This window comes from Nicotiana tabacum, chromosome 22 (genome assembly GCF_000715075.1).
Source record: "Nicotiana tabacum cultivar K326 chromosome 22, ASM71507v2, whole genome shotgun sequence".
Taxonomy (NCBI): domain Eukaryota; kingdom Viridiplantae; phylum Streptophyta; class Magnoliopsida; order Solanales; family Solanaceae; genus Nicotiana; species Nicotiana tabacum.
In genome coordinates this window covers 75,235,450-75,307,538 of record NC_134101.1, presented here as the reverse complement: position 1 = coordinate 75,307,538, position 72,089 = coordinate 75,235,450, and the positions used below count along the sequence as shown (strand labels likewise).

At 38.5% G+C, this 72,089-nt stretch overlaps 1 protein-coding gene and 1 long non-coding RNA gene across 5 annotated transcripts; both read left to right on the top strand.

Annotated features, from left to right (window-relative positions):
- The first annotated feature begins 36,793 nt into the window (after window positions 1-36,793).
- Window positions 36,794-53,875, top strand: LOC107791410 (uncharacterized). Of its 4 annotated transcripts, none has more exons than XR_012705265.1 (4): window positions 36,794-37,219; window positions 37,389-37,511; window positions 51,473-52,383; window positions 52,546-53,875. XR_012705265.1 is itself a non-coding variant. In XM_075244581.1 (3 exons), exons 1-3 carry the CDS (start codon window positions 37,205-37,207, stop codon window positions 51,710-51,712), a joined length of 378 nt encoding a protein of 125 aa, XP_075100682.1. In that variant the 5' UTR covers window positions 36,795-37,204; the 3' UTR covers window positions 51,713-53,875. The 4 variants fall into 4 exon arrangements, 1 of the variants encoding a protein (XP_075100682.1); XR_012705266.1 differs by having other exon boundaries at window positions 52,540-53,875; XR_012705264.1 differs by having other exon boundaries at window positions 36,795-37,219; window positions 53,531-53,875.
- A 14,743-nt stretch (window positions 53,876-68,618) lies between these two features.
- LOC107779628 (uncharacterized) lies at window positions 68,619-71,268 on the top strand. Its single transcript, XR_001646654.2, has 2 exons — window positions 68,619-68,822; window positions 70,922-71,268. It is a non-coding gene; the product is annotated as an uncharacterized LOC107779628 (long non-coding RNA).
- Window positions 71,269-72,089: the final 821 nt, after the last annotated feature.

Below are 72,089 nucleotides of genomic sequence, written 5' to 3'. Positions count from 1 at the left end.
CTGAAAAGAGGTAGCCTAGGCAAAAGTTAGGACATCAAAAAAAGAACTCACCCATTTTGAGCTACGGTATGACTTGATCCTCTTCACCGATGCACGTAGGCAGTTTAGAGTTTTATTCTAAGTTCATTCATATGAGTTCAAAAATACATACTACCCAAGGTTATATTCAAATGAAGTTTGACGGAATATACTTCCTTTGATCGACACTTGAAAATTAGGTGTACATGTATTCTTTCGTTGAACTCTCTGTCTTAACAGATATTGATTGCTCGATGGGGGCAAGCCCTCCATGTCAAATAGAGGTCTCTGAGGGAATAATTGTAGTCTTTTAGTAAGAGGCTAAATCTTCAAGTTGAAGTCTCCAATTCTAAGTCAAGTTGATTCTGTCAAGTCGGTTACATCATCAATTTGAATTATTCAAGCCCGATAGGTCTTTAAGTTGCAGTCTTCAAGTACGCCAAGACTTCAAATCCATAAAGTATTAAAAAAAGCTCACTTGTTATGAATTGCGTAATGACATGATCCTCTTCACCGAGGTACGTAAGGAAGCTTAGAGTTTTTATTCTAAGTTCAATCACTTTAATAAAGAGAAAAGTGAGGTTTTTCTTTAGAACACGTAGATAAACTATCAAGTCTTGATCGTTGAAGCACATAAATTAAAAAGAAAGCAAGAACAATAGGTAACATTAATGAGAATGCGTAATATTAAATGAAATGAAATAAGTTTTATTGTTGATGAGAACATATACTAAACAATCAAATGCAAGAAGAAATGGAAAAAAATAAAACAATGTTCATAGCCTAACCTAAACACAACTTGTAGTTGGCCAAATCCTTGAGCATAGCTTCCAAGTATTTCTTCTTCTACTACTTCTCCAAATCGGCCAAGTCATCAGTAGCCAACAAGGCAACATTGCAGCATGCGTCATACTCCTTTCTAGCAGTTGAGGCTCCTAATTTGGCTTCTTTAACTTCTTTCTCAGCAACTTCTAGAAGGCCTTTTAGGTTTTTCTCTTTTTTCACGGAGCTTCTTTATCTTCTTTTTCATTGTAACTAGGGACTGACGGATAGATGACACTTCTCTAACCTTCTCTTTTTCTTCAATCATGGTATTTGTAAGGTGTACCTCAACTTCTGATATTGTAGTCTCCTCAACCTTCTCAGATAAAGTAGATCGTGTCTTGTCATATGAATCAACAAGCTCAACAAGGGACTCCAGTAATTTTCTCAAAGAAAAAATATCCACATCATCCCCATCCATCGCCTCAAAGATCACTTTAGTATTCTCTTCAAGCTCAGAGACCTTGTCTGCACCACTACCTTTCAGCTTATGTTGAATCGAAGTCCAAAGCTTCAAGATAAACTCTTTTCGATTATCCAAGACAACCTTCTTTCCATCAAAAACGGACGTTGCAACTATAGGTTGTTCGCACAAATCAGAGCCCAACTTTGCCCTAATTCCATTACGAGAAATAGAAGTTTCCTCTTGATCTGCCTTAGGTGTGGAAGATGATTTCTGCGGGTCCGGTACTTCTATAGACTCACTACTATCTTGTGGCCTTCCTTATTACAATGCTCCAATTTTATTTGGATGCAAAAAAGTGTAAGAACACTTTAGCAAATTCATTTGGTCGTGGTTCAAAAATGAAAAGTTTAAGTTTTTTTTTACCTTTTCGTTACAAGCTGTTAGTGTTCTTGAAGGACTATCAACGCTTTGGACCTCTACAACTCTTTCTGGGTTAGGCTTTTTCTTTTTCAACATTGATCTCCTTTACTGCTATTGCTCTCCTCTTGGGATAGTCATTTCTTAGAGGCATCAACAACTACATCCAACAGAATAAGACTTTTGTCAACTGGAGCATGGATCTCTTCTCTTTGAACTTCTTTGTGTAGCTGAGGTCCATTGCCTGCACGTGTCTCAGCTACCTTAGACTTTAAAGAAGGAAGTTTATCAATCACTAGGACATCTTATTACAGTCTTGAAGAGTATTTGTGATTGGCTCAACAGTATTCATAAAGAATGGTCTTCAAGAAAGCTTACATGCGCCCTTGCCCACCAAGATCTATAGTTAGACGATGTAAACTTCCTCATGTTGGACCCAAAAGGAGTAAATGATTCCCTTGACTTAGTCTAGTCAGCACACAAATTCGTGCAAGTCTTAACCTTTCTTCTAATGAGACCTCACAAAAATCTCGCTCCAAGCGACCAAGGGTATCTTGATAAAAATCAAATTGGCGGCTAAATCGATGGGTCTATAAGGTTTAATAATAAAGTTGACTCTGTCCTTCAAAGGAAGATAATTCGAGTGAATATTCATAAAAAAATCTAACTCGAACTCGTCTGCCTTACCGTCGTCATAGTAATGGTACGAATTAGATCCAAGGGGCATTGTCAATGTCCAAATGATATTATCTTCATTATGGATACGCTTCCTTGCTTCCTCTTTCCCAAAATATCTATCAGCACCTTCACCATAACATGTGGCCATAAGAGGAACAACTGGCCCCTTTGCATACGGGAAATGAGTCTTAAAGTAATGGGCTATACAACCATACACATAATAGGATGCAAAGTAAGCTTGGGCATGATCAAGCAACAAGCACTTTGAAATCGCATTTAAACCCTTATATATGCTATCTAAGACCGGGATTGCAAGGCTGACTCTTCATTTACAAGTAAGATGATATGCGTCTTAAAGGTCCCAGGACGAATGAAGTCGCTTTCTTTTGAAAGGAGCAAAAAAATACATAACCAACAAGATAGAAAAGCAACCAACTATGTCTCATCTTTCTTGTCACCCATGACCCCTAGCTTATGGAATATGGCTTCTTCAACAGTCAACCAATTAGTTTCTTCCTCTATGACCCCGGTAGGATTGTGCTTTGATTTCAAATGAGCAAACTTCTTTTCTTTCCTTAATGGATGTTGAGTGTACTTCATTATCTTTCTGTATTAGAACTCTACCCATTTTTTCATATAAACCTTTTGGTCGGTCCTACTTCCCTCTCGGAGCCGATGGAAGGCATCAAACAAATGCTCACAAGTCCATGAAAGAAACCTTCTCCCCTTGTCATATGTGCCTATAAGTTCTTCAATATTTGGCATAACTTCCTCATAAGGAGATCCTGTTATAGGCAGACTGTCGATCTTGCATAAATCCCAAAGCGATATAGATAGTTCTCCGGTAGAGGTAAGCAATGTATTTGTAATAGGGAACCATGCCTCACAGAAAACTTGCATGATATTTGTATTACGGTCATATGTGAAGAGTGAAGCATATACAACATCATAAATTCTTGCACCCTCCAGGGTTAAACAACACCTACTTAAGACATCTTCTTCCCATTCTTAGTAGCCACGAACTTAATGAAATTCTCTGCCAAAAGGTAAATCATCACCCCAATAAGTTTTCTTGTTGATGATTCACCGCCCAAGGCATGGTAAAGTACTCGCAACATTCCAAGCATGATGATTAGGGGTGCAAAGTATCCATGTCTTGGGAGGACGATTGTTATATTCAAATGTCCAGTCTTCCAAATAATGTGGATCCCTCAAAGGAATCCACGAAGCTTCAGCGTATTGGCCTACTAATGGCCTATCAACTAATAACCTCGTCTCCACCTTGCTCCCTTTATGGGCTAAAATAATAAGGTATTGTGAATCGGAGGAAGGAAGCCTAGAGTCTTTGAAGTAAAACATATTTAGAAAAAGAGAGAAAAGTGTTCATTAGTACTTAGCTTAGAAAGGTAATATTCATGGTCTTAAATCCATAATATATTATGTCCACTCAAGACTAATCCTACTAAGCATGAAAAAGTAAAATCTTTGACGTAGACGGTGTAATTGTCTATGCATCAGATAAAGTGAAGACAAATCTTCACAAACAAAATAAAGTGTTCGGCTTAGACGGTTTAATGATCTCCGCTTTAGAAAAAATGAAGTCTTTAGCTTAGACGGTGTAATAGTCTTTACTTCAAACAAAATAAAGTATTTAGCATAGACGGTGTAAAGGTCTTTGCTTCATATAAATAAAATATTTGGCTCAGACGGTCTAATGGCCTTCGCCTTAGATAAAGTATAGTCAAATCTTCAAATAAAATGAAGTCTTTAGCTCAGGCGGTGTAAGGGCCTTCGCTTTACACATAAAAATCTTCGGCTCATACGGAGTAATGGTCTTCGCCCCAGATGTATGTCTCAAAATTTGCCCTAGAATATTTAAGATGAGATAACACTAAAGGAAGAGTCTTAGAGTCATCATCGGTCGAGGTCAACTAGGAAGCAGCGAGATTCATGGTTGAGATACCAGCAATGGTCGAGGTCGAGCACCGTTAACGAAGCTGTAACGACAAGTTTTCGAAATAGGATATTAAAGAGAATATTCTAGTGGATATTCTCTACACTTGTACTATTAGGGTTTATTAGAAAAATATCTCATATAAATAGAAAAGAGACAATGATGTGGGGCATGTGACATTCATTCGATAAGATCAGATTTTTGACAAAAGATTCTCTCTCTCGCACTAAGATACAAACACTACCTTTTCATCAAGATTCTTGTTCATATTATTCCTTGCTTTTCCATCATATCCAAGAATCATTTGAACATTCTAGAATTTGTCTGTCACTCATCATTGTCAGGAGGGAAACTCGTCTACTTCATCCTTTATTGGGTGAATCACTTCTCATATTTACTTAAATGATATTTACTGTTATTTATTGCAATATTATTGCTCATACTTTTTGAGATAGTTAATGCACAGTTTTATCCATTTACCACCAGATCTGTTTAACATTATTCACTCTTTCGGAACCCACATCTAGAAATATTATTATTAACTAGGTTTAACCCATTACCATGCAAATTAAATTATTTTAACCAAAAGTTGTATTTTTTGGTCAAATAATCTGGCGCCGTCTATGGGGATTTCTTAGTTAAGCTTTTAGTTTCTTCTAGATCTACAGCCAACACGGGTCAGTAACGTAAAAAAAAAGAAGCAAAAACGAGATCTCCTTTCTTTGTACGTACAAAATCCCAACATAGAAGGTAACCGAGAAGAAAAGACGAGAATAATAAGTGACCTCCCAACTAACCTCATGAACGTCATCAACGGAAGTTGTGAAATGGCAGACGAACACGCAACGCCCAATGCCTCCCCTAGACGAAATGGGTCACCGCCTCCTCACTGCAGCATCACAAAATCTCTTGGTATAGGAGCCTCCATATCTGTGGGGGAGGATATGCCCCCAGCTGTAAAAAAATCTCCTCGAATCATGGCTAACTGACACGCTAACTAACATCCTCAACAAGCCCGCCCGGGACACGGCTACAGAAAACGCAAGGACTTGAACTATGCAACCAGCAGGCGAACAGTACAACGATGGTATTATTCACAATGCCGTTAATAGTGCAGGTGACAACGCCCTCGCAGCCATTTTGAAAAGGATGGAGGAAATGGATAATGAGAACAAGGTACTCCGAGATCAAGTGAAACAACACCAAGAAAGGGTCGATAAAATACCGAGCGCCCCTAAACTATTGCCAAAGAGAGACGTTAGCCGGTTCGTCGAACAGTCGTACAGTGATGATGCAGCCCCACATGCTATACCAAAAACTTTTAAAATGTCACCCTACCTCAAGATATATGATGGCACAATCGACCCCGAAGATCATGTGACTCATTACGTCACCGCCGTAAAAGGCAACAACCTCGCCAAGGAACATGTGTCTTCCATTTTGCTGAAAATGTTTGGAGAAACCCTCACTAGATGAGCATTAACATGGTATTCGCAGCGACCAGCACAATCCATCAAAACTTTTGACGAAATGGCCGACAAGTTTGTAATGGCCCACGCTGGAGCAAAAAAGGTCGATGCTAGAGTGAACGACATATTTGCCATCAAGCAATCTCTAGGAGAGGAATTAAGGGACTTCCTCGCCCGGTTCAACAGAGTAAGGATGACTTTGCCAAACGTGTTTGAAGGGATAGCAGTTGCAGCCTTTCAGAATGGGTTGAGCAGGAATGGCTCAAGAGCAACGAGGAAACTATTAAGCCGGTTAATGAAGTATCCTCCAACCACTTGGGATGAGATCCACAATGCTTATTGCGCTGAGGTCCGTGCATATGAGTATGACCTCAATGGGCTGACCCACCGGTTAACCTCAGTACAAGCGGATTCACGAAAAGATCACAGAGACAACTCCAGAAGAGATCACCCGATCCCAGAGCCTAACAGGGAACAACACCAACCATACATCAAGATGGCGACTGCCTCCTCTCTTCGCTACGAAGAAGGTCCATCCAGACCCAGGATGGTAACTCATCGAAACGAACGAGGTATGTACCCTTACTTTCTACTCACAATTTTTATGTGTTGCCCACAGAGATAGTCTACGCCTTGGAGAAGCTCGGACCAAAAGTGAAGTGGACGCCGAAGATGAGATCAGACCCTAATACCAGAAAGTCAAATGCCCTCTGTGAGTTCCACCAAGAGCGAGGGAACAAAATGGAAGACTGCATCGCCCTGAGGTAGTCATGAATATGCTACGCCAAGGACATCTTTAAGAGCTGCTAAGCGACAAGGGAAGAACCAACTTCACCAGAGAGCGCGAACATCAAGGGCCACCTAAACCACGATCACTAGCCCGTACCATCAACATGATCATCGGAGACGACGTCTCTATCAACAGCGTGAAGTTCACCACTACACACAAACTTAAGCGATCCATCACCCGCGAACGGTACGACGAGCTCGAAAAATGTATCATCTTCGACAAGTCAAATGCCGACGGTTTAGTCTTCCCTCATCATGACGCTCTCGTCATTACTCTGCGAATTTTGGATACTGATGTTAAACATATTATGTTGATGACGGAAGTGGCGCGAACATCATCCATCCCCGAGTACGTACCCAAATGAAGCTCGAGGATAGGATAGTGTCGCGCTTTATCACACTAACTAGTTTTAACAATGCAGTGGAACAGACATCCGGAGAAATTACTCTCCCTATTTTAGCCGTCGGCGTAACTCTAGAAACAACATTCCACATCATGAACCAAGACACTGCATACAACGCCATAGTAGGTCAACCGTGGATACACCCCACGAAGTTCGTCCCCTCCAGCTTATACCAAGTCATCAAATTTCTAACTCTATAGGGGATATTCAGCATACGAGGAGACCAACATACATCCCGGAAATGCTACCGCATTGCTTTAGACAGCACAACCTCCCACCAAAGGAAGGACAAAGAAAAAGAAGCATTGCAATAAACAGGGTCGAGGTCGGGACATGAAAAGGTCATAGAAGGTATCCGAGATCCCGACATAGTCAAAGCCGCAGGGTCGACCATAGAAGACCTCAACCCCATTCAATTAGACTCCAACGGCCACAACAAAAAGGCATATATCGCTTGCAAGCTACATGACCCAAGTAAATTCAGTCAATTCTTAAAAACTAATGCAGATTTGCTTGCTTTTAGCCATGCAGATATGCTAGGTATCCCAAAGGAAATCGCCACGCACAAACCGAACGTCGACCCATTTCACCCCCAGTAAGACAGGTCAGGCATAAGTATAATTTTGCAATTAATGACGCGTTACATGAAGCGGTGGAAAAACTGTTGGAAAATGGCTCCATCAGGGAGTCAAACTACCCCCAGTGGGTCACCAATGTAGTCACGGTGAAAAATGGCTCCATCAGGTAGCTGTGAGCGCAATCCTCATTCGAGAAAATAAAGGTACGCAATCCCCCATCTATTATATTAGCAAAACATTAGTCGACGCCGAGACGAGGTACCTTCACCGCGAAAAACTGGCTCTGGCCTTAGTCGTAGCTTCACAAAAGCTTAGATTGTATTTCCAATGCCACCCCATCTCGGTCTTCACAAATTTTCCCCTAAGAAGCATTTTGCATAAACTCGATCTATCGGTAAGGCTGGCCAAATGGGCCATCGAACTAAGCGAGCACGATATCACGTACCAGCCGCAAACATCTATAAAGTCATAAGTGCTTGCTGACTTCGTTGCCGACTTTAGCGCAAAAGTAATGCTCGAAGTTGAAAGAGAAGCCACCCACACTTCCCCCAAAACACAAGACCTCTGGGTCCTGTACACCGATGGCGCGTCCAATGCGTCAGGGTCCGAATTGGGACTCGTACTCGAAGTCCCGACCGGCAAAGTAATTCACCAGTCCATAAGGTGCCCGGATATGACTAACAATGAGGCCGAGTATGAGGCCGCAATTGCAGGTTTGAGGCTAGCACTCAAGTATGGAGCGAAACGGATAAAACTATGATGTGATTCCCAACTCGTAGTCAACCAAGTCCCAGGGACTTTCCAAATCAAGGAACAACGATTGCAAAAGTATCAAATCAAAATTTGCAAGCTACTGCCCGAGTTTGATGAATGTCAACTCGACCAAATTCCATGAGCACAGAACACTGAGGGAGACGGCCTCTCTAAGCTAGCCGCATCCACCAAAAACATTACAACCGGAGACAAAAGTGTGGTCCACCTCCTTAACTCGTCGCTAGACCAAGTCGAGGTAAGAACCATAAACTTAACTTAGGACTGGCACGATCATATTATTACATACTTGCAGGACGTCATACTCCCATATAATAATAAAGATGCCAAAAAATTGAGAATGCAAGCGGCAATATACAGTATCATCCACAACGACCTGTATAAGAGAACTTATGGCGGCCCTCTGGCAAAATGCTTGGGCCCAAACCAAACTCGACGTGTCCTTGAAGTGGTCCACGAGGGCCATTGTGGAGCTCATTCCGGTGAGCTCTGGTCAGATGCTTCATACGGTAGGATACTACTGGCCCACCATTAAAAAGGAGGTCGTGGACTTCATAAATAATTGCGAGAAATGCCAAAAGTATGCCCCAATGATTCACCAAGCGGGCAATCACCTCTACTCGGTCACCTTACCTTGGCCATTCCTTTTGGTTTTAACTGACTACTTCTCTAAATGGGTGGAAGCAGGAGCATTCACCCAAATACGGGAACATGAAGTAATCACCTTTATATAGAGGAAAATCATATGCCGGTTCGGCCTCCCCAATGAGATCAGATGCGACAACGGACCCAATTCACGGGAAAGAAAACCGCCGAGTTCTTTGAGAAATGGAAAATCAAAAGGATATTCTCGATGCCATACCACCCCGCAGGCAACGGGCAAGCGGAGTCCTCCAACAAGTCGATACTGTACATCATGGACAAAAAGCTTGAAGACGCTAAGGGACTGTGGCCGGAAATATTACCAGAAGTATTGTGGACTTATCGAACAACTTCGAAAACGAGCACAGGAGAGACACCTTACTCTCTGGTCTATAGGACCGAGGCAGTAATACCAGTCGAGGTTGGTGAGCCTAGTCTAAGGTATTCCCATGAGAGCGACACAAGTAACGTTGATGGCCGAAAATAGGAACTCGATGAAGCTAACAGACAAAGAGATATGGCTTATATAATAATGATCGCCCAAAAACAGCAAGCAGAGCATTATTATAACAAGAAAGCAAAGGTTAGGCCGCTCAAAAGCGGAGACTACGTACTGAAAGCTAAAACCCAAGCAAGCAAAGATCCTAAGGAAAGTAAGCTGGGAACAAATTGGGACGGTCCGTACAAAATCACAGCAAAAGCAAATAAAGGATCATTTCAGCTAGAAACAATGGAAGGAAAGCTACTACCAAACAACTAGAATATCATCCACCTCAAGTACTTCAACTTCTAAAGGAAAGAGTTCCCCCCCAAGTTGTACTCTTTTTTCCCTCACTTGAGTTTTGTCCCAATTAGGATTTCTCAAGGAAGTTTTTAACAAGGCGATGAAGGGAACACCCCAAGTCAAAGTACGCAAAGGCAAGGCCCCGATTTCTATTTTATTGCCCGACCTCTCACTACTCTCCAGATCGACCAATGAAGGGACTAGGTAAACCAGGACTAGGACTGGAATGCCAGCCAACACCCAAAGTCTATAAATTTCTCCAAGTATGTAACAAGTGCAACAATGTCAAGGCAATAAACTTTACACTTACCAGCTATTTCTATCAATGTTAGGTTATGTTCGACCTCGCTCGAGCTAACACATACCGGCCCTCGGCCATATTTAAGTTACGTTATGTTCGACCTCGCTCGAGCTAACACCTACCGGTCCTAGTCCATAATTAAGTTAGGTTATGTTCGACCTCGCTCGAGCTAACACCTACCGGCCTCGGCCATAATTAAGTTAGGTTATATTCGACCTCGCTCGAGCTAACACCTACCGGCCCTCGTCTATAATTAAGTTAGGTTATGTTCGACCTCGCTCGAACCAACACCTACCGGCCCTCAGCCATAATTAAAGTCAGGTTATGTTCGACCTCGCTCGAACTAACACCTATCGGCCCTCAGCCATAACTAAACTCAGGATGTATTCGACCTCGCTCGAACTAACATTTACCGGCCCTCGGCACAACTAATTTCAAATATGTCCGACCTTCCTTTAATAATAAACACAAGCAAAAAACACACATGTATAGAAAGACTAACCACAAAAAGGGAAATAGATGCAAGAAAACAATATGAGCATTCCATATTCATACTTAAACATTTTTTACAAAGGCTCGTGAAGCCGCCAACAAAAATACACAAGCTTACAACAAAATAAATAAATAAGGAGAAAAACTACTGGTCGCCGTCATCGGGGCTTCAGCACCATCGCCCTGACCACCCGGGCCGTCTCGATCTCCCCTTTCATCATCACCATCGCCCGCGGGGTATGCAACATCATACCAGACATTCTCTTCAAGATGGTCCATGCCCCTGTCCCCCTCATCGTCACCAATCTCAGGCGTGGTAGGATCATATCCACAGGTGACCCGAGCCTCGCGGGCTTTAACACGAACATCATCAATGGTTGTCGTCGAAACAGACCTCACCGAACATTTGGGAAATTTGAAATGCGAGAAGCTGATGGCTGCGCGAGCAATTGAGCCTTTTCATCCTCTAAGGCGGCCACCTGGTCATGGAGGAGGGAGTTGTCTTTTTCCAGCTCTCTGATCCTCTCCTCCAATCTATCTTCTTTGGCCTTCGCCGTAGATTGGTCAATCTCCCGCTCTTCCTGGAGAGTCCTATTTGCCAACTCTAACATCACCAACTTTCTCCGAGACTCCAAACGGAAAGACTCCGCCTTCTCAAGCTCGTCCTGTTTCTAGCCGACATGGCCATGAAGGACCTCCATCTCTATGCGACACTTTTCCAATTGCCTGCGCAACTCGATCACTTGCGTCTGAAGGTCGCCACATTGGGCCTCTACGCTTATGTTGACCTCGAGCTCTTCCTCCTTACTTCTCAACGTCCTCTCAGGGACACTGCACTTCTCGATGACTCTCACCAGCTCGTCATCCTTCTCCTTCATTTCATCGCGAAGGGTCTGCAAATTGCCGCCCTCACCAAACCGCCTACGGAACTCCTGGTACTTGCCATGGTACTTGAAATATTTATGTTGCAACCTCGCAAATATTGCCTTATGCCTTTCCTCCCTTCAGGCACTTTCAATCTCCAAGATCATGGTCTACAGTCATAAGAAGGAAGAGAAAGAAGGAAAGAAAAAATAAGAACACCCTCGCTAACAAAAGCAAAGCACTAAACAAATTTTTTTAAACATAACAGACAAAAATATGAAGCCTTGAAATACTTACTCTGAAAGCAAGACCGGCTATGCTCCTCGATAAGGTAACATCGTCCAGTGCTTTGATGGATTCTCCCTCCATGTCGGAGCAAGGGGGGGCGAGGGCAGGGACTACGTTCTATGTATTCTTCAATAAATCACGATCCATGGGAATCGCAATGGTCCGTGTAGATCCCTCCAGCCTCACCTCGAGCTGGGTAAACCCTTCCTCCATCATCCTCAGCTCTACAACGTCAATGTATGAACCCATCTCATAGCCATATTCGGCAACACCTTTGCCTATCTCCTCAACCGGCTGCGAGGTCGACGGTCCCTCTTTCCGCGAAGTATCAGGAGTCCTAGCGGCTGGCCCTTCAGTTTCCGTTATTGCAGAAGGGAGAGATACACCCTCATCCATCTCCACCGACTTGGCAACTCAAACGCCAACCTGACATCGTCTTATATTATGATAGTCGTCGTCTCGTGACGCGTGAAGTCATCTATCACCGAGTCAACGGCCCGGCAACCCCATCGCCCACGTTCACCGATCTCTTCTTACGGGACATCAGGTCCCCATCACCTGGCAATGACTCCTCCTCGTCTATGAGACAATACAAGGGAGAAGCCAAAGCTTTTGCTGCCAAAGTCTCCACGGATAAAGAAGGAGTTGAAGCGGAAGCATCAACATGAGGGATCGAGGAATGACCAGAATCAGCCGCAGTCGTAGAAGGGACATGAGCCGGAGATGTTGCAGCTTTCCTCTTACAAAACACAGGCGCGGGAGCTCTCGACCTCTTCGAGGACCCCCTAACTGAAATTAAGGGAAGTACAAGCGGATAAGAAAGTTAACCAAAACAACCACATAAGATAAATATCCAACAAAACAAAGACAAGAGCAACTTACCAGTCGAAGAGGGAGCCGGCCCAAACCTCTTGAAAAAGCCCGGCCACTCGCGAATTCCCGCGATGTGAGGGAGAAAATGGCCGACCCAACCAGAAATATCCTCGACCAAAGGGGGAGGCGAGGTCTTGGCTGCATTAGAAAAGGACGAGGTGTCAGAATCCACAACTAAGCAAAGTAAACCAAATATGTACGTGTAAGGGAGCAAGACGCTTACGAGTGCAATTCCAAGCTTCAGGGAAGCCGTCGACGTTGGCCACCATGCCTTCAATTCTAAAGAAGAGGAAGTTGAGCCAGATCTGGCGGTTAGCCTTATCGTCCATCTTCACCACCAGGTATTTTCCTCCTCAATGGCAGAGATTCAGCATCGTCTCCCTATAAAAGCTGGGGGCGAATAGGTGCATCAGATGTCAAAGTGTGATCTTGACCCCGACAACTCAGCGAACTTGGTGAGCATCTTTATGAGCTTGTAAACATATGGCGTGAGTTGAGCCGGGCAAACACTGTAGAAGAGACAGAATTCCTCCGCTAGTTGGAGGAGAGGAAAAGTGTAGCCGACATGAAAGGGGTAGGCGTAAAATGCACAATACCAAGGACGGCGGTGCTGCACCGCATCCCACCCGACGGGGATCAATTTGACGTGGTCAGGAAGGTCGTACTTTGCTTTAAGCTCTGATAAATCGGCCTCCTTCATCGTTGATTTAAATGTTTCGGGTTCGTCTTCAGGCAATTTTGAGAAATCAGACCTGACATCGGGGTTGTGAGGAACTATCTTTTCCACAGCCGGGAAGCCTCCGTCCTTTGTGGCAGTGGGAACGTTCTCCGCAGGAGGAGGAAACAGAATCGCCAGAGGGACCGAATCACTTCCCTCATGGGCCCCAAAAGGTACGTTAGACATATTTTCAACAAAAGAAAGGAAGGTATCAAACAACGGAGAATCGAAAACAATAGAGATTGTTGAAACAGGAAGAAATTAAAAACAATGCACAACAATGGAGGAGGAAGAAGAAGGTACAGAGTTTTGGTGCAAGGATTTCGCGAAGGTTGAAATTATACCCACACACTCCTATTTATAGAAATTCAAGCGTCAAAACTAAGAAATTGATTCATCATTACCGGCACCATAAGAGAGGCAGATTCAATCAAAAGACGTACGCAAAATGAAGCAACGCATCGAAAAACGTGTCATAATGACGCACGACATCATGAGGTCACCCTGATTCATGGACCGCACAAATATTGCGGTTCACAAAGGGCCACGCTACCAAGTCGCCCCAATCATCATGACCCGGTTAGCTCGTCCATTCGTTTCGATCATTGTAAACAGAATCCGCTCATCAAGCCCGCATGAGGCCGGCCTCAATAAGCGGAGGGACTAACAGTATGGGTCAAGATCTGCCATAGAATATTTAAGATGAGATAACACTAAAGGAAGAGTCCTCGAGTTGTCATCAGTCGAGGTTGACTAGGAAGCAGCGAGATTCGTGGTCGAGATGTCAGCAATGGTCGAGGTCGAGCACCGTTGACGAATCTGTAATGACTAGTTTTCAAAATAGAATATTAAAGAGAATGTTCTAGTGGATATTCTCTACACTTGTAGTATTAGGGTTTATTAGGAAAATATCTCATATAAATAGAAAAAAAATAATGATATGGGGCATGTGATATTCATTCGATAAGAACAGATTTTTGACAAAAGATTCTCTCTCTCACTAAGATACAAACACTACCTTTTCATCAAAATTCTCGTTCATATTATTCCTTACTTTTCCATCAGATCCGAGAATAATTCGAACATTCTAGGATTTGTCTGTCACTCATCATTATCAGGAGGGACAATCGTCTAGTCCATCCTTTATTGGGTGAATCACTTCTCTTATTTACTTAAATGTCATTTACTGTTATTTATTGCTATTTATTGCTACATTATTGCTCATACTTTTCGAGATAGTTAATGCACACTGTTATCCATCCACTACCAGATCTGTTTAATATTATTCACTCTTTCGGAACCCATACCTAGAAGTATTATTATTAACTAGGTTTAACCCATTACAATACAAATTAAATTATTTTAACCAAAAGTTGCATTTTTTGGTCTTCGCTTTAGACATAAAAATATTCGGCTCATACGGAATGGTCTTTGCCCCAAATAAAATAAAAGTGTGGCTTAGACGGTGTAATTGTCTTTGCCTAAAAAAAAAGTCTTATATTTGAGATGGTGTAATGTCTCCACGTCGTGTAAAATGCTGCCTTTACCTCGTATGAAGTAATGTCTTTACCAAAATGAGCGAAATTTAAGGAGAAGTAGATTTTAAGAACCTCATATTGCTGGTTTATCAAACTCTTGCCAAAAAAGAGAGGAAAAATAAAAAGAATGACCATAAAATAACAGGCAAGTTGAAAAGAAATATTACCTGTGAAAAAAATGCCTAGACTATTCACGACCTTTTTTTAAAATAAGTTTTGGTCACTGTCCAAACAAAAAGGATACATTGTTAGCTTTCAAGATGTACCAAAGAAAAGGGAGTAACTTCTAAAAACATATGAAGTTTCGAGTCAGTAGAATCTGTTGTTCACGTAAAGTTACTGGACTCTAGCTATATAAGTGCAAAATATATTTCAAAAAGAAAGGGAAGCACTTGAGTGAAATATGGGTACAACTTGCAAGAATCGGTATGAGAATACATCTTAAACATGAAAGAGATCACTATGTTTACTCGAAATATCGGATAACGCTATATTTAGATATGATTCTAAGGGTATGCGAATCCCTTTGATACAAAAATGACAATACATGTATTTTTGCTATAAAATGGGAATGATGGACGGGAAGACTGAAATGAGTTAGAAAAACAAGCACAATGAAATATTAATGTCTCTTGGAGAACTTGCCTCTATTGCAGTCTATCCCCCTTTTTATAATAGAGGATCACTGCTTTATCTATAACAACATAATAAAATAATACATATAGTGGAGGACCCATAATGGTTTGTCTCTTCCTTGATTCTCGCCAAGATTCTCTCCCTCGGTGCGGTTGTAACGACTCTTGTCTGCGAGCTTGGCACTGGCTCGAGCTCGGTGTTAGGTCGAACCCCCAGTCTTGGTTCGAGCTCGGTTCTGCCTTGGGGCATCGATATTAATATCGAGTTTTGCCTTGGGGCTCGAGCTCGGTGTTAGGTCGAACCCCCACGGGCTCGATAATGATATCGAGTTTTGCCGTTTATAGCGCGAAGCTCGACGTCCCTATTTCGGAATTCATCCGAGCTTGTCATATGGATACCCTTTGATTGAAACGTCATTGTCTCGATCGGTCATTATGGCTGAGAATCGATTTTGACCGTACACAAATAGTCCCCTCGTTTCTTGGAAAGAATGTGGCAAGGAACGATATGATTTTCCTACGGCTCGATCAAATTTATGCTGACGTTTCTATCGAACCTGATCTTGACGTATGTGATAGCTGTCCCATTGACTCGGTTTTACCGAAGCATTAAATGTGTGTCAGATGGTGGTCGGCCACCGCTGATACCGAACTGTCATGCCTTAGTCTATAAATAGTCTTTCCATACACCCTTTACCACTTTTGCGCCTTCTCTTCTTCCAAACTTTCTTATCTATCCTCTCTATTTCGCTGCTACGGGGCCGCCCATACCAGAATTTTGGTGCTGTCTATTTCTTCACCATCCTTTGCACTCTTTCCTTTCATATCAATGGCGAAAAAACTTCCAAAACCGTACCTCAGAAGGAGAAAGCTTATTCCTCACGGCCGTCTGATGAAAAGGCGCCGGTAGAGCCGTCAGTTCATGACTATGTTCCTGGCCCGTGCACTTTGAAGACCGATTTTAAGGTGGAGAATCCTTCCTCCGTTCTGGGTCGATGTGAACATGTATCGATGTATACGTGTTCTATAACGGAGGATCACCTCGAGGCCGTCCGAAAAGACTGCAACTGGGGTTCCGAGGTTGTGTTGAAAATTCCATCTTCTGATGAGAGTGTTACCACTTACGTGGAGGGAATTTTAAGTGTTTATACTTATCCCTTCACACTGGGACCCGTCGACCCGGTGATTATTGATTTCTGCAAAAGGTATCAAATCACCCTTGGCCAAATTCATCCCTCTCTATGGAGTATAGTGATCTTGTTGCGTTTCTTCTCTATCAAAGCCGGGGGTTGGATTTTTCTCTGAACCACCTCATACGACTGTATCGGCCTTAGATCTTTCGAGGACTAATCAGACTCCATCGTCGGGCATCGAAGGCTTTGATGTCGAGCATCGATGAAGACAAGGATCGGGGTTGGATGGGTCGTTATATTCGAGTGAGGACCCGTGATCTCATTCCGGAGGAGAAGATGTCGTTCCCTGAAGAATGGAATTTTGACCGTAAGTGATTTTTGTTCACCTTTCATACCCTTTTCCGATTTTTTCTGATGTCCTTCCCTGATGTTCAGCTGCCCCATGGATGCCACAAGTGGTGCCTGACCTCGAGGACTGGGTTCAGAAGTTTGCCTCAACTTCCTCTTACGCCGAGCGCACCTGGCGCGATTTGGCAAAAGGCAGATGGGAGGCCAAGAACCATGGTAAGGTTTTCTTTTTGTTTCCTTCGAAGTATTCTTTGCGTTATATTCGTCACCGATTTCCTTTTGTGCAGGCGTAACCAGGGATGCCGCTTTGAGGCCTTCGAGTGGTGAAGAAGGAAACAAGTCCTAAGTCTCTAAACAGGGAAAAGATAAGAAGCGAAGAGCTTCCTCTCAGTCAGAGGACCCCAAGCCCAAAACTCGAAGGGTGAGGAGAAAAGTAATTTCCCTTTCGATTGACTCAGTCCATCGACTGAGAGAAAAAGAAAAAGAAGAAGAAAATAGCTCCTCGGCTTTGGTAGTCCGATCTACGGAGGCCATCGAGGTTGCCAGAGCTCTCGAGCCGATGGCGGCTGTGACTGCCGGGGTTGTTTCCGAAGACCTGAGTCTCGACCGGAGTACTCCGAGTGATTTGCTCGGGACTATGACGATGGGTCATTCACCTTCTCTTCCATCTTTTTCTGAGGAGGCGTTGAAGGAAGCTCGAGAGTTGAAAGCTCCCGATATCGGCGAAGGCTCTGGTGCAGGGGATCCTTTTAGGGATTGTTTTACTGGAGTCGATGATGGTTCCGATATTGGTGACGCTTCTCTTTTATTAGAGGAGGCTCAGCATTTCATTACTCGGGTAATGATTCTTCCATACTTGGTTTCTTTGTTCTTTTCCATACTTGACTCGTGTTTCTTACTGTGCAGGCCATTAGTAGGTTTTGAGTTGATCTTAGCCAGTGTGAGACCGAGCTCCGGAAAGTCTCAGGTGAGAGAGATGCCATGCGGCTTCTTTGCAGCCAAAAGGACGAGGCTATAAAGGACCTCCAAGCGGATTTGGCTAGGTCCGTGAAGAAGGGGTCGAGCTCGATAAGCAGGTGAGCCTAGTTCTGTTAAAGTATGGGTCTGACTCAACCGTGGAAGTTAACCCTTAGTTGTCTCAGTTGTAGCAAAATATCGAAAAGATCAGGTTACTTCGAGAAGAAGTCGATCAAATCCGAGCTGAATGCAATCGGTGGAAGGAGACCCTCGATCGCCTGGCAGCGGAAAAAGAAACCATCTTAACAAAATTATTATCGGTCGACGTTCAACTTCGAAGTGCCAAGAAAAAGGGGTCGGTTCAAGCTAAGAATATCGAAGAGCTTGAAACACGACTTGCTAAGGCTAAGGCAGAGGTTTAGTCGTCGAAAGTCTTGGCGAATAAGTCCATTGCTACATATCGGGCTGATGCTGAGGCTGCTCAGATGGAGGCCCGGGAAGCAACGAAGACCGCCGATACTCGAGCTCATTGGGTTGCCGAACTTGCCAAGTGTAGGTCTCGGAGGGAGACTGTCATGCTCCGAACCTATGAGCAAGACCAGCACCCGGTGCCTCACCTAACCTGGCGTACCAAATTGCGACTAAGGGACTCTGAACATATAATGTCATACTTTGGTCATGGGGCCCCCTTGCAAGATAATTTGCTAAGCAAAATATAAAACTGAATGGAAACTAGCGCTAACTAAACATCAATATAAAGCTAGGCCGACAAGGCCGTCATAGCTACTACAGCTGACAAACCACCAAATTATACATACCAAGCCTACAAACCCAACATACGGCACTAACCAACAGGATATGTCTACAAGCCTCTATTGATAGATGTACTGTGATCGGAACAGGGCCCCGACCTACCCATAACATATATACAGATATACATAAAATGTACACAAAACTCTAGACCTGGCAACTCCGAAAGACGTGGAGCTTACCAATCAGGCTGAACTCGGGAAACACCTACTGAGGAGGTCTACCCGTCTGTCTGTCTGAACCTGCACGCATGAAATGCAGCGCCCCCAGAAAAGGGACGTCAGTACGAAATAATGTACCGAGTATGTAAGGCAATAAAATAACTGAAAGCTGAAACTGAACTGATAATATGATAACTGAAATTAACTGGGAGTCAAAGATGATCTGGAGATATACTTACCTGCTGATACTGACTCAACTCTCTCAATATAGTAAGTAAAATAAATGTCCAGCCCTATAGGGCTCAGAACGTGTAACTACTCCGCCGTAGTATGCTCGCTCATAGGCGCTCGGCCATACTAGGCTCTGTATCTTGGCCATTCTGGGCTCGCTCATAGGCGCTCGGCCACAGTAGGCTTGGTATATAACTTACCATCTGATCTGAGGTTGCCCAATAGGGGCCTGCCCACCGATTATAGCTCGATGGTGGTGAAAATAGTGTAATACTGTATATATATATATATATATATATATATATATATATATATATATATATATACCCTCTGCTCTCTTGACTGAATAAAGACAAAACTAAACTGAATATGAAGTCCCGATAAGGAATAATATTGTAACTTATGAGACTAGAATAATGTGAATAAATTCATGAATACGAACTTCTCTTTATGTCTCATTATTAACACATGTAGCTACGAGATCATTCCAAAATGAAGGAAGGTCTTAGCCTTAACATACCTTATCACAATCTTTCCAATCACCAAGTTGAACTCACCTCTTCGCACCTTAATCTACAAGAATGATAATAATACTATCGTTAAGTTACGAAAGGTACAACTATCGCACAACGAACGACAAACTTATTTTGTATTAAAACGGGCAGCATCTCCCCTATAATCCTTACTTCCTCCAAATTCAAGATAACACCAACAATACAAGAACAGAACAATAACAACATATATACATCATTTTCCAGCCCTATATACACCATCAAATACTAAAAAATAGCCCAACACACCCCAATCTCTTCATACACAAAACGACCACCGTAGTAGTGTCAAACGACCCGGAAATGTTATGACGAACGACCAGCCAACCACCCTACATTTATATGGTGTTTCTACACACCCTTCCTCCTCCAAAACTCCACAAAACAGTAGTAAAACACGCAGCCCAACAGCAACACAAAACAGTCCACAAAACAGTCCGCTACAAGTGAATAACTCGAACTCACGGCTTTCGATCACCATCCCGCGAGTTCTTACAAGTATAGAACGACTTACCATGAATTTTCAGAAGAAAAACTGGATGAAAGAGAGCAGTAAACGCACCTTATTTGTTGGATAACTCAGCTCCTATCTTGGTTCTTCAAACTCTAGGTTTTACCTCCAATTAGAACTTGAAAGGGAGAGAAAATCAATTAGGGTTTGTGGAAAATTTTTGGAAGGATTTTTTTTTGCAGAGCTTATGTCTGGTTATTATGATCTATTTTAAGTCTAATATATGAATAAAATAGGCCTTTAAAATGCCTCTTTGGACGACCCGAAATGGCCCATTTTTGGGCTTTCATTTAAGCAAGTAGGTGACACGCCTACTTGTCACCTAGCAGCTTGCGCAGTATCGCAAAAATGCCCATATCTCTCTACTCCGATGTCGTATTGACAAATGGTTTAATGAATTGGAAAATAGACTCATAGATCTTTAATTTGATTGGTAGAACACCCCATAACTCTAAGTATATTGGGAGAAAATCGCAGTTACATTTGACTCAAAGTTTCAGTAAAACTTATGAATGTAACTTGTGATGATTTTCATCGACTTTTGTTCCACAACTCGCTTGACTTCAAAACATAACACACAGATGTCATACGACTAATATAAATCATAACATAATCTCCTTATCATGTTAATCACCCTAGTCTCACCCCAAAGGTACATGTTATAACATTCCCAACTTGTTTGCAATTTAATCACGTAGGCAATTTTTGCATATATATGTATAACGAGGTCAACTTGTTTTTGTTTTGTGAAGACTTTTGATCGAATGTTGATCTTGTAATCTCTCTGATCGATCAGATTTGTAGCCCCTGGGTTTGCTTGTTGAGTCGATGATTCAAACTTTGAAGGAACATAATGCGTAGGTGTAATGTACTGGTTAAGTTAATGTAAACTCGGAGTAAGAGTAGCTTATTAGCCGTTGAGTGAATATTTTGAACTTGAAATATTGTAGCCCGTAGGCGTAATGGTCGGGTGGGTGCTTGTTCGAACTCGGAATAACAGTAGCCCGTAGGCTTAATAGTCGAGTGAATATTTCGAACTCGAGATAATGTGGCCCGTAGGCACAATGGTCGAGTAATGTGGCCCGTAGGCGCAATGGTCGAGTGAGTGTTTGCTCGAACTCGAAATAAAGATAGCCCATAGGCTTAGTCGAGTGAATGATTTGAACTCGAAGTAATGTGGCCCGTAGGCTTAATGGTCGAATGAGTGCTTTCTCGAACTCGGAATAACAGTAGCCCATAGGCTTAATAGTCGAGTGAATGATTCGAACTCGAAGTAATGTAAGTAGCCCGTAGGCGTAATGGTCGAGTGAGTGTTTGCTCGAACTCGAAATAACAGTAGCCCGTAGGCTTAATAGTCGAGTGAATGATTCGAACTCGAAGTAATGTAAGTAGCCCGTAGGCATAATGGTCGAGTGAATATTTCGAACTCGAGATAATGTGGCCCGTAGGCACAATGGTCGAGTGAGTGTTTGCTCGAACTCGAAATAAAGATAGCCCGTAGGCTTAGTCGAGTGAATGATTTGAACTCGAAGTAATGTAAGTAGCCCGTAGGCTTAATATTCGAGTGATTATTTCAAACTCGGAATGAAAGTAGCCCGTAGGCTTAATTCTGGTTGCACAATAAATCTCAAGTCATTGCACATGTATTTATGTTTGGGCCAATCTATATGAGCATGGTTCATTTTGACCATTTGGCTCTTACAATTTTTCCTGTTGGAACCTTTTTGTTGTGAGATGATTTTCTTGCATCTGAACTCGATGTATTTGAGGGCCCTGATGCCCCCCCTCCCGGTATTCGAGGTCGGTTGGAAAGAGACCTCGAATATTGTCAAAAGTGCAGCACGATCGATGGTTGCCTTATTAAAAACCTTGCCGAAAAACCCATTTGAGAGAAAATCGGTCTAAGGGAAAAAGAGTGCAACGCGTGCTATTAAGCGAAAGATCTTCTTCAGCTCTTGTTCTAACTTCTGCATGGGTCAGTTATATGAATATGGAAAGGTCGTAGCTTAGCAGTAGTACCGTTTTAGATGTGATACATTCCAACTGCTTGAGAGCTGTTTGCCGTTTATGATGCCGAGCCTGTACGATCCTTTTCCGACGTTCTCGAGCACCTGGTATGGTCCTTCCCAATATGGTCCTAATTTTCCTTCGTTTGGATTCCGAGTATTGATGGTGAATTTTCTTAATACTAAGTCCCCGGGCTTGAAATGGCGAAGTTTAGTTCTTCGATTATAATACCTTTCGATTCGTTACTTTTGGGCGGCCAATCGGATGAGGGCAGCTTCTCGTCCTTCGTCCGATAATTCAAGGCTGGTGTTCATAGCCTCGTCATTTGATTCTTCCGTCATGAATCGAAATCTGGGATTAGGTTCACCGACTTCGACTAGTATTAATGCTTCAGAACCATATATTAAGGAGAATGGGGTCGCCCCCGTATTGGATTTTGACGTTGTTCGGTATGCCCAAAGGACTTCGGGTAGGATTTCTTTCCATTTTCCTTTTGCGTCGTTCAATCTCTTCTTCAGGTTTTGAAGAATAGTCTTGTTCGTTGATTCGGCCTGACCGTTCCCAATGGGGTGGTATGGTGTTGATAATATTCTCCTTATTTTGTGATCTTCGAAGAATTTTGTGATTTTGTTGACAACGAATTGCTTCCTATTGTCGCACACTATTTCGGCGGGTATCCCGAATCGGCATATGATATGATCCCAAATAAAGTCTATAACTTCTTTCTCTCTTATTTTCTCTAATGCCTGTGCTTCAACCCATTCCCCATTTCATGAATGGCCATGGGGATAGGACCGAGTGAAGTTGCTCTCTGGGTCGATGGATCATTGACGCAAACCTTTGACATTTGTCACATTTACGAACAAATTCTTTCGCATCCTTGCCCATATCAATCCAATAATACCCCGCTCTGATCACTTTTCAAACTAATGTGTCGGTACCGGAGTGATTGCCATAAGTGCCCTCGTGTACTTCCCGGAGGATGTAATTGGTATCTCCCGGACCCACGCATACCGCCATCGGTCCATCGAATGTTCTTCGATATAGTGTTCCGTCCGCAGCCAACGTGAATCGAGCAGCTTTAGTTCGTAAGGCCCTGGAATCTTTAGGGTCTGAAGGGAGCTTTCTGTTTCTTAAGTATTCAATATACTTGTTTCTCCAATCCCGGGTTAAGCTAGTAGAATTTATTTTGGCGTGCCCATCTTCGATTACCGATCTTGAAAGTTGAACGACAGTCCCCGAGCTCAAATCATCTACCTCGACCGACGATCCCAAATTTGCAAGAGCATCAGCCTCATTATTCCGTTCTCGTGGAATATGTCGTAGGGTCCATTGTTTGAAATTGTGTAAAGTGATAAGCAGTTTGTCCAAATACCTTTGCATCCTACCTTCTCGGACTTCGAAGGTTTTGTTTACTTGACTTACCACCAGCAAAGAGTCACAATGAGCCTCAATGATTTCTGCCCCCAGGCTTCTAGCTAGTTTGAGACCTGCAATCATGGCTTCATACTCGGCCTTGTTGTTAGTTAATCTGATAGTTTTAATAGCTTGCCTAATAATGTTACCCGTGGGGGGTTTCAAAACTATGCCTAATCCGGACCCTTTATATTCGAAGCACCGTCCGTAAGAAGGATCCATACCCCGGACGATATACCCGATCTCAAAAGGAGTTCCTTTTCGACTTTGGGTATGAGGGTTGGCGTGAAGTCGGCCACAAAGCCTGCCAAAATTTGAGACTTGATGGTCGTACGGGGTTGATATTCGATATCGTACCCACTGAGTTTGATGGCCCATTTGGCCAATCGGCCTGATAGTTCGGGCCTATGTGAAATATTATGGAGTGGGTAGGTGGTTAATACGCTTATGGGGTGACATTGAAAGTACGACCTTAACTTTCTAGATGCGCTTACCAGTGCAAGTGCCAATTTTTCTAAGTGCGGATACCTAGTTTCCGCTTCTCCTAAGGTCCGACTTACGTAATAAACGGGAAATTGCGTACCTTGATCTTCTCGAACTAGGACACTGCTTACGGCGACTTCTGATACCGCCAAGTACAAGTATAGTTTTTCGTCGGTTTTTGGAGTGTGAAGTAGTGGTGGGCTCGATAGATATCGTTTCAAATCCTGTAACGCTTGTTGGCATTCCGGTGTCCAGGCGAAGTCGTTCTTCTTTTTGAGTAGGGAGAAAAATTTGTGACTTCGATCTGATGATCTTGAAATGAACCGGCCTAAGGCTGCAATTCTTCCCGTTAACCTTTATACAACTTTCACGCTGTCCACGATGGTGATGTCTTCGATGGCCTTGATTTTGTCGGGGTTGATCTCAATTCCCCAATTTGACACCATGAAGCCGGGGAACTTGTCCGAACCGATCCCGAAAGCACATTTTTCGGGGTTGAGCTTCATGTTATATTTACGCAGAATCTCGAACGTTTCCTGCAAAAGGGCCAAATGGTCCTCTGCGCGCAGGGACGTAACTAGCATGTCATCAATATAGACTTCCATTGTTTTACCTATTTGTTCTTCGAACATTCTGTTTACTATGCGTTGATAAGTAGCTCTTGCATTTTTTAGCCCGAAGGGCATTACGTTATAACAATACGTTCCATGTCGGGTCACAAATGAAGTCTTTTCCCGGTCGTCCGGGATCATCTAAATTTGATTATACCCGGAATAGGTGTCGAGAAAGGTGAGGATCTCATGGTCGGCCATGGCATCGATCATGCGATCGATGTTGGGCAGTGGAAAGGAATCTTTGGGGCATGCTTTGTTCAAATCCTTATAGTCCACACACATTCTAAGTTTGTTTCCTTTTTTAGGTACTACAACTACATTGGCTAACCATTCGGGGTATTTTACCTCCCGAATGGACCCTATCTTGAGAAGTTTGGTTACCTCGTCCTTTATGAATGTGTGCTTTTCCTCGGACTGGGACTTTATTTTTTGCTTCATCGGTCTGAACCTAGGGTTCAAGCTTAGCTGGTGCGCTGTTATGTCCGGCGGGATCCCTGTTATATCTAAATGGGACCAGGCAAAACAATCGATGTTATTGATAAGAAATTGAATGAGTTTCTTCCTGAGTTCGGGGCTCAAACCCGTTCCCAGGTATACCTTTCATTCGGGCCAGTGTTCGATCAGTATAATTTGCTCCATTTCCTCAATTATTGATTTGGTGGCATCGAAATCATCGGGGGTTACGAAGGATCGAGGGATCCATCGGTCGTCATCATCTTCTTCAATGTTCTGCTTACCTGGCTGGGTCAAAGCCGATGTCTGTGATTGCTATTTGGCGCTCTGCTCTCCGATTGTGTCTCCTTCTGAACCTGATCCTTTTATCGGCGAAGATGAGGATATTGATTTTGCTTCTTCGACGGAGAAAATTTCCTTTGCGGCCGGTTGTTCTCCGTACACTATTTTGGCACCTCCCGATGTTGGGAATTTAAGGACCTGGTGTAGGGTCGACGGTACGGCTCTCATGTTGTGGATCCACGGCCTTTCGAAAAGGGCATTATATCTCATATCACCTTCGATCACGTGAAACTTTGTTTCCTGGATGGTTCCGGCCACGTTTATTGGTAGGATAATCTCGCCTTTGGTGGTTTCACATGCCATATTGAATCCGTTTAGAACAAGAGTTGCGGGTACGACCTGATCTTGCAGGCCGAGCTGTTCTACGACCCTCAATCTGATGATGTTGGCCGAGCTACCTGGATCAATTAACACACGCTTAATATTAGTTTTATTTATGAGTACGGATATTACCAGTGCATCATTATGGGGTTGGATGATTCCCTCTGTATCTTCATCACTGAAGGACAAAGTCCCTATGGGTGTATAATCTTGAGTTCGAGATCGTTTTTCCCTCACAATCGATGTTTTAGTGCGTTTGAGCATCGGTCCCTGAGGGGCATCGACGCCGCCGATGATCATGTGAATGATGTGTTGCGGTTCTTCTGGCACGTTTTGCTTGCCGAATTCCTTGTTCCTAAAATGGTTCTTCGCCCTATCACTCAGAAATTTCCGAAGGTGTCCTTTGTTAAATAAGCGGGCCACTACCTCTCTTAGTTTCCTGCAATCTTCCGTTCTGTGGCCATGGGTGCCATGATATTCGCACATTTGATTAGGATTCCTTTGGGTAGGATCAGTCTGCATGGGTCGAGGCCATCTGGTGTCTTTGATGCGTCCGATGGCCGATATGATGGCGGATGTACCAATGTTGAAGTTATACTCCGATAATCGAGGGACTTCTATAGGATCGGCATATTTGTCAAAGCCGCTCTTGCTCATAAGTCCCCGAGAATTTTGTCCCCGATCAGTCCTTCGGTTGTTCCGAACCGCATCACGTGCTGAACCGTTGTTCACCCGATCTGTGCCGTACGATTGGTATCGGTCTCTGTTTGACCTTTGTTCTCTATTGATTTCCTTCTGATTCTTAGTGGTTGTGTGGTTCTGACGTACGGGCCCATACGGAGCTCCCAATTGATCATCTTTAACCCTGATTTTTGATTGGTACCGGTTGTGTACATCTGCCTAAGTTATTGCTGGGTACTCGATCAAATTTTGTTTCAGCCGACGTGATGCCGTCGAACTTAGCTCGTTCAGTCCTTGGGTGAAAGATTGTATGGCCCAATCGTCTGCGACCGGTGGCAAGTCCATACGTTCCATTTGAAATCGGGATACGAATTCCCTCATCAGTTCGTTACCCCTTTGTTTTACTTTGAAGAGATCTGATTTCCTTGTTGCAACCTTTATGGCACCAGCATGTGCTTTTACGAACGAATCTGCTAACATGGCAAAAGAATCGATGAAATTTGATAGTAAGTTGTGATACCAGATCATTGCTCCCTTTGCGAGGGTCTCTCCAAACTTTTTCAACAACACGGATTCAATCTCATCATCCTCCAAATCGTTGCCTTTGATGGCACATGTGTAGGAGGTGACGTGTTCGTTAGGATCGGTCGTACCGTTATATTTGGGAATTTCGGGCATACGGAATTTTTTGGGGATTGGTTTTGGGGCCGCGATCGAGGGAAAAGGCTTTTGTATGAATTTTTTCGAATCGAGCCCATTTATCATTGGCGGAGCCCCCGGGATTTGATCGACCCTAGTGTTGTACGTTTCCACTTTTTTGTCGTTGGCTTCGACTCGTTTTGTGAGTTCCTCGAGCAATTTAGCAATTTCAGGAGCGGTCCCCGATTCCTGCTCGTTTGATTTCACTACGGCGGGCTCTGTTCTGGGGGTGACTTCTCGAAGAAGTGGATTGGAGTTCGGCCCGCTTTGCATATGAGTTCGGCTCTGCAACTGAGCTATCGCTGTTGTTGGGCTTGTAACATTTTGAAAATCATACGCAAGCTGACCCCGATTTCCCTCGTGCTGCAGGTGTCTCGGGCTATGGGTCGAGCACCGCCCTGAACGCTTCTTTCTAGTTCAGAACGCTGATTCGCTTCTAGAGCTATTTGTGAATTGATATCCAATGGTACTTCGGCTCGAATTTCGGGTTCTTCGATTCGAGCCTCGTTGCCGTCGTCAGGTAGCCTTCCGGCTCCGGGCGTCAAGTTGTTGGTTTTATCTTGAAGGCCGGTTTCGAGGTCGATATATAGAGCCATTTTGAAGTTGTAAGCTGGAGTGTACTGTAGATTTATATCGAACAATCACTGTTACCCTTAGCCCCACGGTGGGCGCCAAACTGTTTACTCAAAAAATCAGATAACGTTAAATTTAGATATGGTTCTAAGGGTATGCGAATCTCTTTGATACAAAAATGACAATACATGTATTTTTGCTATAAAATGGGAATGCTGGACGGGAAGACTGAAATGAGTTAGAAAAACAAGCACAATAAAATATTAATGTCTCTTGGAGAACTTGCCTCTATTGCAGTCTATCCCCCTTTTTATAGTAGAGGATCACTGCTTTATCTATAACAATATAATAAAATAATACATTTAGTGGAGGACCCGTGATGGTTTGTCTCTTCCTTGATTCTCGCCAAGATTCTCTCCCTCGATGCGGTTGTAACGGCTCTTGTCTGCGAGCTTGGCACTGGCTCGAGCTCGGTGTTAGGTCGAACCCCCAGTCTTGGTTCGAGCTCGGTTCTGCCTTGGGGCATCGATATTGATATCGAGTTTTGCCTTGGAGCTCGAGCTCGGTGTTAGGTCGAACCCCCACGGGTTCGATAATGATATCGAGTTTTGCCGTTTATAGCGCGAAGCTCGACGTCCCTACTTCGGAATTCGTCCGAGCTTGTCATGTGGATACCATTCGATTGAAACGTCATTGTCTCGACCGATCATTATGGCTAAGAATCGGTTTTGATCGTATACACAGTATTCCATTTAATTCAAGTTTCGAGTTAACTAAGAATGATGAAAGATAGCGGAATCAAATTGTACATGCTCTTTTGGAAAATCATCGGACGAGTTCTTTGTTTTTCTAAGAAAACTAAAGATTTGAGTTTTCAATACTCAAAAGTTTCTACATGACTCGATATACACGTGTAATGCACGTGCCGAGAGACCAGTACATGAAAATGACTTACATAAGCTAAGCCTATTGGAAGTTTAAGAGCGCAACTGGTTAAGTTCGTGTAAAAAGCCAACTTACGCGGATCAAAGATGGAATCATAGCAAAAGTATTTTATCTAAAGACAATCAAGTCAATTCCATTAAAGACTCCAGGAAAAACATATAAAGTCAAGTGATTTACTAGTGTTATAATATTGATGGTAGTTGCAAAGATGTTGTTCCACTTTGGATTGCTGCGAGTAACGCACGGATGAAAAGAAGAGCGCACTGAATTAAAGAAAAGTTTAAGAGAATTTTATATACAACTTTTGAAACCATAGTTCATTAATTATTGACAATAAAAAAAATTTCCTCCAGAAAAATGTGCATGTACCAGGAAAAAGACTACTGATCTGACAGTGACTAATCAACCTGGCAAGTGCCTCAAGTTTTTAAAACAGAAACAACAGGATATATCCACTAACCTCCCAAAGGCCATCAAAAGTTGTGGATACTCAAAAGCGAGCATCTGTTCGTTTGTAACTTGTACACAAAAAATGCAGGGATGAATTCACGAAGGATCTGATAGGTTATATGTATCCTGTTATGTTTTGATAATCTAACAAACTAAATGATAAGAATCAGATAAGGAAACTGTTACACATTCTCAAGTACTTAAAGAACAACAAGTCTCAAGTCGGGGATGTGGTTCAACTCTTCAGTATCAAAGGAATAACAGAGGGAACAGATGACCACCAGTTCCCTTGGTGATAGTACAAGTCAACTCCTCACAACTGTAAAGTTGTTGCATGCATACGCAACAGTACAAAAATAGTGTAACAGTCAACTTTATCGGGAATGCCCTTTACCTAACTTGCTTGCATCATCCAAGTGATGTCACAAATGAATTATTAGCATCAAGCAAAGGCAAAACAAAACTTTTGCATATTCAGAATCGATCAAGCATTCTCTCAAGTCTGTATCAATCTGGCATCACGAACAAAGAACAACATAACGAATGATCAGTTTCCTGTATTGAGTCATTACATGTCCTTAGTTGTGTTGTACCTTTGTTAAAGCACTTTACTTGTAATTCCTACTTAGCTTAGTTAGAAGCATTGTGTAGGAAATATTTGTAAAATCATAATCCTTGTGTTTGTGTCTTGGCTAGAGTTAGTCAAGTTGTAAGTTTTTGTAATATAGTTATTACAAAGTGGCTTGTAATAGAGCTGTTACAAGTTAGTGAGGGATTAAGAGGTTAATTCATAGGTTACAATATGTTGTAATCTAAAGTTTGCTCAGTAGTAAAGTTGAAATCCTACAAGGGTAGGTCGTGATTTTTAATCCCGTGAGCTGTGAGTTTTTCACGTAAAATTCTATTATATCATTTACTTATTATTGTATGCGTGCGTTCTGTGAAAACTTATAAAGAACCTGATTGGACCTTACTTTATATCATGATCCAAGTAAGTAATCAATGCATATATTAAAGTATATTTTTTTGCAGTAAATAAAGCCATCATGCAATGGTACAAAAGCAAAAGAAAGTGATGTCGTACTTCTCCATATTTGAAAAAGAAAAGAAACTGAAAATAAAGTTTGGGATAAAAGAACAAAGTCCAAGAATACCTTCACATGTGAATTTTTCTTTCAAAAAGGAAGTACTAAAAAAGTGATATGGACAAATTAAAGAAGTACTTGCTCTTCTCGAAAATAATACAGCACTTTTATTCATGATGAAATGTATGACAACTATTCAAGTTGCTTCTTAAATGTGAAAATAACAAATGAGAGTATCACCTTCTGAAAAACAACAGAAGATTCCTTGGTATTCCCAAGTTTGCTAAAAGAGAGAAAAGTTATATCGTGAATTTTGGAGGTAGTTTGAGATGGAAATTGTTTTGATAGGCCTAAATAATATAATCCTATTCATATCCAACCTCTAATGATGAATATTGTCCCGATAAGTCTAGAGGTTATTCTAATCCATTCAATCTTTAAGTCCACACTCTGGAAAGGACTTGGACGCCAAATCGAGCTATTCCCGGGCAACGATGTGGCGAGAAGTTTAGTTAGCTATGGCCTATGGGTATAGTTCTTCAAGGAAACACTTGAATGTTGCAATTAACTCATCTGGCGTAAAATGGAAGGAAAAAAAAACTTCTCAAAGATGAAATATTAAAGTATAAAAGATAGCATCATTATTCCATGAGCAAGTAAAATAGCTATGGACGATAATCCTTTTAAATTACATACGCTTGCTTCGGAATGTTTACCTGGGCCAAATACATTAACCACCAATTTCTTAGGCAAAGTATGATCGCCTCGATTGACTTGCACATACAAAATTTTACTAGTACTTCAAGCCTAATCGCGAAAAATTGCACAAGTTCATACCACGATAAGACTTAAAATTGGGGCATTTGTAAACATATGAATTTTATGGAATTAAAAATTCATATAAAATTTGAATAAATTCCTAAATTCAATAAATGTTAAGCTCAAATTAAAATTATTTAAGTCCAATGCGGATTTAAATTAAAGTCCAATTTTATTCACTCTAGCCCATTCAATCGGGCTATAAATAGATGAGCCCATTTTACTAGTCCAAGGTCCAAATAGTTAGTAGCCCATCCTAAAGTACAGGCTCATGTCACGTGTCAAGTGACGTGGCAATCCAAGTTAAAAGAACAAGTCAATAAAATTGTCACGACCCAAAATTCATCTAGCCGTGATGACACCTAACCCAACCCGCTAGGTAAGCCAGTTAACAACAAACCAGTTCAAATGATATTTATTAAGAGAAGAAATGATAATACAACTGAACTGTTATACAAGAATTCCCAAGAACTGGTAGTACAAATCATGAGTTTCTAAGATTTAGAGTTTACAAAGCTAATATGAATTAAATACATCATCTGTCCGAATGTACATAAACAGATTTTCATAAGTCTAGGGCAACCATGAACAAGAGGCAGTTGTAATTGGAACGCAAGTACGTCTTCAATGCTAGCTTCCGTCATACACAACAACATCATTATCCAAAATCTGCACGCAAGGTGCAGAAGTGTAGTATGAGTACAACCGACCACATGTACTCAATAAGTAACAAACCTAACCTTAGGTTGAAAGTAGTGACGAGATGGGACAAAGGTCAGAGTCCAACTCCAATAACCAGCAACAGTTCATAACAATATAATAAAGATGGTACAAGAAATAACCCAATAAATAAATGCTCAGTTCGTATACAATTCCGGAAAATAAATATTTTCTTTTCAAGTATAACAGTAAAACTCAAATCTTTTGCCGAAATCACCGAAAATATGAGTAAGTTTGAAATTTGTGATTTTTCTCAAAAAAAACTTTAACAACAGATAAGAAATTTCATTATCAGATGGCATGAGGAAAAATACTTCTTTATGCCTATATATCAAGTATGCATGTCTAATGCAATGCAACACAATGATGAACTCATGTACTCACACTCTCAGAGTACCCAATCTCACTGTCTCGCATTTCCACTCATCACGCTTAATAATCTGCACGCTCGGTCACTCGGCACTGTACATGGAAGATTCAACCCAAATATAAATGACAACTCGCGCACAGTCACTCAGTATTGTATAGGAAAATCCATCCCAAATATATATATATATATATATATATATATATATATATATATATATATATATATATATATATATATATGATAACTGACATACAGTCACTCAGTACTATATATGGCCAATCCAGCCCAGGGAAGATCCATCCCTACATATAAATAATTAGGCAAGATCCATGACCAGGGAAGATTCATCCCTTAATATAAATAATTAGGCAAGATCCATGCCCAGGAAAGATCCATCCATCAATATAATATCAAATGCGCTCATTGTGGGTGTGCAGACTCCGAAGGGGCTTCTTTAGCCCAAGCGCTATAATAAGCCAAATCCAATCATAAATCAATAAAACATGTTGCGGCATGCAGCCCGATCCCCATACGGAATTGGCCGAGTCTCAATTTCTATGGTACACACCCACACGCCCGTCACCTAGCATGTGCGTCACCTTCAAACAAATCACATAACACGTATAATCAGGGTTCATACCCTAAGCTCCAAGTTTAGAAGTGTTACTTACCTTGAACAAGCCAAATCCAATACCGAGCAAGCCAGGCGATGCTCCAAAAATGCCATCCCGCGTACGCCGACCTTTAAACGGCTCTAAACTAGCCAAAAGCAACTCAAATACATCAATTAATGCCTAAAGAAATAATTCCAAATGATAAAGGTCGAATCCTTAATCAAAAGCCCAAAATCGGCCAAAAGGTCAAACCTTGGCCCGCGCCTCGGAACTCAATGAAACTTATAAAATCCGACAACTCATTCAATTACAAGTCCAACCTTACTAGTTTCACTCAAATCCGACTCTGAATCGATGTTCAAAACTCAAAAACTCACTCTATGAAACTTTAGGCTAAAACTCCCAAATTTCTCTTTAAAATTCATAATCCAATTGCCAAAAACGAAGATAGAATCACGAAATATAATAAAAAAATGAATGGAGAACACTTACCCCAATCCATATGGCAAAAATGCACTGCCCAGAATTACCCTCCGCGATCGTGGATCAACCTTCGCTAACGCAAAGAACAACCACCACTGCCTCCCAACAATTACCCTACGCGATCGCGTAACTATCCATGCGAACGCAATAACCACATGCATCTGAACTATGCGATCGCAACACAATCAGTGCTAACGCGAAGGAGAAGCCAGCCTCTGCCCAGCTCAGCCCAAATCACTACGCGAACGCATGCACACTTGTGCGAACGCGATGCTCGCTCTGCAGCAACCTACGCGAACGCGTCTGAGGACTCGTGAACGGGTATGAGGACTCGCGAATGCGATGAACAACTTCTCCCCAACCATCAAAAAACTCTACGTGATCGCGATTAACCCTAAGCGATCATGATTAACCCTACGCGATCGCGAACAAGGAAACCAGAAGCTCAGCAGAACCAACAATGCCAAAATGAAGGAAAATGATCCGAATTCGATCCAAAACACTCCCGAGTCCCTCGGGACCACGTCCGAACATCCCAACAAGTCCCATATCATAACACGGACATACTCGAGGCCTCAAATCACGCATAACAATATCGAAATGACGAATCGCACCTCGAATCAAACTTAATAAACTTTGAACTTTTAAATTTCAAAACTTACGACGAACAAGCCTAAACACCTCAGATTGATCTCAAATTTGGCACACAAGTCATAAATGACATAACAGACATACTATAACTTTAGGAATCAAAACCTGGCCCCGATATCAATAAAGTCAAACCTCGTCAAACCTATGAACATTTCCAAACCTTCAAATTTCTAACTTTCGTCAATTAGTATCGAAACCTTCTAGAATTGTCCAAATGCAAATCCGGACATACACCCGGGGTCCAAAATTACCATCCGAACCTAACAGAATCATCAAAATTCCAATCTGAGATCGAATACTAAAAAATCAAACTTAGTCAACTCTTCAAACTTAAAGCTTCAACAATGAATTCATTATTCCAAACAAGTTCCGAAATACATGAAACCAACGCCGATAATTCACACAAGTCATAATACTTCATACGGGGCTACCCGTGCCCCCAAACTACGGAGCGAAGTGCAATTGCTAAAAATGAGTGGTCGGGTTATTACAAAAATCATGCCATGTGTCAAGTGATGTGGCAATCCAAGCCTAATAAATGAGCTAATGAAATCATGCCATGTGTCAAGAAAGGGTGGCATACCACATCAAATCAACAACCAATAGAGTTGTGCCAAGTGTCTAGATGGTATTGGTCAGTTCAAACGGACCAATCAAATCCCAGAGCCACACTACTCCCTACAACTATAAATAGAGGTCTTCATAAAGTTAAAAGACACCGGAATTGAGAACAAAAGGCAAGCATAGAGCTCGTGGATCAAAGCCTACAGATTTCTCTACAAGCTACAAGTTCAATCACTCAAGCTACAAGCTCAATTTCAAGATCAAGAACGAAGGCAAATCAAATACCAAGGCGTTCAAGATCAAATTACTTGTTCGTGATCAAATCCAAATTCAAGTTCAAGAAGGAGATTCAAGACCAAGCTTTACAAGCCCTTGAATCAAAATCAAAATCAAGCTCGTTAAGATAGTTTATATTCTTTAAGAATCAGAGGAATACCATAGAGATAATTGTAACACTCATCATTTATTGAAATTAAATATTACATTTGTTACGCAATTTTCTAGTCTTGATTATTTATTTTTTTCTCGACGCAAAAATTTGTAGTTACATAGGCTATGTAGATGATTTAGTCATCAATTCATCATAGGGAATGATCAGGATGTCATTGTTACCTTGAAAGAAAACATTTCCATTAGCATTTTGAGATTAAGAATAGACAAGTTATGCTACTTCCTATGTACTGTGGTAGTTCAATTCAGATTAAGCAATTCCCATCTCTCAACGATAGTAAGCACTTATATAATTCTTGAAGCAGCAGGAGGATGAGAAAATGCAGATTCATTGATACCCTAGGATCAAAATGTTAAATTTTTACCATGACAACTTTGAAGATATAGAAGTTTAGTTGACAAGTTAAACTATTTTACTGTAACTCGAGCTAATATTGCTTATTCTAGTAGGTATTGTTGGTCCATTCTGTGGCTCTCCGTGTGATAATTATTGAGATATAGAGTAATCGAGATCCTCCATGCGTTTTTAGCAATCAAAAATTTCCTCACTAAATGTCTTTTTTCTTGTAGTAAAAAGCTTTTACAAAGTATATATATTTACATCAGACGTTAGGCATAAAGGAAACTATATATGAATTATTACCATTCAAATATACATATTGCTAACTCTTTTTATCTATGCAAACACCATAATAATATTGGTAAAGCAATATATATTGAACTACCAGTAAGTATGCGACGTATCAAAAATTTTAAAAATAGTAAGAAAAGTAAATGTGTAATATTTTTTACTTAAAACAGTTATTATAATTTTACGAACGAAATTATAATGAAAATTTTAAACATAATAGTATGGAGGATATTATTGTAAAAATTAGAAGGAAAATTCTACTTATAAAGAAACGTCAATGTGATGAATTAAATGTTCTTAACTTATATAAACTAATAGTTTTATTATTATTATTATTATTATTATTATTATTATTATTATTATTATTATTATTACTATTATTATTATTATTATTATTATTATTATTATTATTATTATTATTATTATTATTATTATTATTATTATTATTTTAACAATGTAAAGTTTTTTTACACAATCAATGGATAGAAGCAAAATTGTACTCTACGATTGCATGTAAAATTTAGTTTGGTTAGACGGTAGTTTGATTCAAACTTGCATTTTCTTTTATGAAAATGAATCTTGGTGTTTTGAGTAACAATTTTTTAATTAAAATAAACATACATATTAAACATGACTTCTTTCATAAATAGTGGCAAATAGGGATGGCAATGAGACGGTACGGGTGCGAGGCGGTGTGGGTTTAAACACATGCGGGGCGGGCGCGGGCGCGGGCGCGGGGTGGATTTAAACATATGCGGGTGCAGGGCAGGGGCGGGTTTTAAAACTTAATTAAAGAAGAAAACTCAATTTTTTGCCTTAATGAAGATAAAATTGATTCCACGTAATATATTGAAGCAAAATAAAATTTCATATTATTTAAACCAATTGCTTGTACGTCATATTGTTCTGAAAATGTAATATCTAAAAATTACATATCAAGACCACCTTCCATTGGATTAGAGAAGTGGCTTATTTATATATTCCAGTGGCTTAAGAATTATTCCAATGGATTAGCTTGAATATAATAAAAATAACATATATTCTATTAGCAAAAATAAAAAGTTAAAAAGCAAAGAGTTACTATCATGTCAAAGTTTTTTGTTAAGTAACTTTTATTGCATATGTGCCAGATTTAATTCTAGTAAGTATCTTATCTTCTTCTTTCCTTAGTTAAAGCCTCCCGTAATCTTTAAAATAAATAAAAAGTATGAGTAGATATCATAAATGTATAAAACAATTCCAACCAAAAGATTATAAATAAATAAACTAACAAAATGAAGGGAAAAAAAAGTTAAGCGGTGCGGGACGGAACGGGTGAATGCTGGTGCATTTGTAATACGGGACCGGTTGAAATTTTGTGGATTTTCTCTTAAAACCGTCATTCACCCGCCCGCCCAGCACAGCTTGTCATCCCTACCGGCAAACACTGGAAAATACTACTCTGATAAAGGGAAAAACAAAAAGTTAGGCCGTTGCAGCTCTAGATCTTCTTTTCCGTCCAAAAGTCGCCCGGGCAGTGTCAATGTACCACGGCAATTTTGTAATTCAACTAGCAATGGATAATTCAACATCAAAGCAATACAACGTTCAGCTCCCTCGTTAACAGACAGTTGTTTCTAAGAAAAAAGAAAACCACCTTTGGTCTGGAAAAGCTTAAACGACAACTTTTGAATGGTTAAAGGAAACCGCGATGGACATTGACGAGGTATCAATTCTGACTTTTTTTTTTGGATAACGTGATTTTAGTCGTATAATGGAGTATTTGGAATGAAAAGGGTCCAAAGGGATTCATATAACCCACCCAAGCTAGTTTGGAATTGACTAGTTTTAGTAGTATATTCTGATTATTTTGAAACTTATTTTTTTGGTTGCAGAGATTAACAGCTTTGGAAAGGGCGTATGCGGCGAGGATTATGGTGTCGGAACAGAAAGCTCAAGTGGTAAAAGAAGAGGGCCTACGGACGCCGATGAAGCGCAAACAGATAACGGATTCTAAGGTGAACTCTTTTAAATTAAAAAGATCTTAGCTTGGGGCAGGTGAATTAATCTTTTCTTATCCTTGTGACTTGGGTTTTCTGAAGTAGACTGGGTGGTATCGCTGTGTTTCATTTTTCCTCCTCCTTTCTTGAGATCATCTTGATAATTTAATTTTGTTGTTGATTTGTTTTAATGGTCATGGCTAACTAATTAGATGAAGCGAGCATCTTTTGTTGTTGTACTAACATTGATTTTAAATGTATTCAAGTGGATATTTCTTGTTTTAAACAACGCCAAAATGATTTTCGGGACTTCAAAGGGTGATGGTTTTTCCAAAGCTGAATCTACTATCATTCCCACACTGAATATGATGTTGTTGTTGAAGTCTTTTTATCCATTCATAATATTAACCCAATGACCACAGGTAGAAGCGTGATATGTTTAGTCTTTCCAGAATTTCATACTTTTTGGTTATTACCACTCTTCATAAAGCATGTTCCTTTGTCCCAATAAGTACTTCTAATAAGGCCTTGTATGTCTTTCACCTCGAGACCCCAATTTCTTTAACAGTGTAACATCTGTAGTAAAATGACAACGGGGAAATTACAATATACCTGCAATAATATTATTTGTGAGCAGAAATAGACGAATTGGCTTTAGTCATGCTGGTCACTGTCCTAAGAAACTATTTCATCAGTGTAAAATATTTTCCCAGGATTAAACAAGCTTACCTCTACTTAAAGGATACAAGAATCAGCAAAATATTAAATTATAAACCCACCTATTTAAAAGAAGGGAACAAAAGAAAATAGACTACTAATTTTGAGAAGGAAAGACAACAAAGGGCAGCTAGTGAAGAACGAAAAAGCAAGGAAAGTTGTTGATGATTGTTGCCCAAGTTAAATGATAGGCTTTAAGAGAGGTTTGAAGCATGATAAGTGTATAACACTTGTCTTGAATTTTCATGCAATTGCCACACTCTTTTCTTCATTGCCACTTGGAAGGACATTTGTCCAATTTTGAAAATATTACAACAGTTCCCCCACATATTTTCAAAAATTTCATACAAAGAGGAGTAAGATTTGTTGGATTTGTATGGTCCAAATGCAATAGGTTTGGTGTCTTTTGGACTATGAACCAAACTTAGACTGATAAAATTTAACTTACAGAATTACTGGTGAAATATAGTATTTCTATGAACCAATAATTCTTATTGTAAGTCAGAGATCTTATCAATCACATTTTGACCCTCACAATTTTGCTGTCAATGTAGTTTTGTGCCACTAGGCCATGTGCGTGCCCGGTTATTCATGAGAGCTCTAGAGACTAGGCCAAAATCTCATAGGAGTACCCCCACTCCCCTCTCATATAGGTGAATTCATCAAGTGTATACTGCTTTTTAAATACACCATCCATAAGGAATATGAATTCATTAAGAGTTATAACCCAACCTCTCAATTAGTAGCAGTCAAACACTCTCTTTTAGTGCTTCATGCCAATATCAACTTGTTATTACCCATATGAACGTACTTCATGGGATCTCCAATCACATAGGTTGGGTTACCATCTCTATTGACAACATGTCGGCCTTAACCCCACCTCTTTTAAGGTTTGAAGAATTAATTTTCTTCCCACAGGTTTAGTCAGAGGATCAGCCAAATTTATCTATGACTTCACATAGTCAATGGAAATTATTCCATCTCTCAACAATTATTTTATGACATCATGTCTCAATTTCATGTGTTTACTTTTACAATTATAAGATTTATTCTTTGCAATAGCTATTGCCGTTTGATAATCACAATGCACAGACACGGGAGGCAATACGTCCTTTATTAAAGGAATATTAGCTAAAAAGTTTCTAAGCCACTCAGCCTCAGAACCAGCTAACTCCAGAGCTACAAACTCTGATTCCATAGTCGATCTAGCTATAATCGTCTGTTTAGCTGATTTCCACGATATTGCACCACCACCAAGAGTGAATACATAACCACTAGTGGATTTTGTCTCATCTGAATCAGAGATTCACTGTACCCTTCTAAAGTAGAAAGAAATCCACTATATAGGATACCATAATTCATAGTTCCTCTCAAATATTTCATTAGTCTGGCTAATGCAGACCAATGCTCGTTGTTGGGATTATGAGTATATCTGCGCAGTCTACACACGACATAGGCTATATTAGGTGTTGTAAAATTCATTAAATGCATCAGACTCCCAATAATCTGAGCATATTTAGATTGAGCAACTGGGTCACCGTTATTCTTTTTCAACTGAGAGTTAGCATCAAAAGGAGTGCTCACAGATGTGACATTAAAATATTCAAGCTTCTTAAGAAGTCTCTCAACATAATGTTCGTGTGACAACATTATTCCATCTTCACTCCTTATAACTTTAACTCCCAATATTGTATTTACTTCACCCAGATCTTTCATATCAAAACTAGCAGACATAAATAATTTAGTACTTTGTACAATATTTAAACTTGTACCAAATATAAGCTTGTTATCAACATATAGACATATTATCACATAATCATTGTCTACCACTTTAGTATAAGCACATTTATCCACCTCGACTGAAGAAAAACCGTCTCTCAGTTAGACTTGTTTAAATTTTTCATACCACTGCTTAGGAGCTTGTTTAAGGCCATAAAGAGATTTAATTAATTTACAAACTTTATTTTCTTGTCCTGGAATGACACAGCCTTCAGGCTGAACCATATAAATTTCTTCTTCTAAATCACCATTTAAAAAAGCTGTTTTAACATCCATTTGGTGGAAAAAAAGCTTATGGATTGAAGCTAATGTAATTAAAACTCGAATAGAAGTAATTCTAGTCACTGGTGCAAATGTATCAACATAATTTATATTTTGTTTTTGAGAAAATCCTTTTGTTACTAACCAGGCTTTATATTTATCTAAAGATCCATCAGGATTAAGTTTCTTTTTGAAAATCCATTTACAACCAATTGGCTTTGTACCAGGAGGTAAATCTGTTAAAATCCATATTTTATTTTTCAAATTAGAATCAATTTCAACTTTTATTGCCTCTTTCAATAATTAGCTTATGAAGAAGATATAGCTTCAAAATAATTTGATGGTTTATTATCGACAAGAAAAGTTTGAAAATCATTTCCATAAGAAAAATATTCTTTCCTAGGCCTTTTACTCCTTTTCAGTTCCTCGTTAGAGGTATTTTCATTATTTGTTTCAACAAGTGTGAGAAATTTTATGAGATAATGGATAAATATATTCAAAAAACTCAGCATTCTTTGTCTCAATTATAGTATTGCAATCAAGCACATCTCCTTTTGAAACAAGAAATCTATATGCAACACTATGTTTAGCATATCCAATAAGCATACAATCAGCAATTTTAGAACCTATTTTTCTCTTTTTAGGTTCAGGCAAAAGAACTTTAGCAAGGCACCCCCATACTTTTAAATATTTCAAGTTAGGTTTATAACCCTTCCACAATTCATATAGAGTTTTGCGAGTTTTTCTATGTGGTATTCTATTTTGTAAGTGACATGCAGATAATATAGCTTCGCCCCACAAATTGTCAGGTGCATTAGAACTAACTAACATAAAGTTCATCATCTCTTTCAATGTTCTATTTGACTCGGGTGAATAAGGCGGAGTTACTTCATGAATAATTCCATTCCTTTCACAAAAATCATTTAAAGATAAATATTTTCCACCTCTATCAGATCTAATTCTCTTGATTTTTCTACTAAGTTGATTTTCAACCTTAGTTTTATAAGAAATAAAAGCATTAAAGGCATCATCTTTATTTCTAAGCAAATACAACTTAGTAAATTTAGAAAAATCATCAATAAAAGTCACATAATATCTTTTACCACCTCTAGTCATAGTCTGCTTTAGATCGCCTAAATCAGTGTGAATCAAGGATAATAATTCGGTTTCTCTATTTACAGACAAACAAGTCTTTCTCGTACTTTTAGCTCCAGCACATATTTCACACTTGTCTATATTGTTTGAGTCTAAACCAGATATTAAGCCCAATGACTGCATTTTTCTTATATCTGCGATATTAATATGTCCTAGTCTAGCATGCCATAAAGAAATAGACTCAACCATATAAGCAGAAGCAGATGCATTTCCATTGATAACTGTCACGACCCAAAATTCGCATGTCGTGATGGCGCCTATCTTAATACTAGGCAAGCCGACAACCTTAATAACCCACAATTTCTTTTAAATAGTGAAAACATAATAATTAATTTTAAGGAAAAAATCCCTCAAATACTGAATATAAATATACTCCCAAAACCCGGTGTCACTGAGTACATGAGCATCTATACATCACAAGTCCGGAAAACACGGTCTATATAGTCTGAGACCAAATAAGTAAACAAGGAGATAGGGAAGGAGAGATAAGGTCTGCAAAACACAGCAGCTACCTTTGAATCTCCGAAAAAATCAACTGTGCGAAAGAATCGACACCCACTGTGTTTGGGATCACCTGGGTCTGCACACGAAGTGCAGGGTATAGTATGAGTACAACCAACTCAGTAAGTAATAATAATAAATAAAGAACTAAAAGTAGTGACGAGCTTCTCAGCTAATTCCAAATACAGTACTGGTGCGTGATCCGCCTCCCCCTCTTGGGTGACCCCTGGCTGACTGACCCCCACCCCGAGTTGACTGGGCGGGTGGCGAAGTAACTGGTGCTGAAGTCTTAGTCTGACTCCTCTGCTGCACTGGACCTCTCGAGTGACGAGGACACTGTCTCCACATATGCCCAAATTCCCCGCACTCAAAGCAACTCCCCGGTATTGATGGTGGTGCGGACTCAATCGGGCCCCGAGAACCAGAATAACTGCTAGAAGCACCCGGTGCAAATGAACCGTGAACTGAAGGGGCACGAGACGAACTCTAGGCTAGAAGGGCACTGAGAGATGACTGGCCCTGATGAGAACTATATGAACCATGGCCGGATGACGCGCCACGGTGAACTGGACGACCCGTCTGAGCGTGTATGTAAGAACGACCCCTACCGCGGTAAAACTGACCCCCTGAAGGAACACCGCTGAAATAACCTGGACCACGAGGCCTCTTGGCCTCCCTCTCTCCAATTTTAAGGGAAAAATCCCTCAAATACTGAATATAAATATACTCCCCAAACTCGGTGTCACTGAATACATGAGCATCCATACATCACAAGTCCGGAAAACACGGTTTATATAGTCTGAGACCAAATACAGTAAACAAGAAGATATGGAAGGAGAGACAAGGTCTGCGAAACACAGCAATTACCTTTGAATCTCCGGAAAAATTAACTGTGCGAAAGAATCAACACCCACTGTGTTTGGGATCACCTGGGTCTGCACACGAAGTGCAGGGTGTAGTATGAGTACAACCAACTCAGTAAGTAACAATAATAAATAAAGAACTGAAAGTAGTGACGAGCTTCTCAGCTAAGTCCAAATACAATACTTTCCAACAACATTTAAAACTCTATAGTAATTTTATATCAAATTTGACTGAAACAGAAAATATTGTTTTTCCGAAATTTCCAAAATAGTGATATATGACAGCTGAAGTGCAGCAATAATGAAATCAATGCATTCTCTCAGAATAACAATTACTCAGTCCTCCCATTCACTCCAACCTCACAGTCACTCTTTCCTCACAGTCACTCATTCCTCCCAATCACTCCGCACTCGCACTCAATAGGTACCTGCGCTCACTGGGGTGTGTACAGACTCCGGAGGGGCTTCTTCAGCCGAAGCGCTATATCAAGCCAATCATGGCATATAACAATGAAACATGCTGCGGCGTGCAGCCCGATACCATAAATATCCTCACAATTAGGCCTTCGACCTCACTTAGTCATCAACCTCTCCAGTCTCTCGGGCTCTCAGAAATCATGATAAGCAGCCCAACAACAATGATATGATGCATCAATAATGAATAAGAGAGATTGAGGTAAAAATGTGCAAATAGCACTGTGACTGAGTGCAAAACAACAATTTAGCAGATAATTCCACAACTACACGACCTTTGTGGGTCCCAACATTGTAAACATATGAATTAAACATGATTCATAGATCAATTTCTCTAATACGGGGAAAAATGTACGGATATCAACAGATTTTTCTACACAGTTCCATGGAATTGACCAAGTCACAATTCCTACGGTGCACGCCCACACGCCCGTCACCTAGCATGTGCGTCACCTCAAAACCAATCACATAATATATAATCTGGGGTTTCATACCCTCAGGACCAAATTTAGAACTGTTACTTACCTCAAACCGCGTAATTGCTTACTCCGCTATGCCCTTGCCTCATGAATCGACCTCCAAATGCATCGAATCTAGCCACAAATAGTCCGATTCAGTCAATAAAAATTATTGGAATTAATTCCACATGAAAATACAAATTTTTCATAAAAATCCGAAATTTAACTCAAAAATGCCTGTGGGGCCCACGTCTCGGAACCTGACAAAAGGTACAAAATCCGAAAGCCCATTTAACCACGAGTCTACCCATACCAAGTTTACCAAATTTCGACATCAACTCGACCCTCAAATCTTCAAATTAAACCAAGAGGGTTTTCTAAATCTTCCAACTTAATTTACTAATTAAATGTCAAAAACAACTATGGATTCGGGTAATTTAACCAATATTGAGTTAGAAACACTTACCCCGTTGTTTTCCTTGAAAATCTCTCGAAAATCCTGTCTCTGAGCTCCAAATCGGTAAAAATGGAACTTAAACATTTTGCCCAGTCATTTCTTATATTCGATCGCAGACAAGGTCCCGCGATCGTGAAGTGCAATTGCAAGCTGCCCAGAAAAAACCCTACGCGATCGCGATGTCCTTCACGAGCAAAGCACAGGATCCTCAGCCACACGCGATCGCATAAAGCAAACGCGTGGCCCAGCCTTCTGCCTCATTCCTCTTCGCGAACGCAGCATTTCCCACGCGTTCGCGTAGCACAGCCTGGCCAAACCTACGCAATCGCGGATGCCTTCACGCGATCGCATAGCACAAAATCTCACTGCTCCAACTTAGCCTACGCGATCGCGGACATTCTCATGCGATCGCGTTGAAGGAAACCAGTGACAGAAAACCAGCATTCTTCAGCTGGAATGCCAAGTCCAAAATTGATCTGTTAGCCGTCCGAAACTCACCCGAGGCCCCCAAGACCTCAACCAAATATACCAAGTATCAACAAGTCCTAAAACATGATACGAACTTAGTCGAAATCTCAAATCACATCCAACAACGCTAAAACCACGAATAATACCTCAATTCAAGCCTAATGAACTTTGAAATTTCCAATTTCTACAAACGACGCCGGAACCTATCAAATCACGTCTGATTGATCTCAAATTTTACACACAAGTCATAGATGACATAACAGACCTATTAAAATTTCCAGAATTGGATTCCGACCCCGATATCAAAATTTAATCCCCCGGTCAAACTTCCCAAAAATTCAACTATCGCCATTTAAAGCCTAATTCCATTACAGACCTCCAAATAATTTTCCGGACACACTCCTATGTCCTAAATCACCATACGGAGCTATTGGAATCATCAGAATTCAAATCCGAGGTCGTTTACACATAAGTCAACATCCGGTCAACTTTTCCAGCTTAAGTTTTCAAGTATGAGACTAAGTGTCTCATTTCACTCCGAAATCCTTCTGGACCCGAACTAACTAACCCGGTAAGTCATAAAATAACTTTAAAGCATAACTTGAGCAGTAAATGAGGGAACATGGTTATAATACTCAAAACGACCGGCCGGGTCGTTACAATAACATCAGAAATATTAAGTACAAAGAGTCCGTGGTTACAGTAGCACTTTCCCACAAACACATTGTTTTTTGTCATTATAATATTATCAGATTCAAATGACAGTTTCACTCCGGCTTTTCCCAACAAGGATACAGAGATCAAGTTTGCCCTCATAGTAGGAACATGTAGTACAACAACAAGGGGTAAAGTTTTTCCCGAAGTGAGTTTCAGGAGAACTTTACCCTTACCCAAGACTTTGGTAGTACTTGAGTCTCCAAGGTAGACCTCTTCCCTATCATCCTCGGGGTATAAGAAGAAAATGCTTTTCGATTTGCACAAATGTGCCGAGTAGCCCCAGAGTCTACCACCCATTCTTTTGCATGTGCTACAATGTTTACTTGAGAAATGACAACTGCAATAATATCACCTCCTTCAGCTAAGTTAGCCTTAGGAGTATTAGTTTTTCCTTCATCATTTCCTGCTCTGTACGTGTACTGTGAGGCATGATGGCCTGGTTTTCCACAAACAAAACAAGAGCCTTTTTTTCTTTTAAGGTTAGGATTTTTAGGCTTGTAACCTTGAGACTTATTCTCGTACCTTTTGCGGTTGTTGTTGCTGCTTTGCACTAAGTTTGCTTTAAGAGCTGTCATCCTAGCTTTGGCAGATTCTTTTCTGTTGGAGTCTTCAATTAGGATGTGGGTCACAATTTCCTCAATGATGAAATTTTTCTGTTTGTACTTTAAGTTGTTTTTGTAGTCACTCCATGAGTCAAACAACTTTTCAATTAGCACTCCAGCAGCAAACTTTTCTGGTAAAGACATCCCTTCGGCCTTCAAGTCTTCTAGCAATTTTTGATATTCGTTGATTTGCACGTTCATCTCTTTATCATCTCTCATCTGCCACTAATATAATTTTCCTACTACAAATTTTTGTTTTGTAGCATTTTCAACAGTGAAGTTTTTAATTAAGGCTTCCCAGATAGCTTTTGCTTCCTTATAACTGCAATACACGTCAAACAATTCACTAGAAATAGTTTATAATATAGTATGACGGCATACCTTGTTGGCATGTTTCCATGATTTCACTATTTTATTATTAGCGTCTGCACTAAGTTGTGGATATAGCAGTGCATGTGCAACACCATGGACATCAAGCAGTGAGAAAATACGTTCTTGCCAATGCTTGAAATTTTCATTGGTGAAAATTTCAATAGTTGACACATCCGGAAACAGCCTAGCATATGATAGTGCTACTGGGACTGGAGCAGCGGAGGTAGCGCAAATATTGGTGGTATCGACAGTATTTTCAGCATCAGTGTTGTTTGCCATAGTTTCTTAGATTGTAGTAAAATGACAACAGGAAAATTACAATATAACTGCAATAATATTATTTGTGAGCAGAAATACACGAATTGGCTTGAATCGTACTGGGCACTGTCCTAAGAAACTATTTCAGCAGTGTGAAATGTTTTCCCAGGATTAAACAAGCTTACCTCTACTCAAGAGGATACGTGAATCAACAAAATATTAAATTATTGTGAGAAGGCACGAGAAAAAATATGTTATTGATATTAGATAATAAATACAATACAAGAGGTCCCTATTTATAGCTATACACTACAAGGAGATATTACTCCTCTTCCAATGTGGGACAAGACTACACTATACATATCTGTAAACTAACACTCCCCCTCAAGCCGGTGCATACACATCATATGTACCGAGCTTGTTACATATGTAGCTAATACGAGAACCAGTAAGAGACTTAGTGAAAATATCTGCTAGTTGATCATTCGAGTTTACAAACTTTGTAACAATATCTCCTGAAATTATTTTTTCTCTGACGAAGTGACAGTTGATCTCAATGTGTTTAGTCCTCTCATGTAACACCGGATTTGACGCAATATGAAGAGCAACTTGGTTATCACACACTAGTTCCATCTTGCTAATTTCTCCGAACTTTAACTCCTTGAGCAACTGCTTGACCAAAACTAACTCACACGTCGCCATAGCCATGGCCCGATATTCAGCTTCGGCGCTAGATCGAGCAACTACATTCTGTTTCTTGCTCTTCCACGAGACAAAGTTACCTCCTACTAGAACACAATATCCAGACGTAGAACGTCTATCAAAAGGTGATCCTGCCCAATCAGCATCTGTGTACCCAACAATCTGCTTGTGGCCTCGATCCTCAAATAGTAATCCTTTGCCTGGAGCTGACTTTATATACCGAAGAATGCGAACAACTGCATCCGAGTGACTATCACAAGGAGAATCTATAAACTGACTTACAATACTCACCGGAAAAGAAATGTTAGGTCTAGTCACTATGAGGTAATTCAATTTGCCAACCAACCTCCTATATCTCGTAGGGTCTCTAAGAGGCTCCCCATATCCAGGCAGAAGCTTAGCATTCGGATCTATAGGAGAGTTAATAGGTTTGCAATCCATCATTCCAGTCTCCTCAAGAATGTCTAAGGCATAATTCCGCTGTGAAATAACAATACCTGAGCTAGACTGAGCGACTTCAATACCTAGAAAATACTTCAATCTGCCCAGATCCTTAGTCTGAAAGTGCTGAAAGAGATGTTGCTTCAGATTAGTAATACCATCCTGATCACTGCCAGTAATAACAATATCAAGAACTGGAGCTACAACCGGAGCCGTAGGTGGTGGAACTGGAGCTATAGGTGGTAGAGCTACAACTGGAGCTATAGGTGGTGAAGCTACAACTGGAGCTGTAGGTGGTGGAGTTGGAGTGACTGAATCTCCAAAAGATGAAACTGGTAGTACCTCAGAAATATCTAAGTGATGACCTGAACCTGTGAAGTATTATTGGGTTTCAAGGAAGGTAACATCATCGGACATAAGGTACCGTTGGAGGTCAGGAGAGTAGCATCGATACCCCTTTTGTGTTCTCGAGAAACCCAGAAATACGCACTTAAGAGCACGAGCTAACTTATCTGCTCCTGGAGTAAGGTTATGGACAAAACAAGTGCTTCCAAAGATACGAGGTGGAAGAGAGAACAAAGGTAAGTGGGGAAACATGACAGAGAATGGAACTTGATTCTGGATAGCTGAAGATGACATACGATTAATAAGATAGCAAGATGTAAGAACTGCATTCCCCCAAAAACGCAACGAAGCATGAGATTGTTCGAGTAGGATACGAGCAGTTTCAATAAGATGTCTATTTTTTCTTTCAGCTACCCCATTTTGTTGAGATGTGTACGGACAAGATGTTTGATGAATAATCCCATGGTAAACTGCTGAAATGGGGAAGACAAATACTCTCGGGCATTATCACTACGAAATGTGCGAATAGAAACCCCAAATTGATTTTGAATTTCAGCGTGGAAGGTCTGAAAAATAGAAAACAGCTTAGATCGATTTTTTATCAAAAATATCCAAGTGCACCTGGAATAATCATCAATGAAACTGACAAAGTAGCGTAATCCCAAGGTGGAACAGACCCGACTAGGACCCCAAACATCTGACATGACTCACACTCTAGAGCTGACAAGTGAGATAAACCAGATACTATTTTCGAAGTTTTGACAAATTGGGATGTCCCAACCGTTTATGTAATAAATCTGGTGAATCAGTAACAGGACAAGTTGTAGAAGGAAGACAAGATGTGAGTCCATGTGATTTAGCAAGGATAAGGTAATAAAGTCCGTTTGATTCACGCCCGGTACCTATGATCCGCCCCGTACTGCGTTCCTGTATAAAAACATGGTCATCAAGAAATAAAACAGCGCATTTAAGTGATTTGGCTAAGCGACTAACAGCTATGAGATTAAAAGGACTATTGGGAACATAAAGGACTGAATCTAAAGGTAAGGAAGGAAGTGGGCTTGCTTGACCTATTGCAGTTGCCATGGTTTGAGACCCATTGGCCATTGTGACTTTTGGAAGAGATTGAGAATACGAAATAGTAGTGAAAAGAGATTTGTTACCAGAAATATGATGTGATGCACCTGAATCAATGACCCAAGACTCAGAGGATGAAGATCGGGAGAAACAAGTCACGCTATTACCTGTTTGAACAACAGAAGCTATCTCAGAAGATGTCTGCTTACATGCTTTGTACTGAAGGAACTCAATATAATCTGCTAAAGAAACTATTCGACTATTCAAAGCATCGGTTCCCATGTCGTTATAATTTGTAGTAGTAGGGTTAACTTGAAAAAGTGGAAATAAGTAACTCCGGTGAGAAAACTGAAGAAATAGCTTGAAAAACACTGTTTACAGCAGGAAAGCAGAACGTTGTTCTGCGTCGGAAACACTGTTCACACCGGAATCTACTGTAGCGGACGGAAAAACTCAAAGTGGTCGGAATGAAACAAAACCAGTGAGGCTAGGATCGGAATTACTAGACGATCTTACTATTCAGCTGGAACTTTTTTCAAAATCTGGACGGAACAGTGCTCACGTGCCGGCGCGTGGGTCAGATCTCGCCGGAATTTTTTTTCTTTTCTAGGCGCGTGAGTGCGCGTGGACGTGTGTTTTCTGGTGGGGTTGACTAGGGTTTGGTCGCCGGAGCCTGAGGAGTCTTGTGGTGGTGTTGGTTTTTGCATAACACCAACAGAAAGTGATTTGCTTACGGACAACCTTCTAAGTCGCCGGAAAATTGCACGGCAAAGAGGTCTTTCTTCCCGGAAGTCGCTGGAACGATGCACAACGACGAGTTTCTCACTAATGCTCTGATACCATGTGAGAAGACACGAGAGAAAATATGTTATTGATATTAGATAATAAATACAATACAAGAGGTCCCTATTTATAGCTATACACTACAAGAAGATATTACTCATCTTCCAATGTAGGATAAGACTACACTATATATATCTGTAAACTAACAATTACAAACCCAACTATTTAAAAGAGGGGAACAAAAGAAAATAGACTACTAATTTTGAGAAGGAAAGACAACAAAGGGAAGCTAGTGAAGAACGAAAAATCAAGGAAAGTTGCTGATTATTGTTGCCCAAGTTAAATGCCTATTTATAGGTTTTAAGAGAGGTTTGAAGCATGACAAGCACTTGTCTTGAATTTTCCGTGCAATTGCCACACTCATTTCTTCATTGCCACTTGGAAGGACATTTGTCCAATTTTGAAAATATTACAACATCTTCCCAGCTTACTAAGTGAAACTTTCTAGCCTTATCTGGTGAATCCCATAAGAAGTTCCTTCGGAGCATGAAGCAATCACATGTAGTAAGTACATAAGGATGCTAAAAGATATGCTCTAAATTGATTTTTCCTTCCCTCCCTTTACTACTAGCCTTTGCTCAACTCTAGCCTTTCCTCAGCTCTTTCAGTCACCAAATTCCATGCTGCTTGATCCTTGTTAGAACCGCTCGATGGTAAGGCTAGACAAGTAGTTGAAAAAGCGCCAACCCTGCGATTGAGCACCTGTACTTAATTCTCAATGTTGTCCAAGTCAATGGAAAGGAATGAATTTTCACTTCCTCAAGTTTAATTGAAGAGTGAATTCATGTGATAAATTAATCCACTTGGAAGCATACTGCTTAAGAGTCTTAAATTTCACAAATGTTAAAAAGAGAAAATCTTCCCAAATGTATATCTCTTCTCCTTTTATTTATTACCAGTCATCAAAGAGTTCTTGGGACAAAATTAGAAGTGATGCACCGTATTGGTATCTCATTTTTTTTTTTTAATAGTCCTGTTATTTGTTATGTTTATATATCCTTGTTAATTTTCTTCTTATATTTGATTACTTTATTTATACCTTGAACATTTTATTGTAGACTATTGCCTCTTTCTGCAAGAAATCATTGTTAAACCAAGCTACAGTATTATATTCAATGTTCACACGATCGTATTTTGTCATGATGCTATATATGTTAGGTTCTGGTGTTGAAGTTGGATAGATTCGTAGTAGGAATTAAGTTGACCACCAATTTAGAATTTTTTGAGTCCCACTGTTGTTCTAGAACGGTTAACAGACTTATTACATATATTTCACCTTTAAATGTGAGCCTTCTTTGATTCTCATTTATGAAAGAAGCTTCTTTGATTCTCGATTCCCATGCACATGCAACCAACATTAACTTTTCTCTTTTCTTTTCCCTTTCTTTATATATCATTCTTCTAGAAGACATCTTGCAAACATATTCTTTTCCAGTCCTCCACATATTTATATTTTTTCCATATCTTATTGATCTATCCTTGTTGACAGATTATTGAATCAGAGTTGGCATCCTTTAGTCAACAGAGGAAGATTGAAGAACTTGAAGCTCAACTTGAGGAAGCGGAAGATATTGTAAGTGATCTCACGAATGAGTTGAGAGAAGTTCAAGCTGAACTTGAGAGAGTCTACAACAAAGAGAAAGAAGGAAAGAAATCACAGGATCATGATATTACTACTCCTGGAGAACTACCAAAGGAGAACACAATTGTATTGGCTCCAGAATCATAGAATGACTCTGTGACAGCTTCTAATTCAGAGGTCGCCAGTATGAACCAGAAAATTGAGCGCTACCAGTGTTCTCGGAGAAAGGTTAACATTGGAAATTGTTATGTTGCTAGTGCGGATTTACCCTCGGTAAGTTTCAGAAACAAAGCGCCAGAGTTATACCAAAATGGACGTATACAGAGAATTCGTGCTGCTGAAGGAAACCTGTTAGATAGTGAAATTATTCACAAAGACACATTTTCCGGACATTTTTCAAAGATGGAAAAAATGCCAACCAATAATTTCTCGAGAGAAGATTCAATTCTAGCCAAAGGCAATGCTCCTAGTGAAGATCCTTCTAAGATGGCCCAAGGATTGTCCACAGGAAAAGCTGAACAAGGCATGAAGCTGGGATGTGCAGAGAGTTCTGATAATAAACCAGTCTGTTGGGGGCGTCTGATGTAAACAATAGGGTTCCTAGCCAACCTCTAAATGATAGAGTGATTAAGTACAGATTCCAAAGAAAGAGAAAGAGAGAATTGTTGAGTTTATCTGGCGAGAATGCTTCAACTGCGAAGAGCTTCTCAAAGAAAATGAATGTGTGAAACTACATAGCCCCTTCCGGAGACACAGGATGAGTTCAGTGACAGGATCATCTCGGGACAGTTGGCGAATGGCATTCGGTTGCTCAACAGGTTGGTTATTCATTTATGTATTTATTTATTTATTGCCATTGATATTTCTGTTGTATACCTATCTTTGTTTAGATACCTTTGACTGCTGTACCTTCAATACGAGATTTGTATTGAAGTGTTCCCTCACATGAATGTGATGACATGGATTTTTGGTAGGAGCAGGTTGTTGGAGCTCGTCCAACTATTATAATATGCTTTCTCGCGTCCAAGAAAAACAAGAGAATGAAAATTTGACAAAATTTGATGTCATTTTGATTACTTAAAAACTTTAATATGTGAAAGAGGAGAAAACTTGGAAGTTCTGTCTATTTTTAGATCTACGTGGGAAATTGACCGGGAGTTTTGATAATGTGTTGCAACTCCGTGAAGATTGATCTGCTTTCTGGGCTTACTGACAGTCTTCCACAAAGTTTCACAATTTCATCAGTTCCTAGCATTTACGAAGTTTATGCCAAGGAGGCCTCATTCTAGTGTCAAATTACGAAAAATGGCATGTAAAGATTTGCTTTACAATTAGTAGTATTTAGATAGATTAATGATTTGAAATAATTATTATGAGACTTTAATTAAGTTGTTCAATTTCTTTTTATCAAAATGTAAAAAATAAAATCACAAAATAGAGAGAGAGAGAGCATGTTTCTGAGACATTGGTCGTCGATGTGTTATTGTCGATGCATGAGGTTAGTTTTTGTACATATACTGGGTATTTTTGTCTTAATAAAATAAAAAAACAGCTTATGCTTTTGATCTTAATAGGAAGAACCTATTTTCACTTTCTTCCCAACTGAAAAAAACAACTGCTACTGCTACTGAAAAGCACTTATTTTTCCCCCAGAAGTTTGGCCAAACTCCTAACTCTCCAAAATAAATTTCTTATGAAAAATAAAAGCTTCTAGTTTCCCAAAAGTTTGAGCAAACATGCTATGAACTCTGTTCATTATTCCATCAGGATAAATTTTTCAAGAAAGAACATATAGGGATAATGAATGTATCAACTCTGTGTATTGCAAAGAGCAAGTTATGCTGGTTTAATGCTCAGTACTCTTTAGTAATGTTAACAGGTTGCCTTTATGCTTCACATATTGCCCTATTTTTGTTGGTTTGCTGAAAGTTTGATGGCTGTTAACATCATAACATGGTACACTAGTTTCAGGTTTCTGGGAATATGTTGTGTATCTCTTGGTTGCTCATATCTTCCCTATTTGTTCTTGCCATTGAAATTGAGTGTGGATGTCTTCTATGCCAGAAAATGAGGAATGTCTTTTGTCAGCTATTTCTGGGATCCACCTTCGGATGCACTGATAGTATATAGGCATGATGTCCAGTAGGTTTACTATCATTATCGTATCGTTTGGGTGCTGTCATTGTCCCAGTATATGGCTTTGAAATTAAATGTTGTTCATCTTCCCTGTTTAATTCGTTTAATCATCCCTTTTACAGATTTTGTTGTGAATGCTTCTGTTGATAAAGAATCACACTTTTGATGGTTTAATCTGGATTACAATCTGAGGGAGCCTTTGGCATCCCTTGTTACTTTAAAAGAGCTGAAATGGTGTTTATCTTTCCTTGTGTATTGAATTGTTAGGAAAACGTTATCAGTAGGAAGTTTGATCTCATCTGATAATATTATGCCATTGATATATATTGCTCTTAATAACCAAATCTCAGCTAAAGTGATTTTCAGTAATATTATAAGTGATTATTACTAATAACCAAGGTTGAAAGTCTCATATAACTTTGTAACACATTTTTCTTGCATCACTGTTGTGTGAAAAACAACTCTGTTACTGTGTATCTATTGCATGGGAAAGATTTTAATTGAAGAATGTGTATTAAACATAAGCGTGTTTGGAAAGTCACAAGGGAATTGGATTTAAGTGTAATTGGGGATAATTACATAGTTTATCGTGTTTGTTTGGCTAAGTAATTACTAGGACAGTGTGAAATTACGTGTAATTGGGAGGGAGTAATTACACTCCTCAATTCTAAAGGGAAGTAAAGAATTGGGTGTAAGGCAACCTTTCAAATTCCCTTTTTTCCCCTTTCAAATACTTTATGTTTTTCATCTGGAAAATCTTTCCAAATGTTGTCTGCAACTTCACTCCAGGCAATTTGTATGTTATTAGTTCTTGGCCAATTCATATTTTACTCCAGACAGTTCATATTCAAACGATTTGCAACTCATATTTTCTATCTGCAGTTCATATTTTACTAGTTCTATTTTCTAGTTTCTTCGTATAAATATTAACTATAAAAAAATACTTTATGAGCTCATATCTGTCCTTTTTATATTCACATGAGTTGGTAAAGAATTTTGATTTGTTATTGAAATTTTCATTTTTCTCTTTTAAGTTACAATATTATTTATATGGAAGATGCTAATTATTTTCCTTATGATATTATTTAGTATTTAATAATAATTAATATATTTTCATCCAAAAAATATGTATTTTTAGTCCAACAATAATAAATAATATATATATATATATATATATATATATATATATATATATATATTTGTCGCACAGTAAAATTTATTTGCATGTTAATTTGAAAATATTTTATTTAACTATGTAATTACATATGTACAACCAAATATGGGGTTAACTTTACTTATGGTCATCCAATTTATTATTTATTTCACAAAAGTTACTTATCTAATTTTCATCGCTTAAAAGTCACTTCACTTTACTTTTGTAACTTAAAAGTCATTCTAGTTCAAAACCTATAAAATATGACATGGCATTAAATTTAATTAAAAAATCTAATTATAGTGCCACATAGGCTTAGATGGACCATACCCAATTTAGACCCATTTCATCCACAATTTGATTTGACCCATAATCCAAATGGGTTTTAATAATTTGAACATTAGAAGGAAAAGAAGAGAACAATTATTTTGTGGTAAAAATATCTTATATTATTTGTTACGTAATAACCTTAATGCCACCACCTATAATTTTATTAAAAATATGAACAAAACTAGCACAGAACCAGTTTTTGCATTTGTCATGACCCAAAATTCCACCACAAGCGTCGTGATGGCACTTAGTCTCTAAGACTAGGTAAGTCGATTAAAATTACAATTCAAGTCCCCCTCCCCCCCCCCCCCCCTTTTTTTTTTGATAAAGATATAATTTAATACACGTGTCGAAACCAATAACGGAAATAATTTTAAAAAACTCCCAAGACTGGTAATACTGAGTCACGAACTCTAACTGAATTTATGAAATGATCTCAAGGATCGAATATACAATATTGTTCGAATAATAATTAACAGTGCAATAAAATAGAAAAATTCCAAGGGACTGCGACAACCAAACAGTTCTTCCTTGAATCCTTGTGATCAACACACTAACTCTACCCGAGTCCGATATCTCTAATACCTGGCTTTGCACAAAAATGTACAGAAGTGTAGTATGAGTACACCACGATCGGTACCCAATAAGTATCAAGACTAACCTCGGTGGAGTAGTGGCGAGGTACAGTCAAGACACTCACTAATCAAATAACCTATGTAATATAGTAGTATATATAATAATAATAATAAATAATAATAATAATAATAATAATAATAATAATAATAATAATAATAATAATAATAATAATAATAACAATAACAATAATAATAACAATAACAATAACAATAATAACAATAACAATAACAATAACAATAATAACAATAACAATAACAATAACAATAACAATAACAATAATAATAATAATAATAATAATAATAATAATAATAATAATAATAATAATAATAATAATAATAATAATAATAATAATAATAATAATAATAATAATAATAATAATAATAATAATAATAATAAATGGCAATGATGGCAACAAGAATAAATAAATGATGTAAATAACAAGGCAACAAGAACACCATAAATATTGTTCAAACGAATAAGGAACACAAATACAACCAATCAATCAAGTCCCTCAAATATATGTCTTTTCAATGTAAATACTTCAAGTATAAATCTTTCAAATATAAGTTTTTCAATAAAAATTCTTTGAATATAACCTTGTCAAATAAATATATATTTTGAATATACTCCCTTCAAATAAATTTCTTTTAACTATAATTCTTTCAAATAATATTTTTGGAATATAATTCCTTCAAATAAAAGTCAGATACCTCATTTCATAATCATAAAAATACGGGTCTCAACCCACTTCCATATTCCTACGGCACCTCGTGCCCATATTTCTATCACAACTGCATATATATATATATATATATATATATATATATATATATATATATATATATATATATATATATATATATATATATATATATATATATATATATATATATATATATATATATATATATATATATATATAAGATCCATACGATCAATTTATTTCCACTAAAGTGAGTTTACAATTTTTAAATCAAGTAAGAAATCAATAAAGAAATGAATTTATTTTAGAAATCATTTGGGTGAAGAAAATAATATTGCACTTAAATTAAAGCATCAGATAAACTACTGATTTGGATGTAAAACTATTTAATTTAAAACATAATAATATTTTCTTTTATTTAAATCAACTCAACCATCGAAAATCAGTAAGAAAAGTCAGAAATATACTTCTTCAGAGTCTCGTGCTAAAAAGCCAAAGCTAACACAATACAACTAGGAGCACAAAACACATAATAATAAAGTCAACTAGTACATCACGGAAGAAAAGAATTTACTTATTAAATGAAACAAAATCACCCAAGACAAGAACATAAATAAAGAAATATCAACAGAGCACTCCCGAGGTACCGTCTCGTAGTCCCAAATCATAAATAAATTGACAATATCTCATTTTCTTATATCACCGCGGGAGCCTTCACATTTAATTTTAAAGAAATTATTTTTTCCGAAATAGCATCCCGAGTTTTAGCCACCCTTATCGCACCGCATGACTTCTAGTAGTTCCCCTACTAGCCACGTGTATCAAGCCACCCTTATCTCACCGCATGCGTTTCAACACCCTGCCCTTATATCATTGCATGCGTATCAATATCACAATATTTCACAAATCGCACCTCAAGTGCCCAAATATCACAACATAACACAACTTGCACCTCAAGTGCTCACATATCACAACATATCATAAATTGCACATCAAGTGCTCAAATATTACAACATATCATAAATTGCATATCAAGTGCTCAAATATTACAATATATCACAAATTGCACATCAAGTGCTCAAATATTACAACATACCACAAATTGCACATAAAGTGCTCAAATATTACAACTTTCCACAGAAATTAATAATACATTATTTTTTCACAATAAGGAGCCCATGACTCGACCATAATGTGCACAAAATCTTAACAAATATATCCGGGAGTGAACAACTCAACAAAATAATATTTTATATAAAAATCAAGGTGGCAATCACACCAAATCATCATATAAAAATAAATCCAACAAAACAAGGATTTAGGTAAGACAATTAAAGAATTTAATAAGTGCCAATAATTTTCAATTTAATACATAAAGGTGTCTAAGGGTTTTAACCAATGTAATTTGCACATATAAACCAAGTACGTACTCGTCACCCCGCGTACATAGTTTTCAATTACACAAATTGCACATAAGATTTAATGCCTAAGGGGAATTTCCCCCACTCAAGGTTAGACAAGATACTTACGTTTTTGAAGTTAGGTCGATGTACCAAAATCGCCTTCTTGCTTAAATTGACCTCCGGACAGCTCAAATTTAACCAAGTTATTTCCATTCAGTGAATACTAATTATAGGAATTAATTCCATATGAAAATACTAATTTTCCAACAAAATCCGAAATTTAACTCAAAAATCACCTGTGGGGCCCACATCTCGGAATCCGACGAAACTCACAAAATCCGACAACCCATTCAATTACGAGTCCACCCATATCAATTTTATCAAATTCCGATAATAACTCGACCTTCAAATTTAAAATTTTCGTTCTTGAAAAGTTTTGCAAAAATCTTGATTTCTTCCATTTAAATCCGAAATAAATGATGAATCTAATAATGGATTTATAAAATATAATCACTTTTGGATATAGGACACTTACCTAAGTCGAAGTCGTGAAAAAATCATCAAAATCGCCCAAGAACCGTGTTCCAAAAATCCAAAAACGAAATGAAGGAAATGACCATTTTTGGTCCTTAAGTTTCTGCCCATCCGTCACTAAAAGTCCATTTTTCGTCACTAAAAGTTCATTTTTCGTCACTAAAAGTCCACACCAGAACTTGCTTGCACCAACAATTATTGTTTTCACTAAAAAGGCTCTAACTCCATCATACGAATTCGGAATTCGATGATTCTTATTCCTATGAGTCACAAATAATAATACGAACCTAGTCATTCAATCGATACTCAATTCGGAGCTCATTCGCTCAATGCGATACCAATTTCGCTCGTTAAATAATTAACTCATGTTTTGCGCAAAAAACCCAATTGCGACTTGATGAAATTAGACCAAACTTTCCAGATCACTCCTATAATTCATTATCAAAATCCCGAAAGTCTCGAAATCAAATTTGGATCTCTAGAACTAAAAAGGGACCTTTGGATCATTACATGCTTATGCTGAAAACATCAAACTCTTCCAAAACTCTTCCCTGACAGCCTATAGTATATCAATCATAACTTCTTGTACTCAACTCCAACTGCCAAACGGTTTATATTTATGCAAATTAGATACAAAGGGCTACAACTTTCATGTTTTGCTCATCGCCTAACTCCTTATAGATTGCGAGATATAAGCTCCCAAAATCAGCCCTGTGCAGTAGAAATTTCTGGCGATGCACATTGTTGTAGCCAAAAACTGCAGTACCAGCTTCAGTCAATCGACCATAACATTTTGTACAAATATCCGAATGATAAATGATTTATTATTATGGAAACTAGAATTAAAGGGCAACAATTTTCACGTTTTGATAATTTTCAGATTCCTTATAGATTTCAAGATATAAGCTTTCAAAGTAGGCTCCACGCATCAGAAATTTCTGGTGAAACTGCTTTACCAGCCTTCATTCAGTCGACCATAACTTTCTGTACAAATGTCCAAATGATGAATGGTTTAACTTTCTGGAAACTAGAATCAAAGGGATACAACTTTGATGTTTTGAAAATTTTCATATTCCTTATAAATTTAGAGATATAAGCTTCCAAACCTGGCTCTGTGATTGTACCAGTTGCTGTCCAAAAACAGCTTCTGCAGCAGAAAAATTCCAACAGCTCATTTTGTCCGAAATCTATTCCGTTAACCTTCCGAAATCCACCCGAGGCCCTTGGGACCTTAACCAAATATGCCAACATGTCCCAAAATACAATACGAACTTAGTTGAGTGTAATGACCCGACTGGTCGTTTCGAGTATTACAACTCAGTTTTCCCATTTACTTCTCAAATTGGGCTTTACAGTTGTTGTGTGACTTGCCGGGGAAAATGGTTCGGGTCCGGTGAGGTTTTGGAATGAATTGGAACACTTAGTTCCAAGGCTTAAAGCTTAAGTTAAAATAGTGACCGGATGTCGAGTTATGTGTAAACGACCTCGGACTCGAATTTGGATGATTCCATACTCATTTACATCATGAATCCATGAATTTATGGAAGAAAAATCAGATTTTTATAAAATCTTCCAAAAATGTAAAATGAAGATTTGAAGGTCAATCCGATGTCGGAATTTGATAATTTTTGTATGGTTGGACTCGTATCGGAACGGGTGTTCGGATTTTATAATTTTTTCGGGTTCCAATACGTGGACCCCACGGGCAATTTTTGAACTAAATTTCGGATTTTTATGAAAAATTAGCATTTTCATATGGAATTGATTCCTATACCTCGTGTTGATTGTATCGAATTATTTTGACTAAGATTCGAGGTGTTCGGAGGCCGAATCACGAGGAAAAGGTTTATTGGATTAAAGAATTTGCTTGGATTGAGGTAAGTAACTCTTCTAATCTTGGAGTTGAGGGTATGAACCCTGAATATATGTATTTTGTGAATTGTTGGGAGGTGACGCACATGCTAGGTGACGGGCGTGTGGGCGTGCACTATAAAAATTGTGACATAATTATTTATGTGGAATGTTATAGTTAAATAACCTTGGTATTTTCCATGCGGTTTTATGTGTTAAAGAAATTGAGCTGAAAAGCATATTACAAATCATGATGAGGCTATGTGCCAGTATTATTGGGACCCACAGAGGTCATATTGCTGTGAATTATTGTGTTAAATTGAAAAGTCATACTCAGTCATATTCATTTCATTGCATATCATAACTCAGTTTTATGACTCTATTTTGATGCACAAAAATATTTTGGGCCGAATGCCCCGTTTTACTGAAATGCCCAAGTGGCTTGAGAGGTTTATAACTGAGTGAGGCCGAAGGCCTGATTTGTGAGGATGAGTGTGGATCGGGGCTGCCCGCCTGCAGCATACCTGAGTGAGGCCGAGGGCCTGAATTGTGAGGATGAGTGTGGATCGGGGCTGCCCGCCTGCATCATACTTTATTATTATCGCACGTGAGTTGTCCGTGCAGATTATAGTGCTTGGGATGAAGGATCCCCTCCGGAGTCTGTACACACCCCCAGTGAGCGCAGGTACCTACTGAGTGCAAGTGCCGAGTGCCGAGTGTTAAGTGACTGGGAGGAATGAGTGATTGTGAGGTATGCCCGAGTGGCAAGAGTGATTGTGAGGTATGCCCGAGTGGCACGAGTGACTGTGAGGTTTGACTGAGGGGCTATATATGAGTGATGTTCTGCCCGAGGGGCTGTTTATGATTTTATCAATGAATTGCATCGCATTGGCATGCACACATGACATACAAGCATAGAGATGTATTTTTTTCCTCATGCTGTACAACATCACATCATTCATGATTTCTCACACATTTTTGACAGATGGGCATAGTGATGCATTTGTTTTACACGGGTTATCCGGAAGGAAAATGAAACATCTTATTTATTATTAACAAGGTTTTGGGAGAAATTTAATGTTTTCAAACTATTTATATTATTGGAAACTTCGACAAACGATTTGGGTTTTCACTGAGATATTTGAAAGGAAGAACTATAATTTTTGAAATCATTATTTGCCTGAGTATTTTATCCCTGAGTTATTTATGGTATTATTTGCTTTATATTGTTATGGATTGTTATGTACTATTGATTGTGGACCCGACCTTGGTAGAAGCTCGTCATTACTTTCAATCTATGGCTAGGTTTGTTACTTACTCAGTACATGGGGTCGGTTGTACTGATACTACACTTTTGCACATTGCGTGCAGATGTTGGCTGCTGCTATTGCTGTGCTTGCTGGTTGCGGGACTTGAAGATGTACATGCGTTCCTGTTGTAGCTGCCTCTTGTTCAGGGTAACCTTAGATTTATAAAAGCTCTGTTTATGTATTATTCAAACAGACTATGCATTTATTTCATTTCTACTTTGTATACTCTATTCTTAGAAGCTCATGATTTGTACTACCAGTTCTTGGGGAGATGTATCGGTTTTAGATATTTTCTTTTAATTAATTTCATTGAAATTGGATAGTTGGAAATTGGCTTACCTAACGGGTTGGGTTAGGTGCCATCACGACTAATGAGATTTTGGGTCGTGACAATGAGGTTTCAAACCATGCCAAACAACACCGAAATTACGAATCGCGCATCGAATCAAATTATGAGTTTTCAAATCTTTCAACTTCTTTTGCGCCGAAACGTATCAAATCAATTCCGATTGACCTCAAATTTTGCACACAAGTCATAAAAATGACATATGAAAAATTTCAGAATGAGATTACGACTCCGATATCAAAAAGTCAACTCTCCGGTCAAACTTCCCAAAAATTCAACTTTCGCCATTTCAAGCAAAATTTCACTACGCACTTCCAAAATATTTTTCGGACAAGCTTCTAAGTTTAAAATCACCATACGGAACTATTGGAATCATCAAAACTCTATTTCGGGGTAGTTTACACATAATTCACCATTCGGTCAATTATTTCAACTTAAACTTCCAAAAAAAGAATTATTTTTTCAATTAAATCCTGAATCATCCGAAAACCAAACTTGACCACCTTCAAAAGTCATAATACACATTTCAATACTGCTCGAGACCTTAAGCTACCGAACGGAACGTAAATTCTTAAAGCGACAAGTCGGGTCGTTACAACATCCTTCATATCATTTTATAATTTTTCATGAAGTTAAAATATTACCATATCAATCTCACATAATATATAAATGTACCACTAACAGACAAGAACAACAAGCTAATAAGAACCTATTTTCACAAATTACTATTCCATTAAAGTCAAAATATTGCTTATTAAGCAATACTAACAGATAAAAATACTGCTCAGTAAGAAACACCCACAATGAAATTGCATAGTAGAAATTATCAATATACACCGCAATTGTAGACAACCTATAGCGATAGTTTGGACAAAAGAAAGAGACAATGTATTGTGTCATTGACTGTAAATGTACAACCAAAACTTAAAGATAAATTCAAAAGACCTAATTTTTCTTAAATTTCTTAGACTTCTTTTTCTACAAATTAACCACAAAATCAAAGTGCTAGTCCGGTTAATTGTTCAAATATTAATAACTCATTTTGGTTATAGGTCAAATCGGAAAGAAATGAGTCTAACTTAGATATGGTCTATTTAAGCTTATGTGGCATTATTGTTAGATTTTTTAATTAAATGTATGTCATATTTTTTATTGGATATTTTATAGGTCCATGCCATGTCTAATGTTCAAAATATTAAAACTCATTTGGGTTAGAGGTGTTTATCAGGCGGATCGGGCGAATAATTACACTTAACGATTCAGCTTAACGGTTATCGGATTATAAATGTAGTAATCCGTTAGCCATCCAATAAGACAACGAGCGGATTGGTATCAGATTAATAATTATCGGGCGGTTATCGGACGGCTTATCGGCTAAACCAAATAAATTTTTTTTGAACAATCATTCAATCAATACCAAGACTACACATACTGTCATTACACATATTAACCAAATTTGTAAAACCAGAAAAACACATTCGTTCGATAATCAGTCAAACTTTCAAATGGACATTCATTCATAATCAATCAAAAGGCAAAAGCTTTAGCCTTCGCCCTCAAAGCTATGACGCTTAATTTAGCTAGAAGCTATAATTCGATTCTGTATAAAGGTACAACATGTGGGAAAATCAATATTCATATAAAACTAGGCAGCCACCTGTAATTGAATCAAGAAGTTGGAAAAATAATAGTAATATACAAATAACGATATGAAGGAAAGACAAATAACAATGGTACTTTATATACATAGGGGTAAAAATTTAAATATAAAAATTCTTAACGGGTTAACGGTTTACCCGATAAGAAAATTGAGTAATCCGCCCCCAAACCGTTAAGCCATTAATTATAACATCTCAATCCGTTCCCCATCCATTACCCCGATAATCCGATATCAATAAGCCAATAAGCCATCAATTTGGTTCGGTTAACAATTTCGGTTCGGTTTTGAACAACCCTAATTTGGGTTATGGGTCAAATCAAATTGCAGATGAAATGGGTCTAAATTGGGTATGACCCATTTAAGCTTATGTGGCACTATAATTAATTTTTTAATTAAATTTAATGCTATGTCATATTTTTATAGGATATTTTATAGGTTTTGAACTAGAATGACTTTTATGTTACAAAGGTAAAGTTGAGTGACTTTTAAGTGATGAAAAATAGATAAGTGACTTTTGTGAAATAAATGATAAGTTGGATGACCATCAGTGAAATTAACCCTCGGAACCGGTATAAAGTAGTGATACTTGTTTACCCGAAAAAAGGATAGAGTTGAATTTATACGCAGTTCCGAGGATATGTGGCGTAACTTGATACAAAATGCAAGGATAAATAAAATGTAAATGTAGATTGGAGAGAATGCAATCTAGATAAGGTTATCAAGAATAATGAACCTTAGGATTCGACAAATAGAATCAATCTAAGAAAAAAAGAAAAGAAAGAAGGTATATATACATAAAGTGGCACCCTAAGCCCATAGGTGTCAAAGTCAAACTGCCCCTTGCCATGGCCAAGGCCCAGGATTGATCCCCATTTCACTCATAATGCAAAGCCAATTTTACTTCTCCATTTTCCCTCTTTCCAGATCGTTTTCTTTACTTCTCTTTTTCTTAATTTGTTTTATCTCCATCTTTGTGCTTTCTCTTTGTGTACAATCTCATTTTTATTAATTATTTAGATTATACAAGTATATTTGCTAATATATTTTCTTGTTCTAGATCTCAATTTTTTTAATTTGAATATGCTTTAATCATTTTCCTTTATTATCTTGTTAATATTTTATTTTTGAAAGGACCAAATATTTTTAGTTTGGTTACTATGTGTTTATTTATGCATCAAAATATCTTGTAAAATAAATCGAATTAATTCAAAATGGATTGAACCGAGCCGAATTAATTCGAAATAGAGTGAGCCGACCAAATGTACACCCTAATTCAACCTCCTTGACTACTAGTAAGTTTACATTAAATATAGTGACACCCGTAACCATCAAATTCTGAATCTGCCTCTGATCATAGATTTGAAGACTCCTCGAAAGTAGATGCCTCATATATTGAGCATTTGATTCCAGACTTACGTAAGATCAATAATGTGAGATAACCTATATATATCAATATTATTGTGGATGAATTTGTCCAAATATTTTCCTTTGAATTTTTTATGACCTTGATTAATTTATTGCGCAACTTGTTTTCTGATACGAGTCACAATTTACAAGTTAGACAATTAATATTTCTTTATGTTCTCACTCTTCACTGTATATGTCTATCAATTTATGAACTACTCAAACTAGCTTTATCCCAAGGTTCTCTAGAAGTAAGATGGATTCAACTGAGGTACTTGAAATGATAAATGACAACACAATTAAATATACCAAATATTATCCTTGAATGCAGGTCCTTGATGCTCCAGTTGGGAATCCGGCAATTTAAACACTGTGATGTCATGCTTCGAGTTAACAAAGAATCAACCGATCAGGATTAAGATCTTGAAACAAAAACGTGGTTTTGTGGGCTGATTTCAAAAAACATCATTTTAGGACTCGAAATCTGATGATTCAAAAATAAAGTGAGAGATGACGATCTGAACTATAAGAAAGATTATTTACTCGTTCAAAACAATTAAATATTGGTGTTGCACTGGTTCAATGAAAGTTTTGATTCTATGATATCAAAAGAATGAATTTCGATCAAAAACTTAAAAGTTTCTAAAGTCACCACTTGGAATCAACTAACGTAATAAAGAAACACTACACGCAATTGAAAACAAGATAAAGACTATTAACACCTTGCTTGAAACTAAAAACAAGGATAAAAAAATACAAAATAGAGAAAAATACTCTATTACAAATTAGAGCAATATAAAAATGTGAATTCTATTCTACATGGCATGAGAATCCTTTATATAGGCCTAAGGTCTCTTCTTTGATAACTACAATTCTTATTCTAATAAGAAAATAAAATAGCAAAAGACAAGAAAAGTAAAATCCTTATTCTATAAGGAAAAGAAGCTAAAATCCTACTTAAAAAAAATCTTATTCTAAAAAGAAGACAATAAAGAAAGTTTAAACCTACCAAGAAAAGGAAATAAGAAATATCCTTTCTTGCAAAGACACAATAAATCCTATTTTACAAATGGAAAGAATCTTGACTTCTTGAAATCAATCTTGAGCTTCTTGAAAATAAGTCCATATATTTGAACTTGAGTTCTAAAACATGATATTGACTAAAATTAATAAAATTTAATATAGATTCTTCCTTTTCATCACGCGCTGTTTGTGGGAACAAAATTTAGTAGTGGACTCGTTAGCAAAAGAAGGGATGAAGGTTTGCAAACTTCAATATTTTAGTCCATTTACCATCCCCTCCCTTAGTAACTACAAAGTGTGTTTAGTATGGATAGGGAAGGAAGAACTTGTATCAGAAATGTTTTGTCTAGTACTAGTAGCTTTTTGGCTAATCTGGGTTACTCTTGTGCTCTTTAAAGCACAACTACTTCATGTGATGATGGTTAGTATCTAGTAGAGTAGTATTATATTTCCTATTTTTACCCCCAAAAAGGGGGTTGAATTGAATAGAGCCACTCAGTTTATTCAAGTTGAAAATTCAAAAAAAAATAAAATTAGAATTTCGAGGAATTTCTGAAATGGCCGCATATTTACTAAATCTGCCATCATGCAAGATTTTTAAAAATATGAAAAAATATTGTACGGTTGATTTAGCAAAATAGGATTGCCGCGTTGTGTGAATTCGTGAAGGTTGGTTACGAGACGCGAGACGGTGTGAATGTGCAATTAGAGGTATGGAGGCAGACCCTGGAATCTAAAGGTTTCAAGTTGAGCAGGACCAAGACAGAATACTTGGAGTGTAAGTTCAGTGGCGACACTCAAGGAGTGGAAGGAGAGGTGAGGCTGGACTCGCAGGTCATCCCTAGAAGAAGGAATTTTAAGTACCTTGAGTCTATTATTCAGAGGGATGGGGAGATTGATGAAGATGTCACACATCGTATTTGGGCGGGATGGATGAAATGGAGACTCACTTCAGGTGTTTTGTGTGACAAGAAGGTGCCACCGAAACTTAAAGGTAAGTTCTATAGAGTGGTGGTCAGATCAACGATGTTGTATGGGGCTGAGTGTTGGCCAGTCAAGACATGTCCAGAAGATAAAAGTAACAGAGATGAAGATGTTTAGATGGATGTGCGGGCACACCAAGTTAGATAGAATCAGAAATGAGGTTATTCACGACAAGGTGGGTGTGGCCCCTATTGAGGACAAGATGCGTGAAGCGCAGCTCAGGTGGTTTGGTCATGTGAGGAGGAGGAGCACAGACGCCCCGGTGAGGAGGCGCGAGAGATTTACATTGGAGGGCCTACAGAGAGATAGAGGTAGGCCAAAGAAGAGGTAGGGAGAGGTGATTAGGCAAAGCATGGTACAACTTCAGCTAACCGAGGACATGACCCTTGATAGGAAGGTATGGAGGTCGAGGATTGGAGTAGTAGAGTATGTAGTCTGGAGTGTTCATAACAGTAGTATTGGCGCAATCTCGCTTTCTATTAGTAGTTGGTTTTTATGCGTAACCGTTGTTTTCTTTCATTGTTGATCACCTTACTGTTTTGTTATTTTTATTCTGCTTTTATATGACTTTTTGGTACTGTCCCTTCTTGTCTATATTTTTATTAATGTGGTGTTTATACTTTCGTGAGTCGAGGGTCTATTGGGAACAGCTTCTCTATCCTCACAAGGTAGGGGTAAAGTCTGCGTATACACTACCCTCTTCATACCCCACGGTATGAGATAATACTGGGTATGTTGTTGTTGGTTATGAAGGTAATAAAACATTAAGATCAGACATTTAGTTATGACAAAATATAAAATCAATTTATGTAATTATTAAAAGTTTAATTATATGGTTTGGTCAATTTGAACTGACTTGTAGTTTATATGTATCTTTCAACATCTTTTTTTTGGTAAACCAAAAAGACAGGATTTGCTTGCCAAAATAACAAGTTTCTGATAAGTCAAGTTCCTTGATCGCTTGCTCACGTGATTTTACTTAACGTTCAAAGTAATTATGGTTTGAGATGTTTAAGAGTATCCGTTGAACTGCAATGAATGAATAATATTAACAACAATAGTTATGGTTGGAGATGAGAAAAGAGCATCGGCCGAACACAATGAATGAATAAGACATTGACAACAAAGAAAATTATAATTTTTATTAATAGCTGATCGAGTTCTAACTAGAAAGATGTAAATTACTCACCCAAGAAAAATAGAATGGATAAGGTCAAGACGGGTGCATCAGCTCCTCCTCAGTACGACGAAGTGTGGGTTCCAAACAGGTTGCACCAACCAAAGCTTTGGCTCTAAAAGTGAGAGTTGGCATCAATACCTTTGACCGCGTTGGCATGCGTTTGGTTCTACTCGAATAGAAATACTTGAAAATTAAGATGTTAATTTTGACTTTATAGTATATGAGTCATAATGAATTTTTTTATCAAAGTTAAAGAGATAGCTTAATGAATTTAAATTGTTGAAATTAATTTATGAAATATTTTATAAGTAGCTTTTATCAGTGGAATTGAGTTAAAAGATAATTTATCAAAAAAGTTGTTTAAAACTAGATGAATTGAGCGACATTAGTCTCATTAAAAGAAAATAACAAATACCCCCTACCAAGTTGTCGAACAAAAGGTGGGGTATTTGTGCAGTAAAATTGGAAGATGGGAGCGGGTAGCAAGGCAGGGAATCTGATATTTAAGGCCGCGGCGGCGGGGTTGGGCGTCGCCACCATTTATCTCACTGCAACATTCTCCGTTAACGTCTACAGGGGTCTCTCTTGGCATAATGCCCAAAAGGTACTTCACCACAACCCCCTTACCTTACACCCCTTTGATATGTTTGCAATTATCTAAACCCTAATTATGTGATGATGCCCTTTACCTCTCAATATCTTTCCATTTTTAGATATATCTTTCCATTTTTAGAAGCTTCCGTCATGCTTATTTCGTTTGTTTCATTTATCCTCTTATTGTGTATGTTACATGGACTATTCATTTGCATTAACTTACCCGTGTAGAGCGTGTGTGATATGGGTGTAGACGTGCAGTACTTGGTTAGGCAGAGGTGGATTCAGGATTTTTATGGATTCTACTTTGAGATTTTACCTCAACTCCCATTTGATTTATTAGGTTTGAATCAATTATTTGTACTTATTTTGTGGATTTTCAACACATATATAGGGTCCTATCCAAAGCTATTGGATTCGGATGAACTCATAACTTACCTCTACACCCCCCCTGTAGTTGGGTTGTTCTAAATACACTTAAAATTAGTGAAGAATTAGACTTATGTGTGGGAGGCTTACTATACCTGAATACATGACCTTACTTATCAACAACAAATTTTTTTTTGCCCAAATACATACCCTTAAAATGAGCCAGTTTAACATAGCCCATAATACTTTTTTCATGAAGACATCTCCTAGTACAAATTTAAAAGACAGACCATAATTTTCTTTCTCTACTGGGTTACAATTAACCCATTAACTCTGGATTGTTGAGCTCCAGATTTCTATTTCTTTTAGCTGGTTTTACTGTCCTCTACTTGAAACCCTAATACTCAGTGAGCCAAACGAATAGTTCGAAGTTCCAGCTGCCCCTTGGGCGTTAGAAGAGCCTGTATCTTTCCCCTAAATCCTATCCATTAAGATTTTAGCTCATCTATCTTTGTGTGATTGCATGACAAGATCTAATTGTCAATGTTTTGTTTGTGTCAACAATGGTAGTCTTATTTGTAAGCATCAGGCAATTGTGTGACTTATATCAAAAGTTAATACCAATAAATGTCTGTCTTTTGTGACGTCTTTATGTTAAACTACTGGATGTGAACTTTAAAACAATGTTTAGTTCCATAAGGGAAGTAGAAGGGTAAGGGAGAGAGAAATTCATTGGTTCATGTCCCTTTCAGTGGAATATTTATCATTTGCGCACTATTGTTTGGAATAAGTGGAAGGGAAATAAAAGAGATATATTTTCTCCATTTAGTCTTAAAGGGGGTTAAAATGCAGACTTGGACAGGTATCCAGCCCTTCACTTGTACTTCCTCTCTTGCACTGTTCTTTTCTACCCGATGATACATATTAAGTATTCCCAAATTGGCTTTCCCGAAGTGGAAAAGATTGTGATAAAAATTTGACACTGTTCTGCTGTCAGAGATCAGTGAAATTCTTTGCTGATCTATTCCACAGTCCATCTGACAAGGTGGATGGTTATTGGTTTTCTTGGAGTTTTGCCAATTGGATATAAAGATTGTGGTTGCCAAACTATTAATTCTGCTGTCAGAGATCAGTGAAATTCTTTGCTGGTCTATTCCACAGTCCATCTGACAAGGTGGATGGTTATTGGTTTTCTTGGAGTTTTGCCAATTGGATATAAAGATTGTGGTTGCCAAACTATTAATTACTGGAGCGCAAGAACAGAAGTTCGTATGTTGGTTGTGGTGTTTCCTTTTAGTGTCAGTAGTATGAGGTTTCAGTAACTCATGTGCTTTCAATTCGTAAGCGCCAACTATGTATTCAAGTGCTGTAATTCTTTCTCTGAATTCTCATCATTCTTATTGCCTCGTCTTCTCTCTGGTGCTGAAACTTCTTTTGTTCTGTTCTTTTCAAATCTAAACTCAAACAAACAACTTTTGTGATCTAGTGAATTCCTGAAGACGTGCTTGAGCATGATCTACTGATTAAGAACATCCTTGAAGAGTTGTTGAGTCTTAAGCCTCTATAAACATTCTGCCTTTGGCCTATTGAATGCTGATACCAAATCATTTCTCCTATAGATAATCTATTCTGAATACTGAATGTTATGTAGTATGTTACCATCATATGGCTCATTTATTAAATTGTTTGCTCTACTAGAAAGCTTTCTGATATATGGCCATTTTATTCCTGCAATTGCAGAAAGAGGAGAAAGAAAGGTCTGTAAGTCAGCAGGAAGAATGATGTGTTTTGTAGTCCTACACTTGGTTGTCGTGCTGCTAGCCTAGAATCCTGCCAGAAGTTTCGGAGGATATATGCATCTTGTCAAATTGTGTAATAACTTCTTTACAATTTTTCCATAGGATACTTAATGGCAGCACTTACGATCTTCTCATTCAACGAACAAATTGGATAGAGTCTCATGTTTATTCATTTTCTGTTATTTTGTTGCTGAAATTCTCCTTAACTCGAGAGTTATAGTAGCTACTAGCTAATGAGAGTTGAGATGGAGTTGGAATAGTACTTATCAATAAGATTTATGTTTCACATTGGAATTTAATGATACTAACTCACAATATTTCCTGTCTTCTGTTCCCCCACCCTCACCCACCTCCAAAAAGACGCGGGGGGGGGGGGGGGAGGAAGAAAAAAGCAAAGTTGTTCCTATTTACCCCTCGAGGAAATGTCTCTTACACCCACTTACAATTTGAAACTAAGAAAATGACTCTTTACCTTTATTAAAAAAAAAACCGTCAAATCTCTTGTGCTATTTTCTTTCAAGACATTCATGTATACAAATGAGACATCTGAGCAAGTATTATTATTATTAGTATTATTATTATTATTATTATTATTATTATTATTATTATTATTATTACTATTACTATTACTATTACTATTACTATTATTATTATTATTATTATTATTAGTATTACTATTACTATTACTATTATTATTACTATTACTATTATTATTATTATTATTATTATTATTATTATTACTATTACTATTATTATTATTATTATTTTGTTATTATTACTATTACTATTATTACTATTACTATTACTATTACTATTACTATTACTATTACTATTACTATTATTATTATTATTATTATTATTATTATTATTATTATTATTATTATTATTATTATTACTATTACTATTATTATTATTATTATTATTACTACTACTACTACTACTACTACTACTACTATTATTATTATTATTATTATTATTATTATTATTATTATTATTATTATTATTATTATTATTATTATTATAATTATTATTATTATCTATATTATTATAAAAGCATGAATAAAATGTTGGTTTACAAAAATAACCTTTTAATATTAAGCATAATAACT

Bases quoted from the DNA above. Each gene is read 5' to 3' on its own strand.
- LOC107791410 (XM_075244581.1), top strand. The intron at 37,512-51,472 runs GTGAACTCTTTT...CCTTGTTGACAG, and splicing joins AACAGATAACGGATTCTAAG to ATTATTGAATCAGAGTTGGC.